This window comes from Erythrolamprus reginae, chromosome 2 (genome assembly GCF_031021105.1).
Source record: "Erythrolamprus reginae isolate rEryReg1 chromosome 2, rEryReg1.hap1, whole genome shotgun sequence".
Classification (NCBI taxonomy): domain Eukaryota; kingdom Metazoa; phylum Chordata; class Lepidosauria; order Squamata; family Dipsadidae; genus Erythrolamprus; species Erythrolamprus reginae.
The window spans coordinates 224,615,552-224,687,640 of record NC_091951.1 but is presented as its reverse complement, the minus strand read 5'-3'; the positions used below and the strand labels follow the sequence as shown (position 1 = coordinate 224,687,640).

At 41.1% G+C, this 72,089-nt stretch overlaps 2 protein-coding genes across 5 annotated transcripts in view; both read right to left on the bottom strand.

The window, feature by feature from the left end:
• The window catches only part of CASP2 (caspase 2), a 28,119-nt gene extending 4,194 nt beyond the window's left edge, over positions 1-23,925 (bottom strand). Inside the window, exons 1-10 of one of the 3 annotated variants that reach the window (XM_070742040.1) lie at positions 23,651-23,862; positions 22,431-22,501; positions 21,765-21,915; positions 17,730-17,897; positions 15,873-15,954; positions 12,213-12,310; positions 9,892-10,068; positions 9,276-9,404; positions 7,808-7,898; positions 7,415-7,718 (exon numbers count right to left, since the gene is read on the bottom strand). In XM_070742040.1, coding sequence (XP_070598141.1) covers positions 7,660-7,718; positions 7,808-7,898; positions 9,276-9,404; positions 9,892-10,068; positions 12,213-12,310; positions 15,873-15,954; positions 17,730-17,897; positions 21,765-21,914 — 954 coding nt within the window. In that variant the 5' untranslated portion in view covers position 21,915; positions 22,431-22,501; positions 23,651-23,862 and the 3' untranslated portion in view covers positions 7,415-7,659. Of the gene's footprint in view, positions 1-7,414; positions 7,719-7,807; positions 7,899-9,275; positions 9,405-9,891; positions 10,069-12,212; positions 12,311-15,872; positions 15,955-17,729; positions 17,898-21,764; positions 21,916-22,430; positions 22,502-23,650 lie in introns of those variants that run through there. The other 2 variants (XM_070742038.1, XM_070742039.1) reach the window with 2 other exon arrangements.
• Positions 23,926-31,582: 7,657 nt separating this feature from the next.
• On the bottom strand, positions 31,583-50,642 carry TMEM139 (transmembrane protein 139). Of its 2 annotated transcripts, XM_070742037.1 has the most exons (4): positions 50,446-50,642; positions 50,087-50,225; positions 37,792-38,103; positions 31,583-33,447 (listed from the first exon to the last, which is right to left on the bottom strand). In XM_070742037.1, the coding sequence occupies exons 3-4, from the start codon at positions 38,037-38,039 to the stop codon at positions 33,033-33,035; spliced, it is 663 nt and encodes a 220-aa protein (XP_070598138.1). In that variant the 5' UTR covers positions 38,040-38,103; positions 50,087-50,225; positions 50,446-50,642; the 3' UTR covers positions 31,583-33,032. The 2 variants fall into 2 exon arrangements, with proteins under 2 accessions (XP_070598138.1, XP_070598137.1); XM_070742036.1 differs by lacking the exon at positions 50,446-50,642 and having other exon boundaries at positions 50,087-50,414.
• Between the last annotated feature and the right edge of the window lie 21,447 nt (positions 50,643-72,089).

Here is a 72,089-nt window from a genome sequence, read left to right as displayed (position 1 = left end):
AAACCAAACATTTTGCAAGAAAACCTTGTATATAAAAGGGAGTATAACTGAGCATGTCTCATATCTGGGGATAGTCTCTCAAACTCAGACATCCAGAATGCTCGTAGAACTTATTTTGTCCAAAGCGAGCAAGCATTTTGTTGCCACTGTGATTTTATTTTTAAACCAAGAAAGGTATTGTAGCTACAACTAGCTAAAGTTGGTACAACCTGTAGAGATCAACAGAAGAGAATATTTGTAATTCAAAATTGATCTGTGAGCTTAGAGGATTTCCTGCAGACATTTCATTACCAAACTAGGAAACATCATCAGGGCTACAAGATAGGTATAGTGGTTAACTGTGGTTACTCTCCAAACAGACCCCTCTTACCAACACTGACAGGGCAAGCCACTGGTATATAAAATGAAAGCAAACTCCACTCTCTTCTAGGACTGATGCTGGGAGGTGAACCTTAATATAAAGAAATTTTACTGAAGAAGCCAACATTAATCACTCTTCTCTACCACTTACTCGCTCAAGGCCAGTGGTCCCCAACCTTTACGGCTTGGTGGCCCAGCGGGAGGGAGGGGAACCAGCCGGTGCAAGCAGAAAGCTGATGCACCTGCACGTGTATCGGCCTGCCACTCATGCAAGTTGATGCCTGCACAGTGTAGTTTTGAACAGTCTGTGTTGAGGACCCTGTCTTAGGCTTTGGGCAAGTCAAAATCACAAATAGGCAGTATACAATGGACACTGGGTGCCAATCTGAGTTAAAAGCATCACTTTTTAAAAAAATCATGGAAGTCTTAAGGGCAGAGTAAAACCCAGTAGTTATCTAGTTTTTTCCCCCCTCTCATAGAAGGACTTTTTATTTTGGCTCAACACAATACTTTCCCTTCAACTAAGCTCAATGGAAGATAGTTTTTCCTGAACAACTGTGTCCTTGCAATGACGGACAAGTTGAAACTCTCAAGCATAACCTTCTCTACTGCTCATTCAACAGTGTTGGCAGTATTGCTATTCTTTATTTTCTAAATTGCCAAGCCATATAGATCAATTTTATATTTCTCAATTACTTTCTGACTATCTCCTCCATAACCTGTTACATTCTGCATCAGCAGTAAGATTTGGCAAGAACTGATTAACAGTACTGCTACACCTGTATTTTTACTCCAACTTTTTATATTTAGTTTTACAGTCTCTAATGTTGGAAACTTTTTCAATATCACCTTACTATACAAGCTACAATTATCTTCATTGAGCATTATTTTCAGCTGTAAAAACATGAACTTTTACTGACTGGAATTCAGAATCATGTTATAGTTGTTATGTTATTATCGGTCAAACTTCTAGCTATTGTTTGTTCAGTTTATACACACGTTATCTTAAAACTATAAGCTATTAATTTTGCAGCTAGTTCTGTAATTTTAAAACTTTCACTTTATGCTATACTTAAATATTCTATTGTATTGTTAGAAACAGTCATAATAATGGGGAATTCCTAATGCTGAATGAAGAGCTGACAGTAGAGTCTAGGCTACCTTAAAATTACCAATAAGCTGCTGCCAACCTTCCTCCATACTTATTGTATCCAATTTCCAACAGTTAAAGAAAGGTCACCAGTATCTCTAATACACTCTTTGTGGTTGCTATTTCCAAGACAGCCTTAGGAATTATCAGCTGTGGGAATCCCTCTACACTTAAAAAAAAAAAATATGAAGGGAATTTTTTCCAATTAAAATGGCGCTGGATAAAGAATGAACACATGCATGAAATCCCTAGATGCAGGCTTTTTACAAATAAGCTAAGAATACAAGTGGGATTAAAAATAAGTTTTCAACATTGCTCATTTATTATCGCACCATGGAAGCTGAGAATTCAGTTTTGAGTATGTATGCAGAAATATTTAAAAACAGTCCAGGACACTTCAATCACCAGATTTTCAAGAGTATGCATAACTAATGTAAGGTATCTATATGCACCATCATAAAATGCTATTATCACCCTTAATACTCATCTAACAACCTGTCAGTTTAAGCATTTATTTTAAATATTGTTTTAATAGTTTTAAATAATTGTTAATTTATGTCACACTTTAAAGAGACCGTAGGCATTCCTGGAAAATGAAAAGATAGGCTTCTGAGGGCTCTAAAAATGGAGGCAGGATTAAAAAACCCTTTTTCTATTTATGGGAAATATGCAGTGAAGCGCTACCCAATTTTTTACTACCACATTGTGGGCGTGGCTTATGCCGGACGCCCTACATTTTCTTTTAACATCTTTCAGTGCGGATTGGGTGCTCTGGGGTGGAGCTCCATTTTCGCTACCCCACTGCGTTCTCCCCCCCCCCCCCCCCGGGAAGCATCCCACCCCTGAAAATATTTCAAAGCGAGAAAAATGAGGTAGGGGAATAGCTGATTTACAACCACAGCTTTCATCAGAGGTTTCAAATATTAAATCGTTCTTATATTCTCCGCTCTAGACAAGTGGTTTCTTAACTAAGTAGCTTTATTTTCAAGAGCTTCGGATGGAGAGAGAATGTAGCTTATTATACTATGTTTAGCCTTTTATTTCCTTTTTTTAACTATTCTTTCCGGAAATCGAAATTCAGCTAATTCTGCTCCAAAAAGCTTTCCTTTTCTATTCAGTCCAGAGACGTGTTAGTTTTACTAATAGCATAAGCTCCCTCTCCCCCAAAAATTAGGCTATTTTCAAAGCTAGTTTTATCATTATTTACTTTTATTTTATCTTGGGGGGTTTCCTGCTCATTGTTCTTGTTGCCTGCTAGGTATTAATAAGGCTATACATATGGCTGGACTAAGTGTGTTGAAATTGCTTTATGCACACTATTATTAAATTGTATACTTACCCTACTGCTATTTATATTTAATATAATCAGTTTGAAACCAGTTCATAATAATGGTGAAATCATAAGATGCCCCTAGAGAAAGCAAGGAGCTGTTGCTGACCCTTGCTAGTCCTAACTAAATTAACCTTCCTTTTCCCCCCTTCCCTTTTAAACTGAAATAAATCCAAGCATTTAGTATTTGCTGGCAGTAAGACTGTAGAATAAACATAACCAGTCCATTCCAGCTGCAAGGTCACTAAACAGCAGGAGCCAGTCCACACCTACTGGGAATGAAAACAGCAGCTAGTGGACAGATGAACGCCTCGCAGTGGGAGCTACAACATTGAAGCAGCAGCAGCAGTGTGCTATGGAAGATTGGATCAAAGTAGGACAAACAAGAAGCCTCCATGCATTTAGACAGTGTAACAATATGGTAAGCAAAATAAGCACCAAATGTCAGGTTGCATAATGACATAAAGCCGTTCTTTATTTTACAGTTTTAGTAGCATAAAAGCTAAACAGACCAGCTAACACAGCTTTTAAGTCAAACATTTAATTACTTGGGGATGAATTCACATGTGAAACTAAAATGTAGAAGCTAGGTTGTAAAAAATTCTTGAAACACCTCCACCACCACCACCACCCCCCGCCCAGCTTTGGTACATGAGCAAATAAGCTGTTAGCCATGTATTAAACTCTTTAGTAATACAGTATATAAAGATATATGTCGATAAGCAAAAATCTCCAATTATGAAAGCTGGTGCTAGCTTACTAAACATTTGTCTCTCTGATCAATCCTCTGAAGATAAATTAATAGAAAGATACCACTAGCAAACACATTTGGTGAACACTTATAATCCAGGGGCAGGTTCTTACCTTTTCCTACCGGTGCGCTGTGTACACATCGCGATGTATATCGCGTATATGCACCACGCTCATGTGTGCCTCCCCAGCATGATTTTGCTTCTGGGCATGTGCATAGGGACCATTTTCTTTCTGCGCATGCTCAGAGAGCTGAAAATCACAGAAAATTATTTTTAAAAGATGGTGGCGCGCACAGACCGGCAAAAACAGACCGGAACCATCGCATCAGAATTGCGCAATCGACGAACTGCTACCAGACCGCACTGATAGGAACCCACCATTGTAATATAATCCCCAGGGAAAGACACACACCATGTCAAGAAACTACTACTACTACTATTATAATTATGGTATTATTATTATTGCTGAGTTCCCCCAGGGAGCTCTTTCCACTCTACCGTTGGTATTTTCTTTTCATAATTCTACCAGTTTTGCAAATCCATTATTTCCACCATGAGCATCAGAAAGAAAGGAATATAGATCCCAAAAGTGTTTCTTCTACAGCAGGGGTCCCCAAACTTGGCAACTTTAAGACTTGTGGACTTTAACTCCCAGAATTGAAGTTGAAGTCCACAAGTCTTAAAGTTGCCCAGTTTGAAGACCTCTATTCTAAGGCATTTCAACCTTAACCCTAACCGAAGAAACTGAGACTATTTTCACAAATACAGTAATGCATAGTCGTTTGGCAGATTCTAGCTTAGCACAAGATGTTCATCTAATTACTGTGGCTTCTGAGTCAGGGTTTATGGCTTAGCACACTATGCAAATCTACTTTCCTGATTTTTGTTACAAGTTCAAGCCACTAAATGGTTTAGTGTTTGGCTTGGGCTATCGCAGTTGGAAAGATAACTTTCCAACTAAGTTAAAAGATTAATCCTGTGTTTATTTACTCATGTTGTCCTAGCCAAATCTCTTGATCCAGTTTATTATTCAATGAAAAATATAACACAGGTGGATATAAAAAATTGATACCAGACTAAAATAGTCAACTTTAAATTGGACAGTGCAAATTAAGAAATTAAATTAAAATTAGGTCAAAGAAACAAATCTAAGTTTACTTGCTTTACTACACTCCAAAATTATCTTCAGGATAATCCAGAGGCATTTTTGAACAACATATTTTATAAGCCTCCACTTCTTCAATTTTTATAATTATACCAAGTAAATAATTTTGAAATTTTTCAAGTAACCGGTTTAGTCAGAGTGCTTGATTTTCCAATGTAAGGATATGATGAGGTCCTTTTTTTCCCTTCTACCTTTGATCATTTCCTAAATACTTCGGAAGAGATTTCAGAAAATATTCCTCATAACATACTAATATGAATCCTGGCATCAATGCATTTAGTTCTGTATTTGAAAGCAAGATAGCACATAAAGCTGCAGGATTCTCTTTAATAATATATTTTATGCACAAACTATAGTATGCCGTTTGGAAGTAACAGAAGACTGAACTGTTCGATATGGCTTTCAATTCACATCTTATTGCTATTAACAGACATCACAGAGAATTTAGTATTCACTGTCATTTTATGTACTGGCTTTATTATTTTTAATAGAAATACTGCAACCTCTAGGAGTTGTCTGGTAATGCAGCGGTCCAAAAATATTGTAAAATAATACAATAATAAATAATACCATTTATTTAACTACAAACTAGTGCACAGCCCAGGAAATTTTCATCCAGTTCATTATGTGCAAGGCGCATACTGGATTCCTGCTTTCCCTGATGAAATATCCCTGGTTTTAGTAGTAAATTCAACTCAGTTATGATCTGTAGCACTTGAATTTCAACACAAAAGGGAATATAATAATGTTACAAATTAGTTCAAATGTTTATGCAACAGATAGTTATTATGAAACTGTGTGTGCCTTAAATACACTTGCTTAAGTTTAACTGGTTAATTTTATCAAGAAGTGTTATTGTAATACCAAAGTTTTCGTTACACATACCTCAAAAGCATATATATTACCTTAAACAAGGTGTCTGCAGCCCTGGCACAGTAATAGAACACTATCTCTATTATGGTTTTGCACATCAGAGAGCAGCATCAGTATTCTCCTAAGATCTGAAACTTGGCTAAAAAAAATGAATTTAAATTTAAGGACCTTTTAAGTGCCCTATTAAAAATGTCCAATCAGTTTTTCAACCCTTTTCAAGCCTAAAATGTATTCCCTATAAAAGGCAAACATTTGAGGCTAGCCTCAGGGGAGAACTACATAAACAGATATTCTAGGCGCTGGTTTCTAATTTCATTCACAGTGTTCATCTGTACTACTCACTGAAGGTTCCTCAGAGGGAAATAATCTATAATGCAAAGGGAAGAAACTGCAGGTGAACCCAATTCTCTAGAATCTCAGTTTTCATAAGTAGTAATGGGAGCTATAATGTTGCTGTAGGTATGGGGGGGGGAGGGGATAAAGCTTTAGTTATGTGCTTATGTAAGATAGAGTCAATGCTCTCTGATACTTGTCTTCATGGAGAAATTGATTAAGGTTGCCTGGATAATCATCTTGGCAGCCTTGTTAGATTTCTCTCTGAAGCCACGTATATTGCTGACACTACTACAATTTCTAAATCTGAATCAAAGAAGAGAATTTAGACTATTATATTTATTAAATTATTATTTCTTTCCAAGATAACCCTAGACACAATTAGAGACATAGGTCCTAATTTTAATATATACCTCCAGATCCATTCACTAGAATCATCCTGCCAATACAGACTTTCTGGGGAAAAGTGACAGTTCTTTACTTTTGTGAGATGAGGATGCTGAAGTCCAGAGAATCTATTCCACAGCAATGATACTACAGTGATACCTCTACCTAGGAACGCCTCTACCTATGAACTTTTCTAGATAAGAACCGGGTGTTCAAGATTTTTTTGCCTCTTCTCATGAACCATTTTCCACTTATAAACCCGAGGCTCCGAAACTTTAACCGGAAAAGGCAAGAAGCCTCCGTGGGGCCTCTCTAGGAATCTCCTGGGAGGAAACAGGGCTGGAAAAGGGGGGGGAGAAGCCTCCGTGGGGCCTCTCTAGGAATCTCCTGGGAGGAAACAGGGCCTCCACCCTCTCTGTGGTTTCCCCAATCACTCGCATTATTTGCTTTTACATTGATTTCTATAGGAAAAAATGTTTCTTCTTACAAACTTTTCTACTTAAGAACCTGGTCACAGAACAAATTAAGTTCGCAAGTGGAGGTACCACTGTATTTTACAGAACAGCCTCTTTCCAGAAATTAGGTATACCAACTTTTATCTTTCCCTAAGTTGGATAAATGTAAGCCTTTTATAAGACAGCATTTAGGGAATAATTTGGAATTACGATGCCTGTTGGCTTATTGGTCCGTATTATTCATGTTGATTTTATTTTTCACTTCGGATGCTTTTACTTAAAATTCTTTAAGATTATGGTGATGTTTATATTTAGGAACCAAAACATTTCCTACAAATTCTAATCAACTGAAATATCTGCTAAATCATCCCTAGTCCTTACATCAGTTATAATCTTTTGATTATGATACAAGATCAGTCTTACATTCTATATCTTTTTTCTCCCTTACATTCCTATAACTTGTTTTAGATTCAAAAAATGTTGATTAGAACATGTTTTAGAAATGTCTCTGGATCTTAACAGTATTTTAAATTCAGCTGCTCCCCTATGCATCTTAATTAAACAAAAACTAGCAAAGTAGCAAACTTTTTCAAACTGTTTTACACAAGGTGATCTCAGATTACTATTTATTCAATCTATCAAAGTCCAGCACAGGTAGGAAACACGAGAGTCCAGGCCAAAGAGAGAAAGAACGAAAGTTCCAGCATACAATCTCACTGGCGTGCAGTTAGTAGGGCTAAATGCCCCCCATATACATGCAAGAAGTGGAGATTACAAATCTCCCCCTTCTTCTTTTTCCATGTTACTGCAAGGTCTGCAAGTTGCTGACCAAAGCCATGCACAGCGATAACCACTTACAGAGGGAGGTAGTGGCAACAGCAAGGCAGGGAGGTGAAAGTGGTTCGGCTTATACCTGAGAGAAGTAAAGAGGAGACATGAGCACAAGCGTGCAAAGGAGGAATGTTCGTTGTGAATCACAGGTCACCCTCCCCAGTCACTTACCTCCCCGACATGCCTGGATGAAGAACATTTTAGGCTTATTCTGAAGGTTAGGACAATTCGCATTGTCAAAAAGACTGAAAATTTCCTGCAGCTGGAAAAAAGAAACAAGACGACAAGGTAACTGTGTGTTTCAAAAGAAAATTGTTAAATTGATTCTTATCATTTTGTATTCTTTATTCTATTAAGTTAATATTTAACTGTATAGGGATTCAAAGAATATAAAGGATGCCGTATTTTTTAACCCTGCTGTCATGTTTCAATTCTGTGAGATTCAAAATCAGTTTGAGATCCTGTAAAAAAATTTCCCCTGCATTTCTGAAACTTGAAATTTCATGACTTTTCATCATTTCAGGGGTTCAGAAATGTTCAAACTAGTAATTCCACACCAAATTTAGTAAAATTGTACGTTGTTTGCAGGCAAAACTGTCTATAAATTGAAAAAAATTCACAAAGGGTGTGTGTGTTATGAGCAAAATAAACCAATAAGCATAATTTTTTTATTTCAATTTTCATTTCATTGTGTGCTAAAATGTTCAACCTAGTTTCCAAGGGAAAGAAGTTTTCAAATTGACCAAATGTAAGCACTTAAAATAAAGAATTTTCGGTTCGAGTCAAACAGACTCGAAAACAGTAGAAGTGTACAGTGATCCCTCGAGTATCGCGAGGGTTACGTTCCAAGACCCCTCGCGATACTCGATTTTTCGCAATATAGTGGTGCGGAAGTAAAAACACCATCTGCGCATGCGTGCCCTTTTTTCCATGGCCGCGCATGCGCAGATGGTGTTTTTACTTCCGCACCTGGCCCAGGGAAGGTTCCTTCCGCCGCCCAGCAGCTGATCTGCTCGGCAGCGGCGCAGCAGCGAGGAGCCGAAGATCGGGGTTTCCCCGCCGCCCACGCAAAGGGGAAACCCCGATCTTCGGCTCCTCGCTGCTGCCGCGCCCGCCGCTTGTCCGCCGCCTGCCTGCCCGCCTGCCCGCCACTCGGTGCACGAGAGAGGGAAAGTGCGAAAAAGAGGGAGAGCAAGAGGGGGAGAGATAGAGAAAGAGAGAGAAGGAAAGAAAGAAAGATGAGAAAGGAAGGAAGAGAGTGAGAGAGAGGAAGAAAGAGAGAGAGAGAAGAGTGGAGTATTTTTTAATTAATATTTTCTGAAAAATCGCGATATAGCGTTTCGCGAAGATCGAGATCGCGAAACTCGAGGGATCACTGTATAGTGGTTTTGAACAGCGCAGCAGGGTTAATTGTTACAATGCAAGCATAGTATCTACTCTGCCCAGTTTTCCCCCTTCCATTTGTCCCCCCTTCACTAAAATATCTTCCATTCTATTTTAAGGCAGAGCTTTTTAAGGTTAGAACTTTTTAAGGCTTGATTCTTTGATTTAAGGTTTCCATGACAGCCAGTCTGATCCTCAGATTCCAAGCAAGATCACATTCCAAAACAAAGAAGGGATTTGCGTATGATTGAGTTACCTGAAGTAGCTTCCCATCCACTCCGTAGACTCCACCTTCTATGCCATGGGAAAGAAATGATATTATGCAGGAGTCTAAGTTTTGGTGAACTGGATGCTTAGAAAATTTTTCCAAGTGTTCTTTCATTTCCTGGGGACAAAAAAATTATCCCTAATGAGCAATCTCTTGAACCATGTAGGCAAACTAAGTTGGAAATTAGAGGAAATAACCACCAAGCAGCATGATAACTAGGAGAGAAAGGATTCAGGAATGATCAAAATTGAAAACATAAGAGCATAATTTCTAAAAGTGCTCATAATGCTATGCTATTTTCAATCAAGAGACTCCAAAAAAAAGTCATTCTTTAAAATTTAAATCTGAAAATCTTTGTTAATTATTCAAATATATATTTATATGGAAATGAAGAAATAAAGTTGTCATAATGAACCATTCAAGAAAGTTAAAAAACATTTAAAATTTAACATTAAGTTAGAAACATTATAGATAATTAAAATTTTAAAATATAAAAAAGAATTCCAAGAGGATATGTAGATGCCATCCAAAATACAGCCAATTCAGGAAAATGAATTTCACAAAACGTATGCAAACGCCACAATTGTCACATTTTTCAACTTACCTGTGCGGTCTGATCATGTTTTACTACCACCTGGTATCCAAGTTGCTTGAAGAGTGTATCTAGAGCAGCATTGTCCACTTTTCCTCCAGAACGCAATTCTAGATCAGTATCACTGCTGAAATGCACATTGCTAAGGATAAGAGCCAGGCCTCGTGGGCGTGATTTCAACTTGTATGCCTATTAAACACAGATAATAAATACATATGTGTATGTGTGATTGCTTTGAAAATATACCTCTCTCTCTAACAGGTGTCAAAGAGAAGTCAAAATACAAAATTAAAACATTTAATATCATTGCTAAAATTCTGGAATGCGCTGAATTCTCCAAAATGACGATGGAGTTGCGAAACAAAAAAGAATCAGATTTCTATAAGACCTGGGAGAAATGGTACCAATGGATATCTAGAATACAAAGCAATCCAAAAGCTGTCTGAGTTCAATTCTACTGATATACCCACACAATCATTGGAAAAAACTAACTCAATCTTAACTTTAATTCTTACATACTTTACTATTCTCATTTCCTATTTTCACCGCTTAATAAGAATGACAAGTCATTAAATTCAATGTCCGCTGTCAAAGTAGACAATCCCTTTCCTACCCCACCTCCTCCTTAGATTTGTTAAGTTATATATGGTAAATATAATAAATATGGTCACTGGAATTTAAACTAAGAATGAAACATGAATAGAACTACTGTAACAATATGTATATGTAAATGTACATGTAAATGTAAAATAATGCACTTGGGGAAAAGGAATCCTCAATCTGAGTATTGTATTGGCAGTTCAGTGTTGGCAAATACTTCAAAAGAAAAGGATTTAGGGGTAGTGATTTCTGACAGTCTCAAAATGGGTGAACAGTGCAGTCAGGCGGTAGGGAAAGCAAGTAGGATGCTTGGCTGCATAGCTAGAGGTATAACAAGCAGGAAGAGGGAGATTATGATCCCACTATATAGAATGCTGGTGAGACCACATTTGGAATACTGTGTTCAGTTCTGGAGACCTCACCTACAAAAAGATATTGACAAAATTGAACGGATCCAAAGACGGGCCACAAGAATGGTGGAAGGTCTTAAGCATAAAACGTATCAGGAAAGACTTAATGAACTCAATCTGTATAGTCTGGAGGACAGAAGGAAAAGGGGGGACATGATCGAAACATTTAAATATATTAAAGGGTTAAATAAGGTCCAGGAGGGAAGTGTTTTTAATAGGAAAGTGAACACAAGAACAAGGGGACACAATCTGAAGTTAGTTGGGGGAAAGATCAAAAGCAACATGAGAAAATATTATTTTACTGAAAGAGTAGTAGATCCTTGGAACAAACTTCCAGCAGATGTGGTACATAAATCCACAGTAACTGAATTTAAACATGCCTGGGATAAACATATATCCATCCTAAGATAAAATACAGAAAATAGTATAAGGGCAGACTAGATGGACCATGAGGTCTTTTTCTGCCGTCAGACTTCTATGTTTCTATGTTTCTATATTAAGGAATATAATGGACCTCTGTAATTCTCTGTAAATTTTACCTTTAAACTTATTATACTTGTACTCTCCTTTCCCCTCCCCCCTTTTGATTTTGTACTCCCTTCTCCCCCTTCCTTTTTAAAACTAATAAATTATATTTTTAATAAAATAAAACATTTAAGGCAGTATTAGTTTACATTTTCAGATTGTATAAAACTATTTTTTTAAAAAAAATACCTGTAATTTTCAATATTGGAAATGAATAACTAGTCAGTTTTATTAACCTTAACGAGAAATACGAGTTTGGATATGATTGTCTGGAGCAAGATTTGTTAAAAAGTATCAGTATATAACATTGTTTATTTTTATATTTGATCTTGGTTAAAGCAATTGCTGATAATTTACTTTTACAAAATTATGTTGGAAGGAAAATGTAGGAGAACCCTCAATGTTTTTATTCAAAAGCTCATTATCTATCAACAGCCTTCCAAGTCTTCTCGTGGTTATTTTTTCAGCTTGCAGAACTTTTGTGTTCTTTGGGAACAATGGCAAACTATGGAAGAGCATTTGAGAAACACTCTTCTTGATTCATCAAATGCAGAATTAACAGTTGGAAAGAACTTTGAGTTTTTCTAATCCAACCCCTGGCTCAAGTAGACGACCCTATCAACCCACACTGATCAACCCTACCTCCCCTCCATTTTTACTCTGAGTTTTCAGTTATGGGGAAACTCAAGCTGTCCACATAGCCTATTTGTTTAACTGCTTTCCTGCAGAAAAAAAAACCCTCCAGGCATATTTATGAAAAACAAGAAATTATCAGTGTCCACTTTCCAGTTGACTTACCAAGTGTGCATGTGTGCGATAAAATTCTAGAGTGCATGGTTTCACCTGAGAATAGTGAGGGCCATCTCCATCATCTAATGAATACTCCATAGGCACTGCTGCAAACCAAACACCAATGTGTAAAAGGGTCAATAGCAAAGCAAGCCACTGTATAACGGCATGGTTTAGATTTACAGTAAGGCGAGGACATTTAAGAAAAAACTATACAGTATCTGCATTTCTTAATCTAAGCATTTTATCTCTACTGAACACATTAAAAGGTACTCTGTAGGTAGTTGACTTTCAACCACTTGTTTAGTGACTTCAAAGTTAAAGCAGCATTGAAAAAAAAAGTAACTAGTTTTCAGACTTACAACTGTTGCCGCACCATCATAATAATGTCAAAAAAATTCAGGCACTTGGCAACTGGCATATATTTGAGGGCTGCATCGTCCCAGGGTCATGTGATCACTGGTTGTAACCTTCCCAGCCAGCTTCTAACAAGCAGTCAATGGGGGAAGCCAAATTTGTTTAATAACCAAATGATTCACTTAATAACTATGACAGAACTGTAAAATGGGGCAAAAACTCACTTAATAGCTGATTTGCTTAGCAACAGAAATTTGGGCTCAATTGTAGTCATAAATCAAGGATTACTTGTACTGTAATGCAAAGTTTTTTTCATATTGAAATTCTGAAATCCAAGTGCTTCAAATTTAACCATGTCACATCCTATCAGAGTTCCATCAAAAATTATAGCAAAAATTAAATAACAATAGCAGTTTAAACTAGTTGAGCTATTTTGAGTATCAAGAGAATAAGGTTACCATAAAGTACAAATTAAAAATGTGAAACTTATTCTTCCATTTTCTGCAGTATATAAATCTATGTTTATATCACAACACGTTAACAATAAAAAATGACTAACAGCATAATTAACTTTTGTGAATATGTGTAAGTCACAGTCATAGCCATGGGATATGAATAGTAGACTCATCCAATGAATAATCTATATAATTATTAGCTAGTAAAACTGTTTGCAATTTAAAATCTCAGTGGGATACAGCTAAATCCCCAGCATTAAATTTGGATTGTTTTTCATTCTTTTCCCATTATTCCTTCAAAAGCTATAATTTTATATAGGATATTGATTTCTGTATATCTTTCAGTCAGGACTCTAGTCTGGGAATTCCCAAAAATAACTAAACCAGGACCTGTATTAAAAGAAAATGCAATAATATGAAATGTGGGCAATAATGTGAAAAGAAGATGCCAATCTCCAAAGTATTTTCTCTTTTTTAAAAAATAATTTATAAAATAATTCATATCATCTTTTATAAAAAAAATAAACCATCTTTGAAACAAACACACTGGAAATCGAATTTTAAAAATTATTCAGATGAAACTAATACAAGAAAAAAGTACAAGAATTGCCTTTCCTCTCTTAGAAATTGCAGACAAAGTTTTTATTCAAAAAGTTGCATTAGGCTATTTGATATTTCGGGGACTAAGCCTGAATAATACTTTACTAGATCACCATCCTTAATTTCAAAACATATGTATTGCATTTCTTTTGCTTAGGATATCTTTAATATTAAATTATGGGCATTTTTTTTCTTTCTGTCAAAGGGCCAGTCCACAGTCAATGCCTCTTTGATTTTAGAAGCTACCTCAATACCTCTGAGCATACTCTTTACATAGGAACTGTAGCACAGGTTAGAAAACCATGAGATTTCAAAAAGGCTTGTCCTATCTTATAAAAATGCTTTATACCTGTCTTATAAAGTTAAGAGAAAATAATTTATGTAACCAAATAGTAAGAGTATTTGAATAACCCACCTAACATTTATTGGTGCATGAGTTTTTATCTATCTATCTGCTAGTGCTATTATATGAATTTTACAGTATGGGGAATACAATATAAAGCAAAAATTGTGTAAGATACTCCCACATCTCATCACTCAGACAGAGAAGACCTAAGCACAAAGACCACAGCAGACAAAGGTCCAGATCTGAAAGAAAATAGACTAAGACACGTAACTATTTTTCATGGGCTGGAATGAAAATACAGTAGAACCCCGACTTACGAGACTAATTGGTTCCGGAAGGAGGCTCGTAAGTCAGAACGCTCGTATGACGAAACATTGTTTCCCATAGGAAACAATGTAAAGTCAATTAATCCGTGCAACAACAAAAAAAAACCGCTGCCGCCGAACGCGGAAGTTAGCGTTCAGAGACAGCTGCGAAGCGGCGCGCGTGTTTTAAAACGTGGCAGCCGGCCTGGGGGGCTCGGGGGCTTCCCCCCGAGCCCCCCAGGCCGGCTGTGACGTTTTAAAACACGCGCGCCGCTTTGCAGCTGTCTCCTGAAGCCGGAACGCTAACTTCCGCGTTCGGCTTCAGAAGACAGCTGCAAAGCGGCGCGCGTGTTTCAAAACGTGGCAGCCGGCCTGGGGGGCTCAGGGGCTTCCCCCCGAGCCCCCCAGGCCAGCTGTGATGTTTTAAAACACGCGCGCCGCTTTGCAGCTGTCTTCTGAAGCCGGAACGCTAACTTCCGCGTTCGGCTTCAGAAGACAGCTGCAAAGCGGCGCGCGTGTTTTAAAACGTGGCAGCTGGCCTGGGGGGCTCGGGGGATTCCCCCCGAGCCCCCCAGGCCGGCTGTGACGTTTTAAAACACGCGCGCCGCTTTGCAGCTGTCTTCTGAAGCCGGAACGCTAACTTCCGCGTTCGGCTTCAGAAGACAGCTGCAAAGCGGCGCGCGTGTTTTAAAACGTGGCAGCCGGCCTGGGGGGCTCGGGGGATTCCCCCCGAGCCCCCCAGGCCGGCTGTGACGTTTTAAAACACGCGCGCCGCTTTGCAGCTGTCTTCTGAAGCCGGAACGCTAACTTCCGCGTTCGGCTTCAGAAGACAGCTGCAAAGCGGCGCGCGTTTTAAAACGTGGCAGCCGGCCTGGGGGGCTCGGGGGCTTCCCCCCGAGCCCCCCAGGCCGGCTGTGACTTTTAAAACACGTGCGCCGCTTTGCAGCTGTCTCCTGAAGCCGAACGCGGAAGTTAGCGTTCCGGCTTCAGGAGACAGCTGCAAAGCGGCGCGCGTGTTTTAAAACGTCACAGCCGGCCTGGGGGGCTTGCCAGCACCCCCCCCCAGCCCCCCAGGCCGGCTGCAACCTTTTAAAACACGCGGGATACGAGCGCCAAGGAGCTGTCTCCTGAAGCCGAACGCGGAAGTTAGCTTTCGGCTTCGGGAGACAGCTCCTTGGCGCTCGTATCCCGAATGTGAGCTCGGGAGGCGAACAAAAATGTCGCTCCCCTCCCAGCTCTTATCTCGAGTAGCTCGTAAGTAGAGCTGCTCGTATGTCGAGGTTCCACTGTAATAATAAAATCTCCTTGGATATCTCTAAGTCATATTGCCACTGGGCTTTTAGAAACATACTTCATGCTCAGTGTTGACATTAAAAATACTATTTTCTTTTCAATCTTGTTCCTAATTAAAAAAAAAATTCTAATATACTAACTTTACAAAAAGGTTTGACATTTCTAAATTTACAGACTCAAACTAATAAATAAATATATTACAAAAATACCATTTTTTTTCTTTTACATATTTGTTCTTATGTCAGATTTGGTACATTCTACAAGTCTATGAAATAATGTCAGTGCTGTGAAAAAGGCAATATTATAAATTTACCATTATTCTGACATAGTCTTTTCTGGGATACGCAGGATTCAGGCACTGGAAATGGGAAACTTTGATCATAGCAATGAAGTCGCTGAAAAAGATCAAAGTACTATGAAAATATTGCAGCATATCACTGCTCATCAAATAAAACCTCAGATGAGAGATGAGGAAAAAAGATGAAAAAATTTCCACTATTCATGATAGCGCAAATATGTGTGCATATGCACATGGATATAAATTATTCCATGAAGCCAGTCAGTTCACAAAATATTCAGTCATACAGGGTGCGTTCTAAAAGTAATGCAATTATTTTTTAAAGTAATTTATTGAACAGATTTGCACGGCTGATTGGATCTCTTCTATGGACAAAAACCAGGTTCCTTTCAGGGCTGGGAACAAAAAGAAGTCTGCTGGCTCGACGTCAGGACTATTGGGGGGGGAGGGGCACCAACGTTGGCACCTGGTGTTTGGCCCGGAACTTGTAGTGCATTCTGGCAAGGCGCATTTTTCGTCCATAGAAGAGATCCAATCAGCCGTGATGAAAGGTCCCCAAAGATGTCTTCCAGGACGCAGAGTCGCTGGAAAAAATGTGTAGAGGCCCAATGACAGTAATTTGAAGAATAAATTACTTTTTTAAAAAATTGCATTACTTTTGGAACGCACCTTGTAAAATGAGCAATCATCAGAAACTATTGACAGTTCTGTCCACAGTATTTACCATACAATACAGATTCCTATTGAATCAAATTTGACATATTCTGTCAACCAGATGCATGCACAAATGTATTTATTTATCACCTCCTATAATTTTGTAATAACTCAGATCAAGTTTGCCTTTGCATAAAAATATATACTGTTTTATACTCTTAATTTGGATCTTGTTTTTACAGACTCTCCTGAAAGAACATTTCTAAGAAATGCATTTAGGTAACACTTATTTCAATTATATGAAGAAAAATGTTGTTTTTGTGTTGTTTTTTAAACAAAAGTTTAAACAAACCATCTAGAGTCAGTGAGAATCAGGCTTCATATCAATGTATTGAATAATATATATTTATTTAAATAAGAAATAATTATTATATCTGTTCAAAACCTGAAGTCACAGTTGCCAATTCTTTAGCTGTTGTTGGCCTTCATACGCACTGAAATAAATCTCCATTTCTGCAGAACAGATATATTCTCTTCAAAAATCTCAAATCAAATTCTCTAAATTTTAGACAAGTCACTCCAGATATGGAAAAATACATTACAAGCACTTTACTGAACTTGCTGGTACCTTCCACGTAACTTTAGTTCTGTTCATTGTCAAATCTGTCCTGACAAGGCTGGATAGCTATAATATTGATTTATTGCAGATAAATTCAAAAGTATCCCTACTTTGTGTTATTTTCACTATCTAAAATGAAGAATAAAATGGTAATTCTTAAATCTACTAATTATAAATTCATATTAAGCCAATATACAAAGAAGAATGGCTGAAATACGGTTCTCTCATTTTTAAATTTTAAATCACCATAATGAGTTTCAAAACAATTTCTGGTAAATACTACTCAAAATATAAGACAAATAGCTTCACAGCAAGAAGTATGTGCATACCATTGTACAGTCCTAATGAAACATATCAATTCTAAAATTTGCTTGTTTGAACATGCAATGAGATCCAAACCTCCCAATGCTTGTAAAACTATTTATAATGAAAACTAAGCCAAACATCTTCTCTATGAAACATTAGCTTTCTAAGTTAAGGAAGCTAAATACACAGGATCAAGGGGGACTGAAAATATCATACTGGTATGGCATGAAAAGGCAATATAGAAACACTAATGCTAAATGTGCTCCTTAATTTTATATTTTATCTTTCCTTACCTTTACAGACTCAGTCCTATGGCAGGGGATAGTGCTCAAGAGCATTTCTTCCAAGTGCTCTTGTTTAGTTTCTCGTAAAGCTTCACAAAAGACTGAAAAGGCTTTGGGGCCCCTCTTCGGAAGCAAATTCAAGAATTCTATGTTTTGGCTAAAATTTCCAGATTTCGCCTATATTCATGCAAAAATATACACCATTCAAAGAATATTAAACAGCAGCAATAACATCAAAAATCTATCCAGGTCTAGCGCATATTATTACTACATTTTCCATCAAAACATAGCTTGCAATGATTTAATTTTGACAAAGTTAACTTATTATGGGTGGCCATAAACTGTATTTTGCATTTTTATCCACCTATCAAACCTTTCCCAAGAACCTGGGATAGGCAGATGTTGTTGCTTGATGGTGTTAAGTGTATGGTTATAGCTAGATTCAGTCTAAAATTTAACAACACAAGTCATAATAATGGCCTAAGAATGATTAAGCTAGTGTCTAAGATTATAGGCAGTTCCAAACAGGCTAGTTTTTATTATTATGGTAGGTCACAGTCAGTCATGTCTAGACTGGATTTGGCATTTTTATCTATCAAGTCTCTCCAAACTATCTGAAGTAGGCAGATTTTGTTTGATGGTGATATTATTATTGTTATTATTATTATTGTTGTTGTTGTTGATTTAATTTTCAATTTAATCATCACACAATCAGCCAGATTTCAGACTGGGTTTGGCATTTTTGTCTATCTATTGAGTCCTTACCAAGGATAGGCAGATCTGGGTATTATAGATAAGCTTATATTACTATTGGTACTACAGTACTTGCTTGCCTTTGCCACAGCCATTCTATTTCTATAAGAGCCTCCGTGGTGCAGTGGTTAGAGTGCAGTACTGCAAGCTACTTCTGCTGATCATCGGCTGCCACAGTTTGGCAGATTGAATCTCAGTAGGCTCAAGGTTGACTCAGCCTTCCATCCTTCCAAGGTCGGTAAAATGATGACCCAGATTGTTGGAGACAATATGCTTACTCTCTGTAAACCTCGTAGAAAGAGCTGTAAGGCACTGTGAAGCGGTATATAAATCTAAATGCTATTTGTATTTTGTTATCTTCCCCAGTTCTTTCTCTTTTATTATTCTGTTTTTTTCACATCCACCTATCCAAACTTTTTTTTTGTCTTTCTTAGTGACAATTGTTAAGTTCGGGGTAATATATGAAACTGCTTGTCTGCTTGAATTCTAAAGTCCTAGAACAATTTAACTTCATTTTCTTTTACTTTCTCTATTTTATGGTTCCACCAGTTCTTGCTTGCAGAAAAATGATATTTCTTGCAATGTACCATCATTGCTATTTTGTCATGGTGCTGCTTGTAATCAGGCTGGGCAATCTTCTTGCAGCAACTTACCAGGTGTTTTTTTTTCAGTTTCTTTGCATACTGCCTGTCGTTATCTTCTCAATTCTGGCCTTGTATGCATTTGTCCTTAAGGCTTGGTCTTGTGGAACCAGAATTAGTCTCTCAGTCTCTTTCTTCAACTTTCCTGCTTTTAGCCATTGCCAAGTCTTCTTACTTATCTGCTTTCCCTGCTATTTTTTAAATGTACTGGCCATGTAGCACTTTGTCTTCTCATGCCTCCATTCTGTTGTGCATTTGGTCTTTCTTGTAGATCAGTATAGTCTCTCCAGTCGTCAATAAGCATTTCTGGCACATTAACTTCAGTGCATCTTCTTCATTATTCTTCAGATATTCTTCCAAAGCCCTTTTTTATTCAACTAACTGATGTACTTGCAAGAATCCACACCCACTTATTTGCCTTGGTAGATAGATTCTCTCAATGTCATTGCGAGGATGAAGGGCATGATTCATTGTCATTCTTTTTCTGGTCTTCCTACACATTGCTTTTAGTTCTGATTGAGTCCAGTCTACTATTCTAGCTGTGCACCTAATGACTGAGTTGCCCCAGATGTTGATTGCCTTGATGGTATCTCCTCCGTTGAGTTTGGACTCTCTTGATGTATTCACCTCTAATCTTTTTCTTGAGTTCAATATGCTTGATGTTGTCAACTTGAAAGATACCCAGGTATTGATGGTACTCATATTCACCCAGACTCTTAATGCTATTTTCCTGGGACATCTTGATTCCTTCGGTTTTCACTATTTTTCCTTGTTTAATAGTGAGCATGGCACATTTGTCCAATCCAAACTACATTGCAGTATCTTTCTGATGATCCTTTCCCATACATCTTCAGAACCTCCACGTAAAGGAGTTGGGATAGTCTGGCAGATGTTTTTGATTTATTATTGTTTTTGTTAATTGCTATTACCCATCCCAGCTGGTCAAGTAGGGAAGGTATGTTGCAGAAGCCTTAAAGAATTTTGACTGGCAGGAGTCTATGAAGAGTCTTCTCTGCCATTGCCCCAATTCTGTAGAATAATCTCCCTTTTCTCCTGGCCTTCTGAAAAGGAGTTAAAACATGGCTCTGCTTGGAGGATCTCAGAAGGGCCTGCAGTTATGGGGCCGATTGGAGCCCTGAGAACTCTCCTTTCACACTTTTAATCAATTTTAACTGGTTCAATCATCCTTGCTTCCTTTTAACTCTGATTATATTTCATTTTTAATTCTTACATGCTGTTTTTATATTTTGGCCGTAAGGTCTGCTTCTCCTAATGGCACTGGTGGATACTACCTGCCCATTAGGGGGGTGATAAGATGAGCACATACCAAACTAAGGTCAGACATAGGCAACAAGCCAGTCAGTCCGTCAGTCTGTCAACACGGTGGTTTTGGGGGATTGGGGTTTGTTGTTGTTTTTTGCAACCAATGGATCTGTAGCCATCTCTGTCAAAATGCAGTCATGTGCAGGAAGCTGCATTTGATCATGCAAGATGGCATTTATCAATCCAAAAAAGCAGACACTGTGCTTTTGGGAATAACACTAGGAAGATGCGTTGTTTTTATATTATAGCATTTTATTGTATACCAGTTAGTCTCTCTCTGAGAGCGATAGGGGAGGATCAAAAATCAACCATTCCATCAAATTATATTTTTGTCAATTCAATGCTCATAGTTTTCATTAACCTTTTTCCTATATTATTATCTTTTGTTTCACAAAAAGCAACTTAAGTTTTTTGTTCTTCCGTTCAATCATGTCCTATTCACCGAGACTACCTGTACAAGTTTTCTCAGCAAGGTTTCTCAGAGGTGGTTTGCCACTGCCACCTTCCTAGGGCTGAGAGAATGACCAGTCCAAGGTCATCCAGCCGGCTTTGGGCCTAAGGTGAGGCTAGAAGTCAGTTCCCTGATTTCTAACCTTATGCCTTAATCACTACATCAAATATTGGCTCTCAAATATTATAGCAAAACTCACAGGAGATGAGAAATATAAATATAAAATATTTATTCTGTTTCACTGAACATACAATGCTTAAGATAGTCACAATAAAAAACCCTACATAATAATGTTAATGTTTGTCATGCAATTAAGCACACTGACACATAAAGAAGTTAGATCAGATCTCATAAATATAACATTCTATATAACACAGATTTTCTTTCTTTTAATAAATAAGAACATAAATAAATCTGGTTGTTATTGGTGAGTTTGTCTCCCAGCTTGATAGCTAGAAAATTATATTGCTTTCCAACATTTACATTCCTATAATATATTGGTCAAATGTTCATCATTCAACACACATCAAGACAATTGCAATTTATGAAAAATATGGAATGTGAATATTTCAAAAGCATTCCAATAATTTAAGTTACTATAGTTTAAGTAACTCTTGAGAACTACTGAGAAAAGAGGTTCTTACATCAATAGCTATATTTTGATTATTTATGTAAGCACTGCCTGCTAAAACTTGTTTGTTCTATTTCCTCTTCTACTATTTACTCTGCAATGTCACTTGTAAAACAGAATATTTATCAAGCAAACCTTCTCTTTCTATTAGTTTCGATACTGGTGGACTAAAAGTAAAATATATTAGAGCAAAGGTCAGTTGGGGTAATTAAAATTAAGCGCAGTTATGATAAAACCAAACACACCTGTATCATCTCCATCATTGTTTCTGTGATAATTTCTTTTTCTATAAGATGTTCCATTAGTTCCTTCAGTACTAGTTGACTTGCTAGAGATACACGGTTCTTTCTGAGCACTTCTTGGTGACATTTCTGCATGCCACATGTACCCAGCATCCTAGAAACAAAACAAATCACAATGAAAATATTACATCTGTTTGTCCCATCTTATTGCACAATATTTAAAACTTACAACAAGCACATAAGAGGCAAATGTTTGAATATTTAATTTAGTTAACCATTTTCATCTAGAATATAATTCCAAATCTATTGGCTATAATTTAAAACTTAAAATTTAAGTTTTAAATATTTATCTTTTTAAGCATTAGAATGCAAATATTATAGGCTCTGGCAAAATTAGTCAGACCTGCAGTCAAGTCTGATCAAGGTCAAAGGAAGTACCGTATTTCTTGGACATATGAAACCATTATTACAGCACAGTAATACACAAGTCTGTGAATTATAAATATGCATGTTTTCTATTACTTAATAGGATAATTCATTTATCTCATCTTAATCACTGAGCTACTCCAATCAGCCAACAACTACCAAGTGTACAAGTGTACAAGTGTAAATCAGCTACTGAAATATTTCACAGTAAACTCTTGTGTATGTTATTAGGTATGTTATTACCTGATAATGTTGGACAAATACGTCTACTCAAAAATAGAATGGTGGCTTGAAATGCTGGTCATAGCTTCTTCCTTTCAAAAAAATAATTTTACATTTGGTGATTTAAGTCAGCATCAAATCTACATAGTTTATGGTTGTTTTTAATGGGGCATTCATTCAGACATTAAAAACAACTTCAAGCAATAACAACAAATTTCCTTCACAGCTTTCCCTTTCCAAATGGACGATTCCAAATGAAAAGTATATTTTTAAAAAATGTGTTCTGCTATATTTATGTTTATACATTACCAGAGTCAACAAACATTCCTCTCAACAGATAAGTCGTTCTATGTGAACTTAACAATTATACAGGAATTTTTATAAATGTCACACATTAGCAAGGTACACTTATTAACAAATATTTAAAAGATATACCCTCATTTTCAAAATAAACCCCTGCAAAGAGAGCTACCATGTCACAGCAAATATTTATGAATGATGCATTCATGGCTTTCTTGCTGAAAATTGATTTTCATTTTGCACAGAAATGGAAAAAAACTCCAATCATCATAACTGACATCTGTGACAGTGCTGCCAGAGGTAGTATATATTAGAGATATTCCGTAATCAGATAAACAGAAAAAGAGTTTTAATTCGGTACAAGAGTTTTTACAGAGAGAGGAAAAAATAATAATTCCAATGCTATTCAAGTCCAACGTTCTTTTGCAACTATAGAATTTCTAAAGCTGTTGTTTGTTTGTTTTTAATTAGAGCAAATTAAATGCATATCCCGCCTCGAACCTCTCCTAAGCATGAACTTTTTTTAGTCTCCCCAAGTTAAGTCATCCTCTCTTCTCGGCTCCCACTTGCAGTTCAGGAGGGACAGAGGAGAAACCCAAGTGATGATGCGCCGGCTGCAAAAATCATCAGTGCAATCCCGAACACGGAAAAAAAAAAGAGTTTCAGAAACTCAACGTGCTCCTCCCAACCAGGCTTCTTGCATGCAGAGCCCAAAACAAACGGGCGATAAGGGCGAGGGGAATCGGGGTGAGGAAAGGAGGCAAGACATTCGGGAGGAAAACACTGAAGGGGGAATTCGCCCGCCTCCCCCCCCCCCAAGAACAGTGTCGCCCTCCCTAGGCGCCGCCCCACAATTGCAAAGTGACCGGTCCTTCGGCTCCATCCCTCGCTCTTCCCGCAGGCGGGAGGCTTCGCCAGGTTCCCCTCGTTCTAAATTCTACCTGCTCCACTCCCGTCCTTTTGGCGCCGGAACCTGACTAAGAAGCGAGCCGCAGGACGGGACCCACCGCCAAGCGACGCGCGGCACGTCCCGGACAGTCTTCCTTTTTGGTGGCGCCAGCTCTGCTAGGCCCCAGGCGGAAAAGCCATTTCCCGCTAAAAATCCTCGCACAGGAAAGGGTGGGAGGGAAAAGAGGCCAGCATTCTTGGTCACGTGGGCGCGCACTAGCCTCCTGCAATTTGTGCGCTTGCGCGAGTGGCGGATTTCCTCCCCCCCTTGCGCGCGGGCGCAGTCCTGCTTTTCCCAAGACAAAGGAGAAAGGTTCGGGGTGGGGGGTTGTTTTGTTTTGTTTTGTATTGACAGAGGTCAGGATTTTCATCTGCTCTAAGAGGCAGGCGGCGGTTTGTTTTCGCTGATTTTTTTATTTATATTCTCGCTTCTACTCTTTCTCTAATTCTATTTCCTCGAAGGTGTCCTCTGTTACCTTCATTGTGTATTGTGTATTGGACGAAATAAATAAATAATTTATTTATTTATTTATTTTATTACTTAGATTTGTATGCCGCCCCTCTCCGAAGACTCGGGGCTTATAATCTTATAATCTGCGTTTCTTGCGGCTGCGCCCCTTATGAGAGAGATTACCTTGTTTGTGGCTTTCTGGCTGGTCCTTCCCCTACCCCACATCGTTTTACACTGAGTTAAAACGAGGCTGGAGACTCAAGCTGCGCTGGATGCTGCTGAACTACAACTCCCAGCAACCTCAGCTAGCAGGTTCAATAGTGAAGAGGTTTGGGAGTTGTAGTCCAGGGACGATAAGGCAGTCTCACAGATTAGTGATTTGATAAGGCAGTCAAACAGATTACTGTTTGTATTTACGTTATTATCAGGGGTGGATTGCTATTATTTGTTTGTTTTTATTTGAATTTATAAACCGCCCTTCAGCAGACTCAGTGTGGTACAAGATAAAACAAATACAAAATCCGAACAAATCGAACCTTAAAAGTCCATTCATCCATAATTCACTTAGTACCACTAACGTACTATCAACACTCAAACTATTGCCAGGTGCTACTGGTTTGCTGGCCGCACAGCTTCGATTGCACTGCATGCGCATGCACCCCAGCATGTTTTCGCTTCCGCGCATATGCAGGAAGCAAAAATGCACCAAAGTGTTGCGAGGGGATGTGCGCACATGTGAGATTTAGGTGATTTTTTTTGTTTCCATGCATGCGTGGAAGCAAAAAAAATTACTGGCACAGGAGCAGTCACCTACAAATTACACCAGTGTTTCCCAACTTTGGCAACTGGAAGATATTTGGACTTCAACTCCCAGAATTCCCCAGCCAGCGTCTGCTGGCTGGGGAATTCTGGGAGTTGAAGTCCAAATATCTTCTAGTTGCCAAGGTTGGGAAACACTGAATTACACAGTCTGGCAACCGTCACCTACCGCACGTGTAACAACTATACACTATAGTTAACTAAGAGGCCTAATATATTGAAGTAATAGGTACAGGAATTGCTATACTGTACTAATTGTTAACGTTCCTTGAAGTCTGTTGATTCTTAGCAGAGAAACAGATTTTCTCCATGAAGATCTGTCCCTAACCTGGTCCTTCCTAGTCTTCCAATGATGCATCCGTTGCAGTTGTAATAGAGGCCATCCCCCTTGCTGGTGATATTTCTGTCCTGCTCTTTCCTTGCATCTTTGCCAACATTAAACCCTTCTTCAGATAGCTGGTTTTACCATTTTCAATACTATTGTTGTAAACTTAACAATGATGATTTAGCATTTTGCAGTAACTGCACCCTTTGTACTGTTCAATAAAACATAACAAAAATATCCAGAATTTAGCATGCTGTGTAACACCAGTCACATCAAATAAAGTAATTTTTGTCTCTAGAAGTGTCCTCGACTTACCATCACAATTGAGCCCAATGTTTTTATTGTGAGTTTTGCCCCGTTTGGGGGATGGTGTCACAGTTGTTAGGTGAATCACTGCAGTTGATACGTTAGTAACCCAGTTGTTAAATGAATCTGGCTTCCCTATTGACTTTGCTTGTCAGAAGGTTGCAGATCACATGACCTTGGGGTCGGCAAACTTATAACACTCAAAGAGCCATTCAAACCCGTTTCTCACAGAAAAAAAACCTGGGGAGCCACAAAACCTGGGTGGGTGTGGCCAACTCAACATCATTCACTCCCATCAAGGCACATGACCCCCATAGCCATGTCTACCCAGCCAGTCATTAGAACAGAGAACTGGGAATCACAAAACCCTTCCCTCCCCCTCTCTCTCTCCCTCCCTCTCTCCCCCACCTCTCTGTCTCCAACTTATCGAACTGCTGTTTCACTTCCTCCTGTGCCATGTGGCCGGAGTGCAAACCCCCCCCCCCAAAAAAAAATATTCAATCCCCCCACCAAAACCAAATGGCAACACGTGCAGTGCCAGAAACTCGGCTTCTGCGGAAAAGCCACACTCAGAGGCCAAAGAGCCACATGTGACTCGCGAGCTGCAGTTTGCCGACCCCTACACAGAAACAGTCATAAATGTGAACCAGTTGCCAATCATCTGAATTTTGATCACATGATCATGTGGATGCTGCAAAGGTTGTAACTGAAAAACAGCCATCAGTCACATTTTTTAGTGCCTTTGTAACTTTGCATTGTCAGTTGAGGACGACCTGTATTTATATGAAAACTATCAAAGTTTCGCTTACTTTTTCCTGTTCAGAGTAAAATGATGCTAATAAATAAGAAAGCCTTCTAACCATTCAGTCAGCAGGTGGCAGCATCAGTCCAGTTACAGATAGGTACAGGGGGGGGGGGAATACAAGCCTGTGGATAAGATTGGCTTGACAGTAGATTTTGGTGAAGAAGGCAAAACCCAAACCATATTCATATTCTTGTCCATGAAATCAAGAATTGACTTTGACATGAGCGAGGCATGTTATTATTTTGATGAGTTATGAAAATCATGTTTTTTCTCTAAAAGCCCCTGGGAATCAATTTATAAAGGGAAAGGACAGCTGAATTATAGCTTTGTGATTTCATTAACAGGAAAAGATTTAATTAAATGAATTAATCATTTTAATCAGTTATTTTATTTAACTAATCTGGAATGTAATTGGCAAAGGGGGAGGGCTCCATCTTCCCAAGCCACTAAAAAAAATTTCACGGAATGAGAACAATAATGTGTTCTGTAGTGCAGAATGATGGTACACTAGTATAAATAATTTGTGATCGCTATGTAAGCAAATAGCTTGCCTATCAACTGAATCTGATGTGTTACTTAATACAGGTAGTCCTTGACTTACACAGGGGTCCTCAAACTTGGCAACTTTAAGCTATGCTGGCTGGATAATTCTGGGAGTTGAAATCCACAACTCTTAAAGTTGCCAAGTTTGAAGACCTCTGACTTACGATCACAATTGAGTCCAAAATTTCTCTGGCTAGATGAGACAGTTGTTAAGTGAGTTTTGCCCCATTTTATGGCCTTTTTGCCAGAGTTGTTATGTGAATCTTTGCAGTTAAGTTAGTAACACGGTTGTTAAGTGAATCTGGCTTCCCCATTGACTTTGCTTGTCAGAAGGTCACATATGTGTCCTTGAGACACTGCAACAGTTATAAATGTAAACCAGTTGTCATGTCTGAATTTTGATCACATGACCATGAGGATGCTGCAAAAGTTATAAGTGTGAAAAAAAGTCATATCTCGCTTCTTTCATTGCTGTTGTAACTTTGAACGATCACTAAATGAACTGTTATAAGTTAAGGACTACCTGTAGTCCAGATTCCCTGGAGACATTCCATTGAGTAACATATATTTCTTAACATAGGCATGTATGTACAGGAGAATCCATTAAAGGGGGGTAATGTAGTGCATTTGATCTACATTGCAAATGTGAGTATAGAGTCTTTGATCTCTTCCCTCTTACTCATTGTTTGTTTTCCATTGTACAATCAATCAATAAATAAATAAATGCAAATAATATAATTGTACTCTTCTTGGCTTGGCAATATGAATCAATATAGGGTTAAGTTCTATGTAGTCGAAGAAAATTTGCACATGCCATCCACCTGAAAGATTAGTAATGTTTCCAAAACAAAGGATCATTTTATATTTTACAGTAAATATAAAATCTGTGCATGTCATTTTCCATCAGGTAACATTTCATTTCTCCTAATTGGTGTATGTGTGTGTGTCATTTAGGTTGTTAGTAACAAATTAAGATTCAGTTCATTGGGTTAATTGAATATTACTTGCAAAAGTTAGAGGTGACAGAGATCAATTCTGTTCTATTATCTGCTCATAATATGTGTGCACTTTATCTAAAACTAAGATTTTTTTCTTTTCCTCTTTATGCATTCATCTATATTCACATTTATACAATTGAAATAAATGGTGGTAATAAGCAGAAAATATAACTATTTTATGTTTTGAAAAATAATTAAAGTTTAGTACAGTATAAGCATGCATAGAGGCAAGGGAGATTTTGAGAATCCATTCTGATTGCAGCAGTTTATAGATAATAATATTTGGTAACCAAGATAGTTTAGGATCTAAGTGAATAAAAATCTAGGAGATCAAGCAGGGCAAAGAGCCAATGTAAAGATTACACCTGATTAATGGAGTGAGAGATGGATTATTTTAGCAACTGAACTCTAAACAAAGGTAAGGGGTCTGAGACAGAAAACATAAAATCAGAAATAAGTTTGCATTCAAATCAAGTGATGTAACAAGTAAAAGGATGCAAATTATAGATAATGTCAAGTCAAGTTATTTTCCTTGTTATGGTTATTGGTCTCTCTTTCACAGATTGAATTGGGGATTATCTGAAAAGATGAGCAAAAATGTCAACAGAAAAATCACCCCTGCTATTTTCCATATGTGTTCTGCAAAGGATGCAGGATGAACTATCACCAGTATTAATGAAATGGCAGAACCAAGTAGACTTCACAAACCACTAACACTTTACCTTTAGATTATCTACGGTTGACCTATCCAGATTCCTAAGAGGTCAGTAAGGGGTGAGTACAAGTGCACTAGAGTGCCTTCCGTCCCCTGTCCTATTGCTCTCCTATATCTCCTATACCTTTCTTCTATTCCTATATCTCTTCTTCTATTCTTTCATTGATATGCTCTATTACTATACCTTCTTTTCTATTATTTCTTAGATATATTTTACTATGAGTATCTCCTCTATAACCTTCATCATGTACTGTATTTTACTATGTGTATATAGATATATACCCACTAAAACCCTCATTGTGTATTGGACAAAATAAATAAATAAATAAATGATCATTTGTGTGTGAGTGTGTGTTCTTAATATGATTGTATTTGACATGTTTGTTTTCATAGTTTTCCACTGTATGCCACCCAGAGTTATTTCTTCTGAGATGGGCAGCCCTATACATTAGATAAACAATTCAATAAATAATTGAAATAGCAATAGCACTTAGACTTAGTATATATCACTTCAAAGTGCCTTAAAGCCCACACTAAGCGATTTTACAGGGTCAGCATATTGCCCCCAACAATCTGGATCCTCATTTTAGCGATCTCTGTAGGATGGATGGAAGGCTGAATCAACGTTGAACGGTGAGAATTGATACTCATTTTAATCAGTGGAAAAATATATTGTATGTAGTAAACAGCAAAGGTTCACAAACATTTCGTTCATACTGACTTTTACGGTGTATTATAATCAAATGGGACATGAACCAAGAATCCACATATGATGTCATTGTAAACAGCATACCATACACAAAGCAAAATCTTGGAAGATTATATACTATGAATGTGAAAACTATGACAGACTGCTTAATCCCGTCTATCTCTCTCCCCCCCTTCCTTCCTCCCTCTTTCTTTCTCTTTCTCTCTTTCTCTCTCTCTCGAAAACAAGGTAGGCAAAACATTCAGAATGTAGCTTCTGCTTTTCAAACACTTTAATAATACAATAGGAGCCATTTAAGTCAGGTGACCAGAAAGGAGGCAAGAAGCAAGTTGAAATGGAGAGTTGGCTACATTCTGAGATGTTGACCACGTTTGTCTCTTGCAAAGATACATAGAGTCACAACACATTCCATCCAGGAGATTCAAGGTCATCTTTTGTTCTACACCAGCCAGAAGTAAGGGGTTTGACCATGGACGCTGTGAGGACCAGAGTTGTCCACATGTTGAACTTGTGGGTGTGGAGATGTGGGATGAACTTTAACCTGGGTGAGGAACTGTAGGAAAGTTAGTATTGGTTTGACTACAGTTGTATCCAGAGGGCTCCATTAATAAATTGGGACTTTGAAGAAGGCCAAGGTTTTGACTCAAGTTTTATTTCTCGGATGTTTACTGGGACACTGACATTGGCTTGTGGAGTACAGCTGAAACATCAGATACTTTTCAAAGGCAGCCCCATAAAGAGTACATTACAATACACACTCATCTGGGAAATGACCAAGCATGACCAAGTGATCGTGAACAGGCCACTGAAGCTGACTTGTAGATCTGAAGGTCAGCGGTTCAAATCTCATCACCGGCTCAAGGTTGACTCTGCCTTCCATCCTTCCGAGGTGGGTAAAATGAGGACCCGGATTGTGGGGGCAATAGCCCAGCTCTGTTAAAAAAGTGCTATTGCTAACATGTTGTAAGCCACCCTGAGTCAAGGAGAAGGGCGGCATAAAAATCGAATAAATAAATAAATGATAAATAAATAAATCTAGAAATGGCCGTAACTGGCACACAATACGAAGCTATGTGAAGGCCCTCCTAGCCACCATTCTTACAATGTCTTTTTTTCTCCCCACAGCAAATTTTGGAATCATTCTGTTCTTGTACTCACAGCGCCCATGCCATTTTACATAATGTCTTTCTGACATGCTATTGGGTTGGGGTTGGGGATAAAAACTGACTGTCAACACAGAAAAGCAATGCACAAATTCTTGCAGATTGAAAATTAGACTAAAGGCAAAAAAAAAATGCAGTGCCAAACTGAAGCTTGCAGGTCAACAATAATCACAGAGATTAAAAAAAACATACAATACTTCTGTGTTTGAAAGACTTGAGTGTCTGTTCTCACCCAGCGGTTTCATGTAGATGTTAAATAGCCTTTTTCTCACTTCAGAAATGCTATAGATATGATGGTGAACTATTTGTTGTGTGTCTATTAAATGGCACATGGGGTTTGGACGTTGCCATTATATTCTTCATACTGTATATCCAAATGCCTTCAGCATAAATCAACTCTTAGTCAGGTTCACAATACTTGATTTAAAAAACTGCTTGGTGGAACACCATTTTGCTAATGTCTCCAAATAGGTTCTTGGAAGTGAGAAAGCTCAGAGCATCAAGGACTTCTCAATTCAATCCTGAGCTATGTATATTCTCTTCTGTTTGAAAATCATTGTGTTTCGCAACATATAGAACAGTGTTTCCCAACCTTGGCCACTTGAAGATATTTGGACTTCAACTCCCAGAATCCCCGAGCCAGCAAATGCTGGCTGGGGAATTCTGGGAGTTGAAGTCCAAATATCTTCAAGTGGCCAAGGTTGGGAAACACTGATATAGAATATGTGTTTGCCCAAGATGGCTCTCATGAAGAAAAGTTAGAAGAAACCAGGAGAGTGCTATGGAGCATGTGAAACTTGTGAATAGTCAATTGTCCACTCGGGAATTAATTCAAACTAGAAAATTAGGGCAGAGTCCTCTTCCTCTATCTAGGAATAAGTGTGTCAGAAAGCACTATATTTTCATAGAAAGTTCTGTTTTCCATTTCCAGCAGCCTATTCTTTTGTTACTATCCCTCGGTCTAATAGATACAGGAATCATATAGCTGGTCTGTTTCAAGGGATTCCTAAAAGTGCATTGTTTGACAGGTCAAGTCTTTCTTGACTATGGTCATTATTTGTTATTCTGGATACAAGAAATCAGACGATAGATTTTCTGTGATCAAATGTTTTATTTTGTTTGAACATTCCTTGGTAGTGCTGGATTTATGCTTTCAAAATCTAGCAAGCTATTAAATGTATTTTGCATACTCTGTATTACAATTTTGCATATTTAAAAATAATGTTAAAAATTTCATCCTTCTGCACCTTAATCATCAATAAAATAACATTTATTGCTCATTACTACTGTTTTTAGTAGCTGATGCATAATCTTTAAAAGACTGAATCCTTTGAACATACCTGGAAATTATTCAGATTTTACTATTAGTTAAATCTTAAAGTGGCAGTTTTAGTATTATTTTAATTTTAAATTTGCCACCAAGGCTTACTTTATTTCATACTTACGTGGCAAAGTTACCACTTACAATGTTGTGTCTATTTCAGGTAGAATTAGTGAAATCTGATTTATTAGCCCCTTTCACCAAAGATGGATTTGAAAATATTTCATTAAATTCTTTGGAAATGATATTACACTAGCTTGTAGGAACTGTTTGTATATAAAAGCTTATTTTCATAATGAGAGATTCTAAATTTGCGACAGAAATCCATACGGATTCATTTTCTTCATAACAAGAAATACTCCACAGGAATATATCATGATTCACTTAAAGCAAGCCCACTTCCAATAAATAAGAGAAAGAGGGCACTTCAGTAGTATCCTCTGGGCGCTGTCCCCTGCATTACAGAACCCCTACTGTTGCCCATACTTGATTTCTAGGAAGATGTTTGTTGTTATGGTTAGCTTCTATTCAGGAGAATGTTGAAATAAATATTTGGATAAAATGCCTACTCCTGATAGGAAACGCAGACTGATACAAATGCTCTAACACTTATCATGACATGAAAAAAGAGAAACCAGTTGAATCATGACCATTGTAATGTATTCTGTGGGCTGATGTTAATCTTTCCAGGAAGGCTAGATTATCAGCGAAACTTAATTTTAAAAAAATTAAAAATAACTTCCTGCTTTTTTAAAAAAACACACACAATCTTTATTTCACTGGCTCTCTGCTCTGCCCTGTTCTGCCCTCTCTCCAGACTTCTGTTTATATCAGCCAGGCAGAATAATTAACTATCTGCGTCTACAATCTGCCTCTTCCAGGTAAGGCAACCTGCCTTTTGTTCTTCCATTTCCTAAGCAGCCTAAGCTACTGTTCAGTGCTGAGAACACATGAATCACTTTGGAAATGCCTAACCGTACAGGATGAAATGTCTAAGAACCTTTCTACCTCTCCCCACTCCCTGAAAGAAACTTCATAGGAAGCCAAGGAGTCCTTACCATGGCTGCATGTCTACAATGCATGCATTTTTCTCATAAAAGAGAGCCATGCAAACAAACTTTGCTTCAGATGTAGCCCAGGCTACAATACCAAGCTGATAACCGGCCCGAAAGAAGTAATGCGGTAATACTGGCACTGTTTGTCAATCTCCGGCCTTTCAGTCAAGGTTTTGAAGGTTGGAAGTGTCCTTCAAAGACTTCATCAACATTCGGATTCTCATACGCAGGAGGTGGCGTGAGAGGCTCCAGTCGCTCCAGCCGCTCTTCGCTCCCTTTCAGTTCGTGAGAATCTGAGACAAAGCGTTTCAGTCTTGGAGGTAGGAAGAGTCGGAGGCGCAACCGGGAGTGCAGATCTGTTTCGGAGGCCCGCCGTTCACCCGGCTCCACTGAGACGCTCACTGTCTCCACCACAGTCTCTCCGTGGGCAGGAGGCTCAATAACCACACTATAAGGAGGAGGTTCCCCTTGGGTTGTTCCAGGACTAGATGTAATGGTCCAAATTGTGGCTGCTGAATCCGACAGGTAGCCAGTCGCCAACACTTCCTCATATGTTGGTGCTTCATAGGTTGCGTTGTCCCTGTATTACAAAAAAACAATGGGAGGAAAGTTCAAAATAATTGCTTCCTGGTTCCATGAGGAACAGTTACCTATTTTTGCTTAATGATATACAAGAAAGATTCTAAATCACTTCAAGGAAGTGGGTTTATTGTTTCTAAATTCTACCTAATACCCATAATAACATTCCATATTCCAGTGTTTCCCAGCCTTGCTATCTTGAACATATTTGGACTTCAACTTCCAGAATTCCCCAGCCAGCGAATGCTGGCTGGGGAATTCTGGGAGTTGAAGTCCAGATATCTTCAAGTTGCCAAGGTTGGGAAACACTGCCATATCCCATTTGATTATTACTCTGCAAGAGTGCAAAATTATTATCCTTTTCTGTAAATTATGCTAAACATTTCAACTTCAGAACTATCATTGAAGTAAATAATCACTGACAGTAATCTAGTATTCTTCCGGTAAATTGTCATCTCTTTCATGCCCTATTGGGCATGTGATGCAATGATTATTATTCATGTTATTTCCAATACAAATTTTCCCGAGAAGCCTAGAGCAGTTCCCAAGAAAATCTTAAATGAAGAAGAAAATAATTAAACCATTTTAAATGCAATAAAAAAATTTACAAGGTTTTTTTTTTTAAAAAAAAGAGGAATAAATTGAGCAATCTAAAAGGTAATTTGGTAGTGGTTCCTCACCAAATATCTGGATTGAATATCTGGATTGAACATGAATGGCAATTTTAAGTGGCTTACATTTGGATAAAAGCATAACAAACAATAAAATGCTTAGACACACTGTACTAAAGCATAGCTGAGACCCTATCCCAGCTCAGCATAATTCAAAACCATTACAGAAGACCTTATCCCACATTCTGGCCCAAACTTCACGGGGGAGGGGGAAGAAAATGGGTTTTTTTTTAAACATTATGGAAAGCCACCAAAGTCAGAACCATCTAAATCACAGAGACTATATGGTTCCAGAGGGTAAGCACTGTAACAGTAATTATTATTATTATTATTATTATTATTATTATTATTATTATTATTAATTAGATTTGTATGCCGCCCCACTCCGGAGACTCGGAGTGGTTTACAACAACAATACATAGTACAAATCTAATGGTTAAAAAAGAACAGTTTAAAACCCTTATTATAAAAACAGTCATGCATCCCAAACAAACCATACATAAAAGAGATGGTTTTTTAGGAGTTTGCGAAAGGCAAGGAGGGTGGGGGCAGTTCTGGTCTCCGGAGGGAGTTGGTTCCAGAGGGTTGGGGCCGCCACAGAGAAGGCTCTTCCCCTGGGCCCCGCCAAACGACATTGTTTCGTCGACAGAACCCAGAGAAGGCCAACTCTGTGGGACCTAATCGGTCGCTGGGATTTGTGCGGCAGAAGGTAGTCCCGGAGATATTCTGGTCCGATGTCATAACCAACACTTTGAATTGTGACCGGAAACTGATCGGCAACCAATGCAGACTACGGAGTGTTGGTATGACATGGGCATATCTGGGAAAGCCCATGAATGCTCTCGCAGCTGCATTCTGCACAATCTGAAGTTTCCAAACACTCTTCAAAGGTAGCCCCATGTAGAGAGCATTACAGTAGTCGAACCTCGAGGTGATGAGGGCATGAGTGACTGTGAGCAGTGACTCCCGGTCCAGATAGGGCCGCAACTGGTGTACCAGGCAAACCTGGGCAAATGCCCCCCTCACCACAGCCAAAAGATGGTTCTCTAATGTTAGATCGAGGAGGATGCCCAAGTTGTGAACCCTCTCTGAGGGGGTCAGTAATTCCCCCCCAGGGTAATGGATGGACAGATGGAATTGTCCTTGGGAGGTAAAACCCACAGCCACTCCATCTTATCAGGGTTGAGTTTGAGTTTGTTGACACCCATCCAGACCCTAACAGCCTCCAGGCACCAGCACATCACTTCTACTGCTTCGTTGACTGGACATGGGGTGGAAGATGTATAACTGGGTATCATCAGCGTACTAATGATACCTCCCCCCATGCCCTTGGATGATCTCACCCAGCGGTTTCATGTAGATATTAAATAGCAGGGCGGAGAGGACCGACCCCTGAGGCACCCCACAAGGGAGAGACCTAGAGGTCAACCTCTGACCCCCCCACTAACACCAACTGAGACCGACCGGAGAGGTAGGAGGAGAACCACTGAAGAACAGTGCCTCCCACTCCCAACCCCTCCAGCCGGCACAGAAGGATACCATGGTCAATGGTATGGAAAGCTTTGGAATCGAATGCTTTCCGGTTCCACTAGGTGACCTTGTTTTCTATGGAAGGGACCTGAAGCACACCTGCTTTGCTGGATAGTCATTTGAAACACCGCCTGGGAGTCTACTTGCATTCCCCTTGCATGAGTTCTCTGATGAATAGAATAGAATAGAGTAGAGTAGAATAGAATAGAATAGAATAGAATAGAATAGAATAGAATAGAGTAGAGTAGAGTAGAGTAGAATAGAATCTTTATTGGCCAAATGTGATTGGACACACAAGGAATTTGTCTTTGCTGCATATGCTCTCAGTGTATACTGTAAATCATGAGGATACAAGCAAATAAGTTACAGTCATGCAGTCATAGTTGGCAGGAAATGGGCACAATGAGAAAACTAATAGTAATAGTAATAGTAATGCAGCCTTAGTGAATAGTTTGGCAGTGGTGAGAAACTTATTTGTTTAGCAGAGTGATGGCGTTCGGGGGAAAAACTGTTCTTGTGTCTAGTTGTCTTGGTGTGCAGGGCTCTGTAGTGTCGTTTTGAGGATAGGAGTTGAAATAATTTATGTCCAGGATGAGAGGGGTCTCTAAATACTTTCGCTGTCCTCTTTTTGACTCATGCAATATACAGGTCCTCAATGGGAGGTAGGTTGATGATCATAGATCATCATATAAACATTACTTTAAAAAAGATGATGATTTGAGAAATGGTCACAGGAGATTTGCCCCATTTTACCACCTTTCTTGCCACAGTTGTTAAGTGAATCACTGCAGTTGTTAAGTTAGTAACAAGACTATTAAGTGATCCTGGCTTTATTTATTTGCTTGCTTGCTTGCTTGTAATTTAATTATTTATGTAATTAATTAATTATATTTATAGGCCGCCCAACTCCTTCCGTGTTCTGCTTCTGATGATGTGATCACATAACTCTGGGACACTGCAACCATCATAAATATGCCAAGCATCCACAAAGGCAACTGTCATAAGTGTAAATTATGATAGTCATAATTCATTTTTTTCAGTGTCATTGTAACTTTAAATGGTCACTAAGCAGACTGTCGTAAGTCAAGGGCTGCCTGCAGTTCAATCTTATCTAATAGATCATTTTTCAGATGGGTTGGGGTTACAGAACAGCATTCCCAGTCAGCTGGTTCTCTATGAAATTGGCTTAGAATTCTAGAAACTGCGTTTTCAATCCATCTGGAGAAAGATAGGGAGTGATGATATGAATTAAACTCTTTAGCAAAGTAGCTGCCTGGAGTCTGCTTTTACTGTAGAATGAGTGGTTGCATAGCTAGAGGTATAACAAGCAGGAAGAGGGAGATTGTGATCCCCTTATATAGAGCGCTGGTGAGACCACATTTGGAATACTGTGTTCAGTTCTGGAGACCTCACCTACAAAAAGATATTGACAAAATTGAACGGGTCCAAAGACGGGCTATAAGAATGGTGGAAGGTCTTAAGTATAAAACGTATCAGGAAAGACTTAATGAACTCAATCTGTATAGTCTGGAGGACAGAAGGAAAAGGGGGGACATGATCGAAACATTTAAATATGTTAAAGGGTTAAATAAGGTTCAGGAGGGAAGTGTTTTTAATAGGAAAGTGAACACAAGAACAAGGGGACACAATCTGAAGTTAGTTGGGGGAAAGATCAAAAGCAACGTGAGAAAATATTATTTCACTGAAAGAGTAGTAGATCCTTGGAACAAACTTCCAGCAGGCGTGGTTGGTAAATCCACAGTAACTGAATTTGAACATGCCTGGGATAAACATATATCCATTGTAAGATAAAATACAGGAAACAGTATAAGGGCAGACTAGATGGACCATGAGGTCTTTTTCTGCCGTCAGTCTTCTATGTTTCTAATGAAAATGCATGCGTGCATGTCAGCCCTCAATGGATATATGAAGAAACGTCGTGATCCAGATACATAACAGTGAAAGGTTACCGTCTTCTGTCTTGCTCATAGATTTCCCAAAACGCTTGAGCACTCTTCACTGGAATTAGGATTCTAAAATAGAAAACTCCTTGGCATCTGCCAGTTTCCTTTAAACCGATGTCAGAAATGGATGTAAATATCCTGTGATTTAGATATGTGGAAATTAGAACTCTATGGTCTTACCCATTGTGATTGTGTCTTCTTGGGGCTGCCTGGGCCTCTTCTCCTGCATGCTGATGCTTCAGGCATTGTTCAGCTGCCACACTAATGAGGTAGCCAACCAAACACAAGCCCCCTGCTACCAGAAAGAAAACTCCAATAGGATTGATCTCAGAGGAGATGGCCAGCATGGTTATGCCAATGAGAAGGGTGGCAGAGAAGAGCACCAGCAAGGTGTGACGGAGACCCCTCCATCGTGACTCCGACAACATGGCAACACAAGTGGGAATAACAGTTGTTGACAGGACGAGGCAAAGCAGCTGGTAGTATGGATGCCTGTGAACGAGATGAAACATAGAGCATAGAGTAACGCAGAGGAAACACAAGCCTGTTTATTCATAGGACAGAAAATACATGTACTGTATTCATTAAATGAAAGTACAGTGTTCCCTCGATTTCCGTGGGGGATGCGTTCCGAGACCGCCCGCGAAAGTCGAATTTCCGCGAAGGAGAGATGCGGAAGTAAATACACCATTTTTGGCTATGGACAGTATCACAAGCCATCCCTTAACACTTTAAACCCTTAAATTACCATTTCCCATTCCCTCAACAACCATTTACTCACCATTATTACTGGTACTCACCATCGAATAAGACACTTAGTGATCCTGATATTTATTAACAATAATTTTTTTTTGTTATTTATTTGCAAAAATTATTAGTTTGGCGATGACATATGACATCATCGGGTGGGCAAAACCGTGGTATAGGAAAAAAAACGTGAAGTATTTTTTAATTAATATTTTTTGAAAAACCGTGGTATAGGCTATTCGCGAAGTTTGAACCTGCGAAAATCGAGGGAACACTGTATTAGCAGTTGATGATGTGAAGAACGTATGATGTGCAGCTCAAAATGCTACACAAGCATACAGGTAGTCCTTGATTTCCAACCACAATTGAGCCCAGAATTGTGGTAAGTTGTTGCGGCCATAAGTCAAGTCACCACATGATCGGGTAATTTTACCACCATTGTTAAGACTGTTAAGAGAATTTTGTGGTTGTTAAACAAATTGCATGGTTCTAAGTCCAGTTCTGGCTTATTCAATGTGTCGGGTTTTTTGCCAGGAGAAAAATCCAAAAGCATCATAAAATGGGATCACTTGATTGTGGGATGCTGCAACCAATTGTAAACGAGAGAGCTAGTTGCCAAGCACCCGAAATGCGATCACATGACTGTGAAAACTGTTAATCACTAGTCAAAACTTGAAGACAGTACCCTTAAATACCTTTTTTGAACACCATCATAACTTTGAATGGTTGTTAATCAAAGTCGTATGTAACTTTTTTGAACACCATCATAACTTTAAATGGTTGTTAATCAAAGTCCTATGTTAAAGATACCTGTATGGCAGATTGAAAAAACAGAGATTCAAGTAATGTATGCTAGTACATGAAAGCTCTTGAACCCAGCTACCATATTTCTGAAAAAAATTGTAATATTATTAGTCAGCAGTCTCCAACAGTTGAAACTGCACCCACCAAAACAGAGTGATATGCATGACTCAATTTTAAGAGTCAAGGAGGCATAACCATTCCCAGTACTTCTCATTTGTAAACCCTTAACAATCCCTACGTAGTATGACTAGGAAGTAATTCAACAGTGCATATATTCAGGTAAAAGTCAATGATTACTGAGCTCTGCCTGGGAGATGTAATCTTTTAAGTAGGAGGAGAAGGATCCAGTAATGTCAAGGATTTTTTAGAATAATAGAAAAACAGAGCAATAAACTCAAGAGTAGAGGAAGAAGGAAGAGAAGGAAAAATAGGTAGGTAGAATTGTTCCTTGCTAAAACCTAAGTTGGCTATGAGTAAGTACAGAAATATAATTATCCTGGGAATGAAAGGAAAAAGCACAAGAGAAAATGGGTTTTTTTTTCTTATAGCAAGGACAAAATATAATGAAATGTAACAGAACAAAAGACACAAGAATTTAACATTTCCAGCCCACTTAACCACTCAAACTCTAAAATACAGTCATGCATGCTTGGTTGACTAGCCTTCCTTAGAGTACTTGCTCACAGCAAAGACCAAGTAGATGAAAGACTTAGAGGAGGATACAGATGACTAGCAAATGGTTTTTATACACCTGGAGACATTCTGTGTCCTTGAAAAGTCACTCGCTTCAGATAGGTTGGGGTAGAGGAATGCTTGTATGTGTATACATGTGCCTTCAACTCACTGAGGACTCCTGGAGACTGCCTGGACTCTACAGCAGTACTCCAAAGGTTATTTTTATTTTTTTCCCCATATACAATTCAAAAGGTAAACATACCTAGTACTCCTCCCCCCTCTTATTTTTCTCACAACGGCAAACCTGTCAGGTGAGTTAGCGTGTGTGTGTGTGTGTGTGTGTGTTTGTGTGTGTGTGTGTGAGAGAGAGAGAGAGTAGTCTAGCTGATTTATCATGCTTAACACTGAGCTACCAATCCCAGTCTCCTGGCTTCTAGGCCAGGATCTTAACCACTTCACCAGTGATGGTTTCCTATGGGTATGGTCAGGTATGTAGAACCGGTAGAAAAACTTTGGTCAGGTATGCAAACCAGTAGAAATATTAGATATTTTTTTCTTTTTCCCCCCTTCTGGCTTCTGGGTATGTTTTTCCTATTGCAGTAAATGAGGTTGAATGTGTATAATTTTAGAAGAGCTGTGCATGCGTGTGTGTACAGACTATATAGCAGATAATATATATTTTGTGTGCCTGTGTGTAGAATTAAATAGTATATTTTGGATGTTCAGTAATAGTAAGGGAAATTGTATCTCTGAGACGAGGAGAGGCCAGGCAACCAACTGTAACCCAAACCCTTGATGTGAATGACATCAAGTGGGCCAACTTTAAGCCAGTCACATGACCTTTAAGCCACCCCCTGGTCACATGGCCAGCAAGTCACACCCACAAAATAAACCACACCCACAGTGTTGTAGTAAAAAAAATTGCAGCCCTTCACTGCACTTCACCGAATTGGTTGTCCTGCTAAGATTTTTAGAAATTGTTTGTTCTTGGTGTCTTTCTAGAGCTAAGGCAGCAAGAGAAACAGGCCCAAAGTCATTCACTCAATTTGGTGCTCAAGGCTGGACTAGCATTCAATGTCTCCCTGTTTTCAGCCTTATGCTTTTAACTGTCTCTCAACTTCAGCTGGTTCAACAGCCTGGGGGGGGGGAAATCATAGTAGCTCTGAACATGGGATTATGTGGCCCAGGGGTGGGCAATTAATTTTGCCATGGGGTCGCATGAGAAATTGGGATGGTTTTAGAGGGCCGGACTAATATAATTAACTCAGTTCTACCCAATACTGTCCTGACCTAAACACCCAGACCCACTCTACAGACCCCTAATTGTTTGCTTTACGGCAAAACAGTGCACCATTACCTTGAAAAGTTTGCGTGGTTTCTGTGCTCGGCCGTTCTTGGTAGGAGGTCAGGGTCCACTCCAGTGTGAGGAAGAAAGAGCTTACCGCATCTGCTGGGACTCCTCTGGTTCCTGCTTTTCTCATGATTCATCAGGAAAGCAGGAACTAAAGGAGTCCCGGCTGATGTGGTGAGCGCTTTCATCATTGCACTGGAGCAGACCCCGAACTCCATGGACCAGTCAGAGATAGCGGGCAGGCCGGTCACAGACAGTGGATGGGCCGGATGCGGCCCACGGGCCGCCCCTTGCCCAGGTCTGATGTAGAGAAAGATCAGGGAGCTAGTTGAAAATGAAGTCATGCCGTGATGTAGAAATTCTGAGGTGATCTAAGGCAGTAATGACAGTAGTTAGTCTGCTCTATTTCCTTTCAGCATTTGCAACTTGTATACTTGTAAATAATAATAATAATTATTATTATTTATTAGATTTGTATGCCACCCCTCTCTGTAGTCTCGGGGCGGCTCACAACAATAACAAAGACAATGTAAGAACAAATCTAATAATTTAAAAAACACTAAAAAAACCATTATTAAAAGCAAGCATACACACAAATATACCATGTATAAACTGTATAGGCCCGGGGGAGATGTCTCAGTTCCCCCATGCCTGACAGCAGAGATGGGTCTTAAGAACTTTACGAAAGGCAAGGAGGGTGGGGGCAGTTCTGATCTCCGGGGGGGAGCTGGTTCCAGAGGGTTGGGGCCGCCACAGAGAAGGCTCTTCTCCTGGGCCCCGCCAAACAACATTGTTTAGTCGATGGGACCCGGAGAAGGCCAACTCTGTGGGACATAACCGGTCACTGGAATTCGTGCGGCAGAAGGCAGTCCCGGAGATATTCTGGTCCGATGCCATGAAGGGCTTTACAGGTCATAACCAACACTTTGAATTGTGACCGGAAACTGATCGGCAACCAATGCAGACTACGGAGTGTTGGTGTAATATGGGCATATTTAGGGAAGCCCGTGATTGCTCTCGCAGCTGCATTCTGCACGATCTGAAGTTTTCGAACACTTTTCAAAGGTTGCCCCATGTAGAGAGCATTACAGTAGTCGAACCTCGAGGTGATGAGGGCATGAGTGACTGTGAGCAGTGAGGGTCCTAGTTATGTATATTCGATTACACTCTAGAGTTTGATTAACCTAAACTTCTCACCTGGAAAGTGTGATTGCTCAGGGAAAAGGAAAGTGTGTAACATTAAGTCAAGAAAAATAAGATAAGCCAAAATGAAAACAGAAACCATCAATCAGAGCATCGCATTAGGAGATGAATTACTGTGGAGGATGAAGAAAGATCCTGACTCAGAAAGAATCTTACTCAGAATCTGCCGAGTCAAAAAGTTGCCAAGGATTCTGTTTGAGCAAGACTTATTCAAGAAATATAATTGCAGTATGACTTATTTCAAGATGTAGTCAGGAATAGACTAATTGAGTAATGTTTACTTAGAATGTGTGGGGATAAAAATGAATAGCCTGGTAACCTATTTTATTTTATTGTATTATTTTATTGTCATCCTGCTTTTATTATTTTTACAAATAACTCAAGGAGGCAAACACATCCAACATATTTCCCTCCTCCTAGTCTCCCCACAACCACCCTGTGAGGTGAGTTGGGATGAGATTCACTTCTACTCATGCACAGAGTGGAACCTAATGCAATCCATCACATCGATCAACATACTACAGTATACAGTGTTCCCTCAATTTTCGCGGGGGATGCGTTCCGAGACCACCCGCGAAAGTCGAATTTCCACGAAGTAGAGATGCGGAAATAAATACACTATTTTTGGCTATGAACAGTGTCACAAGCCTTCCCTTAACACTTTAAACCCCTGAATTACAATTTCCCATTCCCCTAGCAACCATTTAGATTATTACTCACCATGTTTATTTATTAAAGTTTATTTAATTTTTTTTTATTAAAGGTGGATGAAAGTTTGGCGATGACATATGACGTCATCAGGCAGGAAAAGACGTGGAATAGGGGGGGGAAACTGCAAAGTATTTTTTAATTAATATTTTTGAAAAACCGTGGTATAGGCTTTTCGCAAAGTTCGAACCCGTGAAAATCGAGGGAACACTGTAATACAAAATCCTAATTTCATCCTACATGGAAAACTGCAAACTGGCATTACCTGAGAAGGATATTGTTGCCATTACTATCTCACCCTCAGAAAGAAAACAGACATGCCCCGACTGGAACATTTCCAATCTGAAAAAAATAATCACCCCAATCCTTCCTAAGAACCTGCCCAAAGTATTAGTGCTTCTCGGTGCCTGGTCCTCTGGTGCCTTACATGTAAACAGCATAAAAGTCACCACCAGCATTCAGAGCAAAGTGCCAATAGTCTACTTCCTTGTGGTTTCAAGGTGGGAGGAAGGCAAGACGGCGCTTCTCAAGGTCATGTATTTCACAGAAGCTGTGGACTCAGGCCAGCCACCAACTAAGGTGCTTGGCAAGATTGAGGAAAATGAACAATTGGACGGATGGATGAAGAGAATTCAAGAGATTAATGGAATGACTTAGAAATGCTATGAGTTTTATTACAGACGGGGCAAGCTAGCAAAGATTTGTTCCAACAGTTACTTGAGAGGCAAACAAAATCCAATGATCCCTAAGTAACTGTAGGCTTTTCCCTGCTATTACGTGCGCATGCTCCTTTGGGCATCTTTTAAAAGGATGATGGATCGCCTCTCTCCATGAACTATAGGTTCTATAGGTTCTTGGAGAGAGGATGCCCATGGGACTCACCGGATCCAATTTCCCTCGGGGATTGGAGGGTGAGCTCCTCCCACACGCCGAAGGGCGTGGCTCGGATCCAGGTGAAGGTGGCTACCTTCACCTGGTTCAGCAAGGAGTTTTGCCCAATGTTGCCCAGAAAGGTTCTGGCAGGAATTTCCGCCCCGTTAGTTTTTGGCCTCTGCAGGTCCTTTGTTTATAGTTGAATTTGAATACTTAAATGTACATATTTAAAGTTATGTTATTTAAATTTATGCTAATTTAATAAAGTGACCCTATATTTAACCCATACACTTTCTCAGTGTCTTTACTCTGCTTCCGGGGCAAATTCCTATTTTGTCTCTTTTGTATCTATTCTGTCACCGTTGAGTTGTGTCATAGGGATTTGCACATACGTCAGTCATTTAAATCAGTGCTTAGTCTTCTCTGGTTAAGTTCCTATCCGCCTTCAAAAAATCACCAGGCAGTGGGCAAAATCAGCACTAATTGGAGCATGAATGGGGTGGGCTTGGTTTGGGGATTCCTTTCTAGCTTGGTGTTCTCCTTCTGTCACATCTCCCAAGTTAAAAATATGAAATTTTGAACAGAGAAACATTAGATCAGAAATAATTGCACATTCTAGGAGACACATTCTACTATGACTGTACAATTAATTATGTCCTCTAAATAGGGTTAACTAAAGCTGACTATTTATTTATTTCTTCATTCATTTGTCCAATACACAAATACATAGGAAGAAAATAGACATGAAGTAATATATATAAGGATAAAAGTGAAAATAGAGGAGAAGATATATGAAAGGAAGAAAATATATATGATATATGAGATAAAGGAAAGACAATTGGACAGGGGACGAAAGGCACACTAGTGCACTTATGTACGCCCCTTACTGGCCTCTTAGGAACCTGGAGAGGTCAATCGTGGATAGTCTAAGGGAGAAATGTTGGGGGTTAGGGGTTGACACTATTGAGTCCGGTAATGAGTTCCACGCTTCGACAACTCGATTGTTAAAGTCATATTTTTTACAGTCAAGTTTGAAGCGGTTCGTATTAAGTTTGAATCTGTTGCTTGCTCTTGTGTTGTTGCGGTTGAAGCTGAAGTAGTCATTGACCGGTAGGACGTTGCAGCTTATGATCTTGTGGGCAATACTTAAATCGTGTTTTAGGCGCCGTAGTTCTAGGCTTTCTAGACCCAGGATTGTTAGTCTATTTTCGTAGGATATTCTGTTTCGAGTGGAGGAGTGAAGGTCTCTTCTGGTGAAATATGACTAGCTGCTGTGTAAGGCGAGTAAAACCAGCCAATGACCAACAAAGGCCCATTTTGAGATTTCTTGTGATTTTCAGGGTCTTACTGTGGGAAAAAAGTGACAATCCCATATCTGAAAACAAAAATACTGCTTCTAGCATAGTGCTGACCTGGTACTGAATAAATATTTCCCCCTTTCTTTCTCAGATTAAATACTGGGGATCTGATCTCAGCATACCTCTTTTGTTGACAGTCTGGAGAGAAACTGGTTTTAAATACAAGGAGAGATAGCGGCAATGGGGAGAGCAAATACCAGGAGAGAAGTGAAATCAGGGGCTGGGTTGGGTGTCTAATAGCCATGCCAAATACTCACTGAACACAGCTCTTCTTATGTCTACAACTCAGGATAACAGATAGCAAAATGTCACACATTTGTTTGCCTTGAATTCTGAGGAGGATAAAATCAATTTAAGGGAGGAAAGGGATTTTTATTCTAATACATTAAAGCAGTGTTTCCCAACCTTGGCAACTTGAAGATATTTGGACTTCAACTCCCAGAATTCCCCAGCCAGCATTCGCTGGCTGTGGAATTCTGGGAGTTAAAGTCCAAACATTTTCAAGTTGCCAAGGCTGGGAAACACTGCATTAAAGGACAACACAAGGCTGGAGATAAGAAATGAAGAGAAATCTTGGAGAAATGAATTGGAGGAGGTGAGAATTGCCTGGGCAAGATGAGGACTGCAAGTGGCGATCAGCTCCAAGAACACATCAAAACGTACACCACAAATGAATACCATCAGTTACTGCAATCTGACACAGGGTTAAGAATGATCTCTCTAAGTGAAATGCTTACAAGTCCACCTGCCCTGAAGTAACTGCCTTTTCACCTTAGAAGTTAAATATTTATTTATTTATTCATTAATTCATTAATTCATTTATTCATTCATTCATTCATTCATTCATTCATTTATTTATTTATTGGATTTGTATGCCGCCCCTCTCCATAGACTCGGGGCGGCTAACAACAGTAACAAAAAAACAGCATGTAAATCCAATAATAAAACAACTAAAAACCCTTATTGTAAAACCAAACATCCATACATGCAAAACATACCATACATGAATTGTAAAGGCCTAGGGGGGAAGAATATCTCAGTTCCCCCATGCCTGACAGCAGAGGTGGGTTTTAAGGAGCTTACGAAAGGCAAGGGGGGTGGGGGCAATTCTAATCTCCAGGGGGAGTTGGTTCCAGAGGGCCGGGGCCGCCACAGAGAAGGCTTTTCCCCTGGGTCCCGCCAAACAACATTGTTTTGTTGACGGGACCCGGAGGAGGCCCACTCTGTGGGACCTAACCGGTTGCTGGGATTCGTGCGGCAGAAGGCGGTCTCGTAGATACCCTGGTCCAATGCCATGAAGGGCTTTATAGGTGATGACCAACACTTTGAATTGTGACCGGAAACTGATCGGCAACCAATGCAGACTGCGGAGTGTTGGTGTTACATGGGCATTTTTGGGAAAGCCCATGATTGCTCTCGCAGCTGCATTCTGCACGATCTGAAGTTTCCGAACACTTTTTATAGGTAGCCCCATGTAGAGAGCATTACAGTAGTCGAGCCTCGAGGTGATGAGGTATAAATAGCCAGATATTGATCTGGGTTATTGCCATACAAAGCCATGAATGGAACAAGGAGGCCCTCTACTGCCTGTTAGGGACATAGTCTTTAAAACAAAAAGTTCAGAAAGAAAATATCCTTGAAGCATTAGGTGACAGTTGAACATTGTCCTTTTTTGGCCTGAAGGAAATTCCAGTTGACGGAAGTTCTGCTCTTATTCCCCCGTTTGCAATGATAACAGCTTTATTGCTGGACTCACATTTCTTGGTGGTTAAATCACACAGAGATTTTGCTCTGTGTGCCTAAGCTCACATCTGCTGACAGCAAAAGGGCAGGAAAATTCCACTCTTTGGAGTCAGAAGGTGCTTATGAAATCCCAAACTAGAAAGGGGGAGGGGAAGAAAATAGCCAGAAAACTGGTAGCAGAAGCACAGGAGTTGCATAATTGCTGGAACAATTGAGTTGTCTCTGAATTACTCAAGCCTTTACTTCCATCCACACAGGTGCCAAGCAGCAGAACAGTGTACACATAGCAAGACAGAAGCACGCATGCCATTCACCTACACATAAAGTTTCAAATATTAAATCTTGCAATCCTAAAGATCCTAGAATGGACCACACAATTAAGTAGAGAGTAACTAAAACTTCTGGGAAAAATATTTTAAACTCACTTGTTTCTTGAATGAGATAATAGATCTTATGACTTGCCTGGGCCACATTGAGTGAAGACAAATTATCTTGGGCCACATATAAAATATCTAATATACTTAATGTGTATAAATACATTATTAGTTTACTATCCTTTGGGGCCACATTACTAGTTGTCTAGGGCCATATGTGGCTTGCAGGGCATGGATTGGACACACCTGCTGTGGACATTCCTTCAAAAGACTTCTGGATACCTTCCAAGTTCCTCATTTTAAGCTATGGCTGTCTAGAATAAAATGTAGTCATGGGTGGTATAAAAGACACAGCTTTCTAAAATAATTTTTCATGAAAGCAATCATGTCTGTGATGGGCAGGATTATGTGGCGTGGTTTGTCATGAAGTGCTAGCTAACATTAAGCTAGGAATCAAAAAATAACTCTCAGGAATCAAGTAGCGTAATTTTCTTCTTGCCCATTAAAACTTGCTGTGACCTATGTCCATTCTCACAATTTGTTGGCCTAACCTGTCTCACAAAGTTGTTCTGAATTTAGATGAATAAATGTGTGAGCACGAAGCATTGTTAGTTAGGGACCAACTGGTAGATAGGGACCAACAGTTAGGTAGAACTAACAGGTAGGGACAAAGAGTTAGGTAGAACTAACAGAGGGTAACAGTTGAGGCTACTGTAGTGATACTGCTGGAGATTGAGGCATATTTTGTTTTCAGCTTAGAGACAACATTTGTGTTATTTCCTTTAAACATTCTCTAACATTGTTTGTTTTTTTCAGTGATTTGTTGAGGAAATTCAACTGCACAATTTCTAGCAGCTCTTCCCCCAAAACTACCGGTAATTAGGGATTACCTGTGGTTTATGGAAGATAAGTAACAATTCCTTCCTAGAGTTATAAATAAACTTTATAATAATATAACCTTTATATAATAACAAAGGTTAATATGAATATACACCTTTTGAAATCTTGAACAGAAAAAGATATAACTAGATTTTATACTTCTACATTACATTGTAAATGGTGTGTCATGAGTGTTGGCACCAATTTGAAAACCACATGCTGCCAACAGTTCTCAATTTGCTGAGTGAAACCCCCACGTCAGAAGTTTATAAGCAACTTGGAGAAGAGTCACTGTTAAAAGAAAGTCTTGATCAGACTTGTTTTGGCAGAGCGGGAATGTCAAAACTGATTCTGGATTTCGTTCTTCATTTTGCTTCATAAAGCCTTTGTGGACACCTACTGAATCACAAAGTCTGAGAACTCTGATCTACAGATTAAAATGAATTTATTAAAATTAAAAGTAGTATATTTCTTCCTTTTTCTGTCCTAAAATTAATAAGGCCATTATTTTCATTCATGCAGAGGAAATGTCACTTTGTTATTCCTTGATCCTTATAATGCACTGCATTTCAAATTCAAGTTTGTACGTACTGTCATTGACAGTTCAGAATAAATATGGATATAAACAGTTATTAAAAGTTTTACAAAGAACATAAAAACTAATATTTAATGTCAATAGTAAAGAAAGAAAAAGAGAAGAAAAAACTACTTCTGATTTTCTTTGCAGCAAACATAAATACGATTACAAAATTTTCTCTTATTTCAGTTACAAAAAAACTACAAATTGTGCAGTCAAATTTCCTCAACAAATCACTGAAAAAACAGAATGTTAGGGAATGTTTTAAAGAAATTAACACAAATATTGTCTCTAAATTGGAAAAAAAATAGCAACCTATGCCTTAATCTCCTGCAGTATCACTACACTCAACTGTTCCCCTTCAAATTCCAGTCCCTAACTTTCTATTATCCAACTTTCCCCCACAATAATCAAAATTGCATTTTTTTTCTGTTTCACACAAAAAGTTTATAGGGGGTTTCTTTTCAGCCATAAATCTTGATACTGCTTTTTTCTCTAATCAAAGAGGTTAATTTAGTCTTTGCCAACCATTTCTCCATTGTGAGTAGTGTCAATGTGGTAAGTAGTGCTTACCACATTTGATTAAATGACAGCTCAGATTCTCGTGATGTAAATTTTGTAATGTCTTTTTAAACATTTAGGAAAGGTTATTAAAATAGACTAGGGTGATTCAAACGTTAATGTACCTGAATGTTATCTATCTAAATATAACAAGTGATATTTACAAGTTTCAGACTGAAGTTGGAATTCTCTTAATTAAGATTTCTCACAATATTTTGTTGTCATCACTCTGCTTATATAACCAAAGTAGCAGGACACAACAGAAGAATAGAGAATTCCAGAGACAACTTGTGAATAGGACTGCACTGTCAGCACATCAGTAAATTTTGTGAAGAAGACACTTTCATCTCAGAACTGAAGAAGCTTCTTGGATGATAAGCAAAACATTTTCAAGGAGAGCTCCCACTTCCCCCAAAAAAGTTCAGTTGCCTTTTGAAAAGCATTTTTGGGACATATTCTGATCTGCTTTTATGCTTGTCAACCATCCTCCATACAGTACCATTCATTTGTGTGTGCCTGTTCACATAGCTACAGGAAACTCATACTTAATTCATTTACATACTCAGCCCTCATCTCCCTAAAATCCCCTTTGCCAAAGATGCCATAAGCTATGGATACTTACTAGGCATGGAGATCCTATGGCAGATTCAGCCATGTGTTCTTGACTCTTGCTGTCATCTCCAGCTAGCTGTAGTAACTCCTTTGCCACGGTCTCCAGCTAAAGAAACTCCAACAACTCCTCACACTTCCTGTCTTCACCACTGTTTCAGGAAGTCAGAGAGAAGACATAATTGGAAACTCTTCAGCTTTGTTTGATTTTTTTCCCTCCTGTCTTCTTTCAGCTTCTATTAATGTTCTTCACTTTTCTTTGCTGCCTTTCAGTCTAAGCTACTCAAATGATCAGGAAGCTAGTGAGGGAAAAGGGCGGTGTAAAGGGAGGGAGGGAGGGAGGGAGGGAGAAGTATGTAGTTTGCCTCTTACCCTCCTTCCCCTATCTGATTAATCTCTCATTCTTCTGTAAAAAGGTTTCAAGGACACCTCCCTCCATAGGGTGAGGCTTTGGCCTAGCCTTTAACTCCATAGCCTGTTCTTCATTAAACTGTTTATGAGAGCTATAAAGACACACACACACTGCATCCTAGCTACTCCAATTGCTTGCCAGGTGCTATGTTTACCCTAGCTTTTGTACTATGGAACTAGTAGCAGCCCAATTAGCTTCCCAGGCAAGGTAGGTATCTGTAATTTAAGAGTATCCACCTGATGATTACAAGTTTAGAAAAAAAAAGTGAGAGGGCAGGTGCTCAACAATTCTGTAAAGTTACAGCTATTTAGTGGAAACGTCAACAAGAGTCTGAACATTCTCAGAAGTCTTGCTCAAACAGAGGAACTAAGGTTACAGCAATGACTCCTGAGCCTATGGTTGTCTGAGGAACTTCCAGTAAGAAATAGCACCATACCATAATTCAGAGGTGCCCAAATCTTTCATCTTTAGGGACCAATGATTGATATCAAAAGACCAAAATCATTTCATCCCCATCCATGACAAAAATCTTACTCTAATCCTCCAGCCTGTTCCATACCTGTGATGGTGACTAAAACTTAGCTCTTACATGAGAATTAGGAATAACTGGTTGAAAGAGGAACCATCAGGTAAAGCTAAAGTCCCATCTTCTACGAGAATCTGGAGTGGGTTTTTCCCTGCTAATCTCCCAATCAGATTATGGTTTCGAAATTGTCTCTGAAGTTGAGATTTCAGGATATAAAATGAAGACAGAACTATAATGCTGTCTTTGCAAGTGTGGCATGATGTTCTTATGACTCTTCAGGGACTGGAGCTACCTGGATTTCTATTTTTTTTTTTGTACTGATTTGCATTCAACACATATTCCAGGTATGATTCCATCCATGTCCCTGAAATCTGCAATCAGATGTTGGTCCAGTTAACAACATTTCTGTGTATGGAGCAGTGGTGGGCTCGATATAATTTTGTTGCCGTTTCGCGCTTGCACTCTCCACATGCACAGAAGCGTCGCGGGTGGATGGAACCTTGTGCCACCAGTGCTACCAGGTTCAGAGGGGACACAATCTGAAGTTAGTTGGGGGAAAGATCAAAAGCAACATGAGAAAATATTATTTTACTGAAAGAGTAGTAGATCCTTGGAACAAACTTCCAGCAGAGGTGGTTGGTAAATCCACAGTAACTGAATTTAAACATGCCCGGGATAAACATATATCCATCCTAAGATAAAATACAGGAAATAGTATAAGGGCAGACTAGATGGATCATGAGGTCTTTTTCTGCCGTCAGTCTTCTATGTTTCTATATAATAATAATAATAATAATAATAATAATAATAATAATAATAATAATAATAATAATAATGCCATTTATTTATAATGCCCTTTTACCAAAGGGCATAACAACAGGCCATATACAGTTTATGAGACAAACAATAATACTTATTAGGTTAACAAATATCCCCTCCCATCCCACATCCCACAATAAACAATTGATAAAACCATATACAACTGATAAAGAAAAAAAGAAAGAAAGAAAGAAAGAAAGACTGTTTTAAAAAGATTTTTAAATTAAAACAGTTAACAATTACAAGCCCATACTAACAGAAAGCATTTTTACCTGCTTTGCTTATCTAATCTGGGATGTTATCCAGGGAATGGTAACCTAGATCATTTAACAGATTGTCTAACCAAAAATTGAAAGCTAGATATCAGAAAAAATGTGACCATGGATATATTGCAAGCATTTGAAGTCACCCCTCGATCTGAAGTCCAGATCAATCTGGATATTTAATAAGTTCACTCTGCCAATTAAAAGGGAGGAAGTTCAGAACAACTATACCAGAAGACTGTTGAGCAACAGCTCTATAAATTGGCTTATAGGAAAGATGATAAAAGTTTCTTGTTTTCTTAAAAATATTTATTGTCTTTTTACGTACACTTTCCCTTATTTGTTCATTTTTTCAGTCTTCATTTTATATGGCATCCAGCACACAATAGCAATTCTAGGCAGCTTACAACATTTTAAAATAATAGAAAATATACGTTAGTTTAGCAAGGTAGTTCAAACAACGTGTACAACCACAAATACTAGCTCTATATAAAGTTTAATAAGTTCACTCTGCCAATTAAAAGGGAGGAAGTTCAGAACAACTATACCAGAAGACTGTTGAGCAATGGCTTATAGGAAAGATGATAAAAGTTTCTTGTTTTCTTAAAAATATTTGTTGCCTTTTTACGTACACTTTCCCTTATTTGTTCATTTTTTCAGTCTTCATTTTATATGGCATCCAGCACACAATAGCAATTCTAGGCAGCTTACAACATTTTAAAATAATAGAAAACATACGTTAGTTTAGCAAGGTAGTTCAAACAATGTGTACAACCACAAATACTAGCTCTATATAAAGTTACTTCGAAAGAATCTTGCAAGAAAATATTTCTCCCCTCCTTTCCTTCTATTCTCTGGAAAAAGCTTCTGAAAGGACCCCTTCTGAAACACCTCGGGGAACATCCCCGTTCTTTTACATGCCAGTTGTCCCTCTTGTCTTCTAAGGTCATTTATTATTATTATTATTATTATTATTATTATTATTATTATTATTATTAATTAGATTTGTATGCCGCCCCTCTCCAAAGACTCGGGGCGACTAACAACAATATAAAAAGTCAATGTAAACAAATCTAATATTAAAAACAATCTAAAAAAAACCCAATTTAAAGAACCACTCATACATACAAGCATACCATGTATAAATTCTATAAGCCTAGGGGGAAGAGAAATTTCAATTTCCCCATGCCTGACAACAGAGGTGGGTTGTAAGGAGCTTGCGAAAGGCAAGGAGGGTGGGGGCAACTCTGATATCTGGGGGGGAGCTGGTTCCAGAGGGTCAGGGCCGCCACAGAGAAGACTCTTCTCCTGGGTCCCGCCAAATGACATTGCTCAGTCGACGGGACCCGGAGAAGGCCAACTCGGTGGGACCTAACCGGTCGCTGGGATTCGTGCGGCAGAAAGCGGTCCCGGAGATATTCTGGTCCGATGCCATGAAGGGCTTTATAGGTCATAATCAACACTTTGAATTGTGACCGGAAATTGATCGGCAACCAATGCAGACTGCGGAGTGTTGGTGTAACATGCAACAACATAATATAGAACACATCGATATATATAGCAACATTGGTTGTGATCAGTTGTTATTCTGAAAAGTAAGATTCTAATGAATTAACACAGCATTTTAAGATAGTTGCCTTGGATTGGAGAGGTGGTAAATAATAACCAAATAAATAATAACCAAACAAGGACCAAGCTGGGAGTGTTCTATTTGGCTTGACCTTGTTCTTCCCAACCTAAAATCTGCCCTCAAATGGAGGCCACAGCCCCATTGCCACTTAAGAGTCATCTACTAGTCCTGTAATGGAACATGGAGGAAATAAATTGGGTTGTGGTTGTCAATTAAACAAAAACCCTGCACACAATCTTTTGTATGTGAATAATACCTTGTTGACCAACAATTTATTTATTTGTTTGATTTGTAAACCACCCATCTCCCTAGGGCAGTGATGTCGAACCTTTTTTTCCCCAGGTGCACGATCCTTCATGTCCAAGTACCAACATCCATAATTCAATGCCTGGTGAGGGCAAAAACACTTCCCCCCACCCCCCAAAGGCCCTCTGGAGACTGGAAACAGCCTGTTTCCCAACTTCTGGTGGGCCCAGTAGGCTCATGTTTTGCCCTCCCCAGGCTCCAAAGGCTTCCCCGGAACTGGGGAAGGGTAAAAATGCCTCTCCCCTTCCTCTGGAGGCTCTCTGGAAACCAAAAACTCCCTTCCAGAGCCTCCGTGAGAGCCAAAAATCAGCTGGCTGGCACACACATGCACATTGGAGTTGAGCTAGGGTAATGGCTCACATGCCAGCAGATATGGCTCCGCGTGCCACCTGTGGCACCTGTGCCATAGGTTTGCCACCACTGCCCTAGGGACTCTAGGCAGCTTACAACAAGAATTAAACATATAAATAGCATTAAAACCTCTAAAAAAATTCAAAAAACAATTTAAACCCCACAGTCAAAAAACCGCATACATGCCATTTATAGCCAGATCTTGATGGATACACCATAGGATCAAAGGCCCCAGGCCTGCCGGAAAAGCCAGGTTTTTACAGCTTTCTGGAAGGCCAGTAGGGTGGGGTTAGTCTGGATCTCAGGAGGTAGCTATAAATCTAGTAAATTAGTAATTTGCTAGATAGATTAGGAATTTACTAGGTTGCTATATAATCTAGTAAATTAGTTGCAAGGCATGTAGGACTGACACATCAGTCATCCCTTCCAAAGTAGCTGGAAGCAATTTACCAATTACCTTGCTGAATTCCGAATACTGATAACCTCCAGTGCCAAGCCCTAACTGAACAATAAAAACCTAACTGGAAAAAGTTATTCATTCCATATCCATACTACAGCTGGCCCAGGAGCAACAATACACCCCCTCACCTCTACACAAAACGGAAGTGGAATAAATCACTAGATTCCAGCGGTGTATTCATCTGATGCTGTGTGCCAAATTCTCAAATGTTTGAACAGTTAGCTCTCATGTACTACAAAAGCTGTGTTGTTAGAGAACCTCATGTGATGCAAAACCATGAAAATGAATAATAAGATTTTTTGGGGGGGAGGGAGAATAGGATTAGAAGCAGACACTCAAAAATACTTTTGCAAGCCAAATACAATAAAAAAATCCCAATACAATACTTACATAGTTGAGGGAAACCTACCTTCGGGATTTTCAGCTTTTTCACTGAAGTCGTCATATACAGTGTTCCCTCTATTATCACCCGCGAAAGTCGAATTTCCGCGAAGTAGAGATACGGAAGTAAATACACTATTTTTGGCTATGAACATTATCACATTCCCTTAACACTTTAAACCCCTAAAGTGCAATTTTCCATTCCCTTAGCAAACATTTAGATCATTACTCACCATGTTTATTTATTAAAGTTGATTAAAAAAATATTTATTAAAGGCAGATGAAAGTTTGGCAATGACATATGATGCCATCGGGCAGGAAAAACCATGGTATAGGGAGGGAAAAAACTGCAAAGTATTTTTTAATTAATATTTTTGAAAAACCGTGGTATAGACTTTTCGCGAAGTTCGAACCCGCGAAAATCGAGGGAACACTGTATTGCTAATACGTTTTCTTTTATCAAGCAAAATCTTAACTCACTCTTCTCTTTGATCATCAATCCAAACTCTTAATAGATGTTCTATCTCCTCCTTTATGACTTGTCCTAATAGACTTCGCTTGTAGCGCTTTACATGTTCCTCCTAAAATGTTTGTGGGAAGCGCCACCTATAAAACATTTTATAAAGGTTTTCTTTACATGAGTTAGCTAAGGTCAGTTTCTGGTTTCTATGCCATAGATCTTCCCTTTTGTTTAAATCAATATTATATCCGAAATCCTTACACCATGTTATCATAGTTTCTTTAACCCACTCTTCATATAAGGGCAGCGCCGGACTTACCCGGCAGGCAGGCTTTGCTGGAGGGACCGGGAGACACGGTCCCTCATGGCGGCCGCCATCTTGGATCCCGGGCGAAGTCTCGCGACGCGAGACTTCGCTCGGGAGAGCAGGGCCTGATTGGCTGAGGCCCTGATTGGTCCGGGCGGGGCCTGCTTGCCCTATATAAGGGCGAGCAGGCCCGAGGCTCTTCCTTTTCGCCCGGACCGATCTACTGCAGCAGACACTCGATCGGTCTGCTCCGTCGGCCATTTTGTTTGGCGACCTCGTGCGAGGCGCCATTTTGAGGCCTGTGGTGGGGCGGAAAGCCTTTTTGATCATCAGCGGAGCCAGCATCGGCTGGGCTCCGCTCCGGTTTGGAGCCTCATTGTCCTGCATAGTTGGGAGGGGGGTGCTGCCTTCTGGTGGCCTCGCGGGCCCGCGGGGGTCGCTGGGGGGGTGGTAGGCCTGGGATAAAGGCCTAGTTCTGGGCCTTGTCGCCCATTGGAAGGGGGGATTGGTTTCCTTGGTGGGTTTGTGCCACTGAGGCCTGCTGTTAGGGCAGGCCTCGTTTAAGGGGTGCAGGGCCCATTAGGGAAGGGCTTGGTCCCGCCTTATTCTTTTGTAAAAAAAATAGATTGTAGGGGTATGGCCCCTAAAAAGCGGCCAGCTAAGGCCCTCCCGGCCCAACCTGTGGTGCGGCCTAGGAGGGCTGCCAGGCCGTCTGCCCGGGCTCGGGCGGCGGCAGAGGTGCCCCCGGGGGGGATCCCGGTGGGGGGGGTGGTAGGGTTTATGCCCACAGTCCCTCAACCCGAGGTGTCCCCTTCTCTCTCCTGGGCCAGGGTCCTGGAGCGGCTCGACGAGTTGGAGAGGTGGCGGTCGGGGGCAGGCCCGGAGGGGCTTTCCTCGGCTGCCACCGCAGCTTGGGGCGCAGACCCCGAAGAGGAGTCGGCCCCAGCTGGGCAAGTGGCCCACGAAGTGCAGATGGCGGGAACCGGACAGGCTGGCAGCACCGGGCAGACGAGCCATGCGGGACAGATGGCCCAGCCTGGGCAATGGTCATCTTTCCAGGGCCCAACCAGGATGGGCCCACCATGGATGGCTTCTACCCCTTTCGGGGCAGGTGAGGTTGCACCACATGCAGGCACATCTCCGCTACTGCCCATCCAGGGTCCCGGGTTCATCCCGCCAGCTATGGGGGGTGGCAACAGTTTCACGGGGGCTGCTGCAGGCACCTGTGGTCAGGTTTGGTCCCCGCCAGCTCCGCCAGTGGGGGCGCTGGGGGTGCCTGTCCCACCTGGGGCGGGGGTGGGGGGTTGGATTCCTCCTCCACCGGCCATTATGCCACCGGTCCCATTCATGTACCCACCGGGGCTTGGGGTGCTGGGCTCGGGGGCCACCACGGTGTGGGACCCGTTCGCCAGCATCAAGCCTGGGGCCATCCCTTGTGGGTTGCCCGCCACACCTTTAGGGTACCATCTGCACCCGTCAGTTAAGGAGGCAATCTGGCGGGGGGAGTACGTTGATTTGTTCTCCATCTTGAACAGGGAGGTCCCTAAACAAGATAAGGAGGTTGTCCCTGGGGAGAAAGTGAAAAAGACAAAGGTCACGAAATGCTTCAGCTCGTGGCTGTATGCATTTCTGACCTTTGCGTCGGTGGTCATTCAGAGGCAGCCGGGGAGGGCCGGTGCCTTGCTGAAGTACATCAACCTAATAGCGAGGGCCCATTTCGAGTATGGGGGGACCATATGGAGGCACTACGACAAGGGCTTCCGTATGCATATTGCCCATGACCCCTACTTGCCTTGGGATATGGTGGTTCCGGACCTGTGGTTCCAGGCCACTCATATGTCAGGGAAGGAGGGCTGTGATAGGACCGATAGCGGTCACTTTATGGAGGAGGAGCCCGCGACGCCCGCGCCGGCCAAGGCCGTGGCGGGTGCCGTTAGTAAGGGTGCCTCTTTAATATGTCACGAGTTCGCTGCAAAGGGGGCGTGTTTTCGCCCCATTTGCAGGTTTCGTCACGCCTGCGGAAGTTGTGGGGGAAACCATTCCGCAGCCGTGTGCCCCCGCCCCAAGAAGGGGATTGAAAAGAAAGGCTCGGGTCCCCCAAAGCCTCCCCCACCTGCTGGGGGAAAAGGGGCCCAGCCCAATTAATTTAGGGGTGCTCGAGGGTTGGTTGGGCGACTACCACCCTCGCTCGAGAGCGGCCGCTCTCTTGCTAGGTTTCGTAGAGGGATTTAGGATCCCTTATCAGGGTGTTAGGAAGGCCTTCATGTCTGACAACCTTAGGTCGGTTGTTGGTCATGAAGACATTGTTAGGGAGAAGATTGGGAAGGAGGTTGCCGAAGGCAGGGTCCTGGGGCCCTTTGCGGAGCCGCCCTTCTCGAATCTTCGTGTGTCTCCCTTAGGTGTGGTCCCCAAAAAGGCGAGTGGTGAATTTAGGTTGATTCACCATTTGTCTTTTCCAAAAGGGGAGTCAGTGAATGATTTCATTCCTGACGAGTTGTGTTCAGTCCGGTATGCATCCTTTGATGCAGCCGTGACTATGGTTAGGAAGTGTGGGGCGGGAGCCCTTATGGGTAAATGCGACATTAAGTCGGCATTCCGGCTCCTCCCCATACACCCGGGTGACTTTGAGCTGTTGGGCTTCCATTTCGAGGGGGGCTATTACGTGGACAGAGCTTTGCCCATGGGGTGCTCTGTCTCGTGCTCTCTTTTCGAGAGTTTTAGCACCTTCTTGGAGTGGGCGCTCAGGAGGCAAAGTGGCCTGGGTACGGTCGTTCACTACCTTGACGATTTCCTTCTGGCGGGGCCTGCGCATTCGGAGCAATGTTTTGCTTTGATGCGGGACTTCGAAGCCCTTTGTGCTCAATTAGGGGTGCCTTTAGCCTCTGAGAAGACCGAGGGCCCCACCACCAGGATTACCTTCCTGGGTATTGAATTGGACTCAGAGGAGCAATCTTCCAGATTGCCCCTAGAGAAGTTGGTAAAGATTAAGCGGAAGCTCGATGAGGTCCTGGGCTGCCGGAAGGTGACCCTACGGCAGCTTCAGGAACTGGCAGGCATTCTTAATTTTGCCTGTCGGGTAGTAGTTCCTGGAAGGGCTTTTTCCAGGAGGTTGTATGATGCGATGAAGGGGCTCCGTTTGTCCCATCATCGTACCCGCCTTTGCGCCGGGGTCAGGGCTGACCTCGGCGTGTGGCGGGATTTTTTGGATAGATTTAACGGGTTGTCTTTCTGGAGGCACGAGCTTCTGTTGGAAGCTGAGTTGCAGCTCTGCTCTGACGCCGCGGGGACTTGTGGTTTCGGGGTAGTGTTAGGTGACCAGTGGTGCTGGTCGGCATGGCCTCCGGAATGGAGTGCCACTTCGTTGGTTAAGGACCTTACGTTCCTGGAGCTCTTCCCCTTAATAGTGGCCTTAGAGCTTTGGGGGGAGCAGTTTAGGGACAAGACTGTGCACTTTTGGTGTGACAACCTAGCGGTTGTCCATGTAGTGAATGCCCTGTCCTCAAAGAGCGACAGGGTCATGCGGCTTGTCCGCCATTTTGTGCACAGGTCCTTGTCTCTAAACGCATTGTTTTTGGCTAAGCATGTCCCCGGGTTAGATAACGGGGTTGCTGATGCCTTGTCCCGTGGTCAGTTGTCCAGGTTTCGGACCCTGGCCCCGTGGGCCCGAGAACTGCCAGAAGCGTTCCCCAGCCACCTCTGGAGTCTGGGAGGGATTCAGAGTGGTGGAGAGGCGAGGCATCCCGGGCAATCTCCTTGTCTGTAGCGCCCGGCACCCTCAGGGCATACCAGCGTGCAGGTAAGGAGTTTGGGGAGTTCAGGCAGGGCAGGGGTTACCAGCTTAGTTGGCCTGTCCCTGTAGAGCATTTGGCCGAATTTTGCGTCCAACTTAGGCAGCGCGGCCTGTCAGTTAGGACGATCCGGTCCCGGTTAGCCGGCCTCGCCTTTCTGTCCAAGGCGGGGGGGTTTGCAGATCTTTCGGGTGACTTTCGCATCCGGAAGATGCTGGAGGGCTGGCTTAGGGAGCAAGCGGGGGCCCCAGGTGACACTCGTCAGCCCCTGACGGTGGAGCAGCTGTCATCAATCAACGTGGTTTTTGGCAGTCTGTGTTCCTCATTGTACGAGGCCCGTCTTTTCAGGGCAGCGGCTTGTGTCATGTTTTTTGGGGCCCTTCGGGTCAGCGAGGCCATGGCTTCGTCTCAGGCTGACACTTCGCTCCGGGCCTTCCAGTTCGCTGATCTGACCTTTAGGCAAGGGGGGGTGTCCCTTGTAGTGAGAAGGTCTAAAACGGATCAGCTGCACAGAGGGGTTGCCTTACAACTTAGTGCGGCCACCGACCAGTCGGTGTGTCCGGTGGCCGCCCTACGGCTTTATTGTGGTATGAGGGGGTCAGGTCAGGGGTACCTGTTTAGGCATTGTGATGGTACCCCGCTGACCCGTTTCCAATTCTGGGCTTTAGTATCTAGGGCGATGGCCCAGGTGGGCATGGATCCCGCCGGTTATGGAACGCATTCGTTCCGTATCGGCGCCGCCACTAGTGCGGCACTTTCTGGTTTCCCGGCCCATCGGATTCGGGAGATCGGCCGCTGGCGGTCAGCGGCATATTTGGGTTATGTTAGGCCCGCTGAGGATCCCAGGCAGGGCTTAGGCTAGGTAACCTCTCTGTGTCTGTGTCCTCTTGCAGGTCCCCAGGCTAACACGAAACCGACGGCGCTGCTGTGTGGCCACAGCATGATTTTCTGGGCCGGCCGCGCGGCAGCCAGGAGCGCCATCGGGACCCACCTGTCCCTGGGGCGGTGGGTCACCGTTACCTGGATGGGCCGGAGAGGTATGCGGTGGGAGGGTCTCCTACCGGCGTTGCTGGGCGGTCAGCATTCTGTGGCTGCGCCCGGCAATATTGGGGGCGGCTCCTGGAGTCGCGCCCAAAGGGGTCTGGGTGGGCAGCGTCCTGTGGCCGCACCCAGGTGGCTGGTATTGCACTTAGGTGGCAATGACCTGTGCATGCTGGGAGGCCTGGCGCTGCTCATCCAGGCACGCGAAGACCTACGAAGGCTTCGTGAGGTCTGGCCCACCACCCAGGTGGTGTGGTCAGACATATTACCTAGGATTGTATGGAGGGATGCCTCTTCCCTTAGGGCCATTCACCGGGCTAGGAGACGGGTGAATAGGGCTATGGGGAAAACGGTTAGAGAATTGGGTGGAGTGGTAATACCTCATCCCCTTATATCAATAGATAAGCCATGGCTCTACCGTAATGATGGCGTTCACCTGTCTGACCAGGGGAACGCCATCTTCTTACAGGACCTGCAGCGGTCTCTGCGTGAGCTGGCGCAGCTAGAGGGGGGAGTCGGGGGGCCAAGATAGAGATCTGACCCCCGCTCCTGTGGCAGGTTAGGGGCGGAAAATTGGGTGGTTTAGCAACCGCGCGTTCTCCCTTGGGCATCTTTGGGGATGATTGACAGGTTCTCCGCAAGCTCATGGAGGGAGTTTCTGCCTGAGCAGCTGGGGGGAACCTGTCTTTGGGTCCTACACCTTTAATTCCCCGATTCGGGTTAGCCGGTGGGACCCCCCTCATGCACAGCATGGCAGAAAAGGTCACAGGTGACGGCCTGGCCCTCACCTGGACCTTGCATCGAGATACGCCCATGAGTTGCCCAGGAATGTTTGCTGGCATACGTCATTTCCGCCCCGGAAGTATTTGTTTGACCCTGCAGGTCCAGTTCCGGGTCATAGTTGTTTATGCAAATTTATGCAATATTATTTGAATAAATTATGCAAATTTATGTTAATAAAAATGACCCAATTTTAAATCCAGCTCTGGTGTCCGTGTCGTTACTCCGTCTCTCCAGCAAGGGCAGCGCCGGACTTACCCGGCAGGCAGGCTTTGCTGGAGGGACCGGGAGACACGGTCCCTCATGGCGGCCGCCATCTTGGATCCCGGGCAAAGTCTCGCGACGCGAGACTTCGCTCGGGAGAGCAGGGCCTGATTGGCTGAGGCCCTGATTGGTCCGGGCGGGGCCTGCTTGCCCTATATAAGGGCGAGCAGGCCCGAGGCTCTTCCTTTTCGCCCGGACCGATCTACTGCAGCAGACACCCGCCCGCCCTCCACTATTTTGCAGTGTGCTTCGGGGTCGCCCTTAGGGGGCCGAATGGGAATTTTTTGCAGTTCTGCCTCTTAGCCGGGCTGTTTTTTCGCCCATTCCACACTGGGGTGATGGCTGTGCGGTTAGGGGGTGCTTGCATTAATTAGGTTAATTGGCTTACCTTTGGTCATTTGGGTAGGCAGGTTAGGGGCGGAAAATTGGGTGGTTTAGCAACCGCGCTTTCTCCCTTGGGCATCTTTGGGGATGATTGACAGGTTCTCCGCAAGCTCATGGAGGGAGTTTCTGCCTGAGCAGCTGGGGGGAACCTGTCTTTGGGTCCTACACCTTTAATTCCCCGATTCGGGTTAGCCGGTGGGACCCCCCTCATGCACAGCATGGCAGAAAAGGTCACAGGTGACGGCCTGGCCCTCACCTGGACCTTGCATCGAGATACGCCCATGAGTTGCCCAGGAATGTTTGCTGGCATACGTCATTTCCGCCCCGGAAGTATTTGTTTGACCCTGCAGGTCCAGTTCCGGGTCATAGTTGTTTATGCAAATTTATGCAATATTATTTGAATAAATTATGCAAATTTATGTTAATAAAAATGACCCAATTTTAAATCCAGCTCTGGTGTCCGTGTCGTTACTCCGTCTCTCCAGCAAAGCTTGTTTCTGCAAATACTGATAGATTTTTTTAATTCTCTTGTCTTCTGGTCCTAAAAGTATTTTGTCTAATTTGGTTGGCTCTGTTTTGATCCCTGGATCTTTTTTATCTTTTCTATATTTTGACTGTAACTGTAAATATGCCCACAATTCTAGGTCTATGTCCTCTTCTTTTAATTCTATCCTTGATTTTAAGTTTCCTTTCTCATCTATTTTCTGTTTGTAAATTATTGCTTTACCTAGATGCATAAAATTTGGATGGATGAACATCTCTAAAGTAGAAATCCAAATGGAGACCTGTCTGTAGTTTTGCTGTTTAATTTTGAGCCAGGTGTCAATCAGGGCACGTTTAATTTATTATTATTGTTGTTGTTGTTGTTGTTGTTGTGTTGTTGTTGTTGTTGTTGTTATTGCTGTTGTTATTATTGCTGTTGTTATTATTATTATTATTATTATTATTATTATTATTATTATTATTTGTATGCCGCCCTTCTCCGAAAACTTGGGACAGATGTAATGTAATGTTTCAGAAAGTACTGGTGGCTTTTTCCTTCAACAAAAAGGCATGCCAGCCAGCTTATAAATCATGTCCTTCCAATTTTAGTAATCTTTCATTTTTCAGTTGTATCTAATCTCTTATCCATAATAATTTGGTGGCCTGATTGTATTTTGCCTAATCTGGGAGTCCAAATGTCCCCCTTCCCTTCCAATTTAATCCTTGTTTCTTCTTTTTTTGCCATACAAGTTTAAGTATAGTTTTGTTTAGTTTCTGAAAAAATTCATTCTCCAATTTTATTGCTATAGTACATTGGAATAAAAATAGTAATATTGGTAATATATTCATTTTTATTAAAGCTATTCTATCCATAAAGGAAAGTTGGAGATTTGTCCATCCATCTAAATCTAATTTTATTTGATCTATCAATTTATCACAGTTGTATTTTTTTTTAGTGTGGCACACCTTGATGTAATTTATATACCCAAATATCTTATTTTCTTTTGTAGTTTGAATATACAATTTTTCTACAAATTCATGTTCTTGTGTCCTAGTCAAATTTTTAACAATCATTTTAGATTTTTTTCTATTTGTTTTTTAAGACAGCCAATTCTCCATATTCCCCCAGTATTTTCATTAACCTACTCCCTGATTGCCATGGTTCCTCAATTATAAATGCTAAATCATCAACGAAAGCTTGCATTCTAAAGCTTTCTTTTTGAACCTCCCAAGCCTTTAATTTGACCTCTGTCCTGATGTTTCTTGTTAACACCTCTAATGACAACACTCATAAATAAATAGTAAAGGAGATAGTGGGCAACCCTGTTGTGTACCTTTTTTAATATAGAAACTATCAGTTGTTTCCCCATTAATAATTACTTTGGTTCTCTGTGTTGAATATATCATTTTGAAAATTTTTATAAAGTTGTCACCAAACTGCATATATTTTAATTGGCTAAGCATGAAATCCCACTTGACATTATCAAACGCTTTTTGCACATCTCAAAATATCAATGGCATTTATTTTTCATTGGGGGCTTCATAATATTCAAGAGTATCTAGAATTATTCTGATGTTGTTTTTAATGTGTCTTCTGGGCAAAAAGCCATTTTGGTCGTCATGTATGAGTTCTGCCATATATTTTTTTCAGTCTCTCAGCCATAATAATCACAAAAAATTTATAATCAGAGTTTAGGAGGGATATTGGTCTATACTTTTTCATATGTGCCAAATTGGTGTTATCTTTAGGAATCAGAGTTATTATTGTTTCTTCCCAGGATGATGGGATTTTCCCATTGTTTAATACCTCATTGTACAAATCCAATAATCTTGGGCCTAGAACATGCATAAACACATGTTGTATGAGAACTGACTGTAGTAGGATGAAGCTTTCAGGCCATTTCCATAATTCCTTCTCTATTAAAAACCTGAGGGAGATGGCATAACTTTACCTTCAAAATAATGAAGTAGGTAATTACAGACTACTATGGACTACAATCTAAATAGATTGCATAGTTTTAAAGCTACTGGAATTTATTGTGTAAAATTGCCAACATTTCTAATCCCCCGGAGTAATCAAAAATTCCTTCACCCCTCACTCCACCCACCCACCCCCAAAACAGAATGGAAAAAGAAAGAAACACACACAGTACATTGCTCCTCCCAGTGGAAACCAAAGGGGAAACTGACAGGATACCAGTCAGTTTCACTTTTAAATTTATCCTTAAAGGGCCTGCAATGGAATACCTATGAAGGCTGAAGGTGAAGAGCTCACAGAACAGGGGAGACTGTAGCAAAGGGGTTGACTGGTTGCAATTTGAGTTCACTAAAGTTCAGCTGGTAATAAAACCAACAGAAGTCACAGAAGCACAGGGGCACAGAATTGCTTCTAAATTGAAACAACATAGAAGATTGATGGCAGAAAAAGACCTCATGGTCCATTTAGTCTGCCTTTATACTATTTCTTGTATTTTATCTTAGGATGGATATGTGTTTATCCCAGGCATGTTTAAATTCAGTTACTGTTGACACTGAGTCATTGAATCCTTTTCCTCACCTGAACTTAACCTCAGCACATACAAGTTCAGGCAATATCTATTTTGTGCTATATACACCATGACATCACCTTCAGCTTATCCCCAGCCCATGAGTGTGAAAGATTTAAGTCATCCTTAGTTGTGCAGCATCAAAGTCTTTCCTCTTTATTCTGATAACAGTCCCAAAATCTGTTAGGCTTTTTTTTTTCTTGATGGAAAGATAGGTGACTAAACAGAGTAGGGACAGAGGCAATTAAGGCAGGGTATAGTCTGACAACAGGGACAGCCAATTTCATGCCAGCATAGCGTTCTGCTGACTCAAGGATGGGTGGAGATTCTTCAGTTCCACAGTGGAAAAAGGCTTCTTGGGTGGGAAGTGCTTATAGACATGTGAGAGAAATGATAAATTATTCTGGTAATAAGTGAGCAGGGGTGCAGCCATATTGTATGACACATTATATTGCATAATCAATAAGACACCTCTAAGTCAGTTATGTACAACAGTGTTTCCCAACCTTGGCAATTTGAAGATATTTGGACTTCAACTCCCAGAATTCCCCAGCCAGGGAATTCTGGGAGTTGAAGTCCAGGTATCTTCAAGTTGCCAAGGTTGGGAAACACTGATGTACAAAATGTAAAGGAAATAACAAAGTATTTTTCATTTCAGCTAGGACAGGCTGATATTAGAAAGGAAAAGATGTTTAAGCTAGGAAGGCTTACATTGGAAAGGGACATGCAATTGTTATGAGAAAAGTATCATGGGATTTCCATGTTGCGAAACCACCCATTAAAATGCCAAAATATTACGTAACATGGACTGTTCAATGAGTAGGAGGGGTGAGAAAGTTGTTTATCTGCAATGTAAGACATCTATTTAAGCCGTGTGTATTCAGATGTTCATGTTGCTTATCTTGGATCTCTTGGGCCCAAGCTAAGATCTTTTGCAAGAATTACTACTTCATTAAATGCTCTGTGTATTGTTCAGTGGTGTCCTGCTGGTTTTTTTTATCATGTTTCTCTCAACACGGAAGGTCTACAAGCCTGAGGTCCTAATTCTTTTGTGCATTATGAAAGATCAAAAATATCCTTTTAAATTATTATCACATTTTATTTGTTTGTTTATTTAATGTTTAATTTTTGTTGGATGATAGACGTCTGTTTATCTCCAGAATGTTTAACCTCAGTAATTCATTATTGAGCCACTTCTTCTGCTGGAAGTTGATTCCAAGCTTCTGATACTCTTTTTGTGATGTAATATATTCTAACGTTATTTTTGAAATTCCTTCCTGTCAGTTTGAAGTTATGCCCCCTTATTCTTGATTGTTTTCGCTTAATATTGGAAAAAATGCCCTCTTGAACCGTATTCACACCCTTGATCTACTGGGGTGGGTGCACTAGCCCTCTGGGCTTCCACATCTGGTCCATCACAGCCGTTGACCTTGTGCGCCAAGCTAAATGGACATATTTCCAGCCTGACAGAAACTTTTATCTCTGTATCCTCCTATTCAAATACAAGTAGAGACGTCTCCAACATGCTTCACCAACCTCTACCCAAATACCTAACCTTCCACCCCTGCCCCCATTTCTATGGCAGCTGAAGCAAGCAACCAGTGTGGAGGCTGACACTTTGCAACACTTCCCCAAAATATTTTGCCTTTTCCTTAAAATTCTGCCAATGCTTTTCCAAAATGTTAAGAATCATAAAAATTACTTTAGATAAAATCCCGTGGCAATTTTCTTGAGATGTCTCCTGCAAGCCAAAGGTGTTTCCATTGAACATACAGATCTATATAATGTGGGAAGATCTATCTATCTATCTATCCATCCATCCATCCATCCATCCACCCATCCATCCATCCATCCATCCATCTATCTATCTACCGTATCTATCTATCAACCACTGATTTCAGTGTTTTCCAGAATTATTTCTGAATATTAACTACTAGCTGAATACCTGTGCTCTGCTACAAAACTATGTGATCGGCTTGATAAAGCAACGTTTATATCTTGAAAATTAATCTGGGTCAACGAGAGTGGAGGCTAAGCTATAAATTGCCAGTCCACAATAACTTAAGAAGATAGCTCGCTTCCTGTCGTCTTCTGCGTCTTGCAGGTTACTTGCTTGTAAAAAGATTCTAAATTTGGACGTGTAGCATGTCCAGGATTCTGAGTCTTGATTGAAGAAAGGCGGTGGTGGAGCCATGACCGAGCTCATGGTTGTTTAGCGGGAGTTCGACCTCCTCGTCGCCACTGTTAAATCACTGCACCGGAGACTTCTGTTTATTCAAAGCATCTTTTATTCGCAAACATAACAACCAACTGTTCTTCTCGAAAGCAACTCCCAACAAGGGCAACGGCTAACCCGTTGCCCTATATATATCTTTTCTTATGCGCAGGGTTTTTAACTGACAATCGTTTAATTTTGGTGGCAACCAACAATTAGCCGTGTCTTAACCAATCAGTGATTTTCTGTATTTCTTTAAATGAACACAACAGTTACAATCGGCTTCTCCTCTCCCCTTCTCTCCCTTAGGCTTGCCCCACAGAATCCCCTCCCCCCCGTCACTCTCTACATATATATATATATGTATCCACCCCAGGGCACCCAATTTGCACTGAAAGATGTTGAAAGAAAATGCAGGGCATCCTACATAAGCCACGTCCACAGTGTGGTAGTAAAAATGTTGGTAGCCCTTCAGCTCTACATATACAGTATATGTAGAGAGAGGAGGGGAGGGGAGATAGATAGATAGATAGATAGATAGATAGATAGATAGATAGATAGATAGATAGATGATAGATAGATAGATAGATAGATAGATAGATAGATAGATAGATAGATAGATAGACAGAGAGAGACAGAGACACAGAGAGAGAGAGAGAGAGAGAGAGAGAGAGAGAGAGAGAGAAATCTTGCTGAAATTTTGTGAGGGGACACACATGCGTATGAGATTTTGGTGATTTTTTTGCTTCTGCACATGCACAGAAGCAAAAAACCCACCAAAATCTATGTGTGCATGTCCCCTCATGAGATTTTGTTTGCACACAAAGCAAAAATATGCTGGGAGGCAAATGCACACTACCAGTGTGCTGTCTTCTACTGTACCCACTACTGATATACTGTAGGTAAGATAAGATAAGATAAGATAAGATAAGATAAGATGATAAGATAATAAGATAAGATAAGATAAGATAAGGTAAGAAAAGAAAAGGAGGCTTATCTTCCAACCTGCATGCTCATAACCTAATTTTAAAATCTCAAAAACTGCTATTCTATTTTGTGATTAATCTCATTATTTTAGGCTATTGTACAAATTGTTGCTCATTCAACCTGTCGATCCACTAAATTTCTCTTCCCTCTTTCCCTCCCTTTCTTTCTTCTCTTTTCTCTTTCATTGATTTTTTTATTGCCAATTTCCTTATTTGTTATCTTTGTGTGTGTAAGTATCAGGAATTATATGAAATCATTTATTGGATTGGGGTAATAGGGAATGGTTACTGATAACCATTAAGAAGAGAAGTGCAAATATTATATCTTCTAGAGCAGGGGTATCAAACTTGCGTTGTCACAGCATAATCACATGATGTATCAGGACTTTTTCCCCTTTGCTAAACCGGGCAGGGGTGGCACCAGTGATGGGCTCCTACGGGAATGGTCAGAAACACAGTTCCGGTAGCAAAATTTGGAGCTCCACCCCAGAGCACCCAATTTGCACTGAAACATGTTGAAACAAAATGCATAAGCCACGCCCACAATGTGTTAGTAAAAATTTTGGTAGCCCATCTCTGGGTGGCACATGACACATCTGGCCCACAGGCCACAATTTTGGCATTCCTATCCAAGAGTAAATTCAAGCAAATGGTCCCATATTACCCTGGGAAAAGCTAAGAAAAGCTAATGGAACCTTCATGGCTATGAGCCTTGGCTAATAATGAGTTCTACTTGGATCAATCTGTATCCCTTCCCAGGGCCGCCATCAGAAATTTTGGGGGCCCATACAGCCTAAGTGTCTGCCCCCCCCCGCCATTTTAAAACTACTTTAAGTCACCGAGCCACGCCATACCCCGGGGATCATTTCCCGCTTTACGCCAAGCGAGGCGGTCCCATAGGCCAGTGTTTCCCAACCTTGGCAACTTGAAGATATCTGGACTTCAACTCCCAGAATTCCCCAGCCAGAGAATGCTGGCTGGGGAATTCTGGGAGTTGAAGTCCAGATATCTTCAAGTTGTCAAGGTTGGGAAGCACTGCCATAGGCTATTTCAGGAACTGGGTTAAGCCGATTGTGTGGACTTGTCCAGGAGAAAGAAAGAAGCGGGAGCAGCGAGGGAAAGAAAGAGCCTCCTGGCATCGGTCAGGCGGAGCGAGGCTTATTTACGGCTCCTTGGCACTTCTCCCTTCTTGGAAGAGGCCTTGTTGACAAAACCATGTGCTTTCTAGCGAGGGGAGGGGGATCCCACACCCAGCAGCCACCGGCGAGGAACTGGAAAGGACGAGGGGAGAGAAAAAGCAGGGCACCAGCAGTCAGGTGGGTGTCTTGAGGGGGCACTCCCATCTGGAAGGAAGGGAAGAAAGGCGAGGGCAAGCTATGAAGGAAGGAAGGAGGAAGGAAGGAAGGAAGGAAGGAAGGGTAAAAGGGGTGATTGAGAGAGGAATGGGTGAATGAATAGACGGAGGGTGGGAAGGAAGGAAGGAAAGAGGGAAGGGACAGAACAGAGGAAGGGCGCAAAAGAAGCAAGGAAAGGTGTGAAAGGGGAGAGTAAGAGAGCAAGGAGTGGAAGAAGGGAGTGAGGGAGGAAAGAAGGGAGGAAGGAGAAGGAAAGCAAGAAATGGAAGGAGGGAAGGAAGGAAAGAAAGAAAGAAAGAAAGAAAGAAAGGGGGAAGGGCCAGAACAGAGGGAGGAAGGAAGGAAAGTTATGAAAGGGGAGAGTAAGAGAGGAAGGACTGAAGGAAGGGAGGGAGGAAAGAAGGTAGGAAAGAGAAAGAAAAGAAGAAATGTAGGGAGGGAAGGTAAAAGAGAGAAAGAAAAAGAGCAAGACAGAAAGAAAGAAAGAGAAAGAAAGAAAGAAAGAAAGAAAGAGAAAGAAAGAAAGAAAGAGAAAGAAAGAGAAATAAAAAGAGAGAGGGGGAATGAAAGAAATGGAGGGAGGGAAGGAAGGAGAGAAAGAAAGAGAAAGAAAGAAAGAAAGAAAGGCAACTCCAAAAAAAGGCTCATTGAGCGGATGCATGAAAAGAGGATCTCCACTTGCCTCCCCCTCGCCCTTCCCACCCTCCGCCCCAGGGCGGCCGCCCACGCGCGCTTACCTGCTCCCAGTGCCAGCAGCAGGAAGGCGAGCGAGTAAGCCGGCGCCCGTCAAAAAGAAGCCATTGGCTCCGGGCAGCGGGCGGTGTTCACGGGGGCCCCGAACCCCCGGCCCAGCACCTCCAGAGGCTGAAAGGCACGGCTCTCTTGCCCTCGCAATCCTCGGGGGGACACAAGGCCGTCGGAGAAGCCGGTCGGGCTCAGCCCTCTCCCGGCTTCCCCAGCAGTGCGGCTTGGCTTCCAGAGGGCCGAGGCCGAGCCACCCCCGCGGTGGCTCCTACTTCCGCGGCTGCCATCGAGGTTCCCTGCCTGTCTGCTGGCCTCCCTGCCTTCTTTCCTCGTGGGGGTGGGAAGGAAGGTGCGGGCCGTGGTCGGCGAGGTATCTCTGGTCCTTTCGCTCGCTTTGGCGCGCTTTTCCCCATCGCAATTGGGATTGGAGAGTTTTTGGCAGGCGCCCCCCCCCCCATTTTTCAATTTGGCCGGGCCCCTGATGCCATTACCGGTAGTACCGGCCTATCGGCGGCCCTGTCCCTTCCATTTGAACAAAGTCATACATGTTTTATTTAGGTTTCAAACCATAATATTTCCTGTCATGGAAAACTCTGGAAATAATTCTATTTGATGACTTCCTAATTTAGTACTCAGACTCATTTTGTTATATAAAACAAGAAGACTAGTGAAACAAGAATTACCACTAATGGGAAACAGCTCACCAACAAGAGCAATACAGCTTTGTTGTTGCAATAGAGATATCACTTTTTTTGTTTTGGTTACACCAAGGATGAACCAGAAATCATTCAACTCAGCTGCTGAACACAGATGATGGCATAAGGACAGGGGGAGGGGCAGAAATGATTCTTGGGAGGTATGAAGGACATGTGCCCTTGATGTAGCATAGTGACTGATATAAACAGAGAAATCCAGGGTTCCATTTTAAACTCTGGCCCTGAGCACTGAGTGGTCTCCAGAAAACTGAAATTTTCTCGCTTCCAGCATTCCTAATATAGAGATAATAGCAATAGCATTTAGATTTATGTACTGCTTCATAGTGCTTTTACATCCCTCTCTAAGTGGTTTACAGAATCAGCCTATTGCCCTCAGCAATCTGGGTCCTCATTTTACCCACCTCGGAAGGATGGAAGGCTGAGTCAACCTTGAGCCGGTGGTGATATCTGAAATGCTGAACTAGTTAGCAGTTAGCTGAAGTAGCCTGTAGTGCTGCACTCTAACCACTGTGTCACACCAGCTTATTGGTACAGAACAATAATGGTACAGTTCTTATCTTATATGGCTTTTGATAAAGTATATGAAGCAAATTGTAATGCCAAACCTTTTACTGGCCCAGCTTCAAAATGAAATTGTGGGTATAATCAGTAGTTTGGGGGGAATTGGAGGAATGGAGGGCTGCTTTCATGTGAATCCATTGCCGAATGGGATGGTTTTGGTTTTGCTTTGTAGTGAGGGACCACTTGATCTTCAACATCTTGAGAGATGAGGTCATCCAAATGGCTACCAGCTGTAACA

What these genes read in the sequence shown, in the direction of transcription:
- TMEM139 (XM_070742037.1), bottom strand. Translation starts at nt 38,039, where the DNA reads ATGTTGTCGGAGTCACGATGGAGGGGTCTCCGTCACACCTTGCTGGTG. An exon ending in AGAAGACACAATCACAATGG is followed by an intron (nt 33,448 to 37,791) that starts GTAAGACCATAG and finishes TTTGTAATACAG; the next exon opens with GGACAACGCAACCTATGAAG.